The 72,089-nt window shown below is 45.5% G+C and overlaps 1 protein-coding gene across 1 annotated transcript; it reads right to left on the minus strand.

Annotated features, from left to right (window-relative positions):
- Positions 1 to 4,006: 4,006 nt before the first annotated feature.
- Positions 4,007 to 55,963, minus strand: TMLHE (trimethyllysine hydroxylase, epsilon). The gene is made up of 9 exons (XM_073543422.1): positions 55,814 to 55,963; positions 47,362 to 47,436; positions 44,834 to 45,015; positions 43,806 to 43,982; positions 42,968 to 43,247; positions 40,360 to 40,479; positions 27,745 to 27,981; positions 18,355 to 18,493; positions 4,007 to 6,659 (listed from the first exon to the last, which is right to left on the minus strand). Exons 3-9 carry the CDS (start codon positions 45,012 to 45,014, stop codon positions 6,528 to 6,530), a joined length of 1,266 nt encoding a protein of 421 aa, XP_073399523.1. The 5' UTR covers position 45,015; positions 47,362 to 47,436; positions 55,814 to 55,963; the 3' UTR covers positions 4,007 to 6,527.
- Positions 55,964 to 72,089: the final 16,126 nt, after the last annotated feature.

The raw sequence follows: 72,089 nt of genomic DNA on the forward strand, positions 1-72,089 counted from the left end.
TGAAGGGTCACTGTTCTCCCACGTTGGCGCTGAATCACCAGCAGCGCTTGTCATCTGTACTCTTTGTCTTTACATCCCTCCAATGGGGTCTCAAGGGTTAATGCTGGAGGCAGAGGGGGTACTGGGCAATTGGGGTCTCCTCTGAGTCTTTTGTCTAAGCACAACAGACTCTCCCAGGGGAAACAACACTCCGTCTCCTGTTAGATCTCTCAGCACGGATCACTACCTCTGCACGTGCTGCTGTCTTCACACTAGCTGCTGTCTTTGCACTGGACACAGACTTCACACGGGGGTCAGGACACACCTCATCTGTCACTGCAGACTCCAGCTTCACGTAGTCACGGGCTACGGTCTCTGCTCTGGCCTCAGTCTCTATACAGGTCTCCGCTTCTCTGCGGGTCTCAGTGTGTCCACAGGGATCAGGGCGCACCTTTACTGTCTCTGTAGTACACAGCCTCACGTACTGACGGTACGCTGTCTCTGTGCGCGGTACCCCGATCTTTACTGTGACCGGGAGCTCTGTCTCTCTCTCAGTCTGCGTCAGCATCCTCCCCCGTCTGCACTAAGGAAAGCACGCACTCTCTTCCCGCGCTCTGCTGGCTTCCTGTGCTCAGCCCCTTCTCTGTCCCCCGGGGAACATGCTGCCCTGCTCAATGGTTCCGGGCATGGAGCAGAGGAGGCAGCCCCTCCCCCGGCTCTTCCTGCACTTCATCCCCTTACACAGATTCTTGTCACTGCATTGTTACTGTTTTGCTCCTGGTGATGGAAAAATCTTATTCTTCCTGGATACTACAAAATACAACCTGTTCTCACATTCCCTAATAGCTCAGTGTGTTATTAGGTAGATTCCCAAGTGATCCCCAAGATTCCAAATTGAAGCAACTGTCAAGTTCGGTGGAGGAAGCCTGATGATATGGGGGTGTTTCATAGCCAAAGGTGTTGGATACTTCACCAGGATCGATGGTAGCCTCAACTCTGAGCCGTATGTGAGTATCATACAAAACGAGTTACTTCGTACACTGGAGTGCTATGGATAGGAAAAGGACGACAGTGATCCAGCCGGACAGTGTTCTACACCTCAACCCAATCAAACACTTGTTGGTAGAGTTGAATAAAAGCTGTATACATACCCAGGTGAGGCGACCAGTATGCACCAACTTTGGGAACGTGTAGAAGAGACCTGGGATCAAATTTCGGTCAGACATGCTTGAATCTGATGGAGAGCATGCCCAGAAGGATTCAGGCAGTGTTGATAGACAAAGGTGGCTTTACAAAATAATGAAAATTAAAATTTAGATATTTAGAAGCAAAACAGTAACAATGCAGCAACGTGACAAGAATCTACGTAACTACGGTAATCATATGCTAAATTTATGCATGAGATAGCCAAGATGATTATCTGTAAAATGATGGCAGTCTCACGTCCTATGCAGAAGTGGATGGTGAGATATGGAGCCTGAAAGTCAAAAGTTCAAAACATTGTTACTAGTGATGAAGAGTATTGCTTGGGTTTTCCTGAGCATGCTCACGTCATCTCCAAGTATTTTGGCGTGCTCAGAGATTTAGTTTTCGTTGTCTGCATGATTTGCGACTTGCAGACTTCCAACGTGTGGAATGCCTGTTTGTTAGGGAATTCCCACATGTATTCAGCCTGTCTACAAGTGGCAATCATGCAGCTGAGACTAAAGAAGACTAAATCTACGAGCACGCCAAAATACTCGGAGGACACCCGAGCATGGAGTATACTCGCTCATCACTAATTGTTACCCTTTTGCTAGTCATTGTAATGTACCCCATCCTGGGCCCCTTTCTGGTATATATGTCCCCTGTTCAGCCTCTTCACCTCTGAATAAAGAAAACAAAAAAAACAAAGCAAAACATTCTTCTCACCTTCCCGTTCTACAACAACGCCCGGTGTCCTCTTCTATGGCCGGTGCAGAGGCCAGCAGCTGACATCGGTATGCCTGCTATGGCGATGTAGGACGTTACGGTCATTTGAGGCCAATGCTTGGCACAGTAACATCAGCTGCCAGAATCTGGTTGGCCGGTGACATGTACTGCAGTGCAGGGAGCCGATGCGTCCCGGCTCTGCTATACGCTTCAGCTGACTGTGCATCCTCACACGCACATCCAGCTAAAATAGGTGATGGTCTTGGCGTGTCCACCCTTCTGCAAGGGCGTGGTCGCACCCTCTGCAACTGTAAGAAATCCACCCCTAGTTCAGAGGCTGCCGCAGCATGGAGAGAGTGATGTAGCTATGAATCAATCTGGGGTGAAATACTCACTAGAAAGCACCGGTAGCCGGGGTCTGTCGCGCTTTCATTCTACTCTTCCTTCTCTACATAGACTTATTTAGGCAGCAGTAATATGAACTCGGTGCGTAATCAGTCCACTTTGTTTTGACCTGGATGGATTTTAGCTGTTCTTCTGAGTGAATGATAAGATTAGGAGGTTGGGGTCCAGAAGTGTCTCATACATGGAGTAAGAAGCATATATATCTGATAATAAACAGCACATGGACAACACCTCTTCAGAGTTGAATTTAGGTAGCTCATTCAGTTTCATTGCCCTGGCATATAACCTCCGGCCCCCCGCCATGTTGTCTGCCATTACTGACATGACATAATAGATGGTGGTAAGGAGCTCACCAATACCAGTGTGGTCCTGTAATAGGAGCCACCGGGGTAACAAATCCGTTCATGGCATTTTTCTTCCAAATATCCCCCATCATTTGTGAGTTATATTATTGAGTAGTGGAAGGAATCTCAGCAACTATGTGGAGACCACATAGAGTTACAGAGCGTTGGGCCGAGTGCTGAGGAGCAGAAAATTCATTAACGCTCTGCTGACCCCATAACTGCAGAGTCCAGACCTCCTCTGATATTAACATCAGCACAAACATTGCGTCCCCGCCAATAGATTCATAGCCGAGCAGCTGTATGCAGCCTTACATCACCAAGCACAATGCCGAGCGTTGGATGGAATGGTGTAAATCCACCACCACTGGACTCAGGAAATCTGTTTTTGTGGAGTGACGGACCACACTTCTCCATCTGGCATCTGATGAAGTCTGGGATTGGTGAATTCCTGACTGTATTTTGCTACCTATAAAGTTTGGTGGAGAAGGAATGATGCAATTGGCTTGTTTGTCAGGGATTGGCCTCGGCCCCTTCGTTCTAGCAAAGTGAAATCTTAATACTTCAGCAATGCATTGTGGACAATTGTAGCCTCCAGCTTTGTGTAAACAGTTTGGAGAAGACCTTTTTCTGTTCCCCATGACTGTGCCCAGTGCACAAGGTCCATACACATGGAGAGGGAGTTTGGTGGAAGAATATAACCGGCCGCACAGAGCCTGGACCTCAACCCCATCCAACATCTTTGAGATGAACTAGAAATCAGATTGTGAGCCCGGCCTCTCCCCAACATCAGGGTCTGACCTCACAAATGCTCTTCTGGATGAAGGGGCAGAAATTCCCCCACACTCCAGTCATATAGGAAAGATTTTCTAAAACATTTTGGAGGGATAGAAATATAAAATATTAATATCATGTGTGAAAATTGTATATTCTGGCCTAAGGGCTGCCAACAGTAAACAAAACCCCTAGATCTGCTACACACAGATATTAGAAAGGTACAACATAGGAAAAGGTAACTGTACGTAATGTACACGACAACAGCAAGTGCAAAATGCTGCAAAAATACAGAATTTCAAAGGGAAACACACTGACATTTTAAACATTCGAAAGCCATTCTTAGAGGTCAGAAACCCGTCTTCAAAAACGTTATATATGACTCGCATAGAAGAGTCTGTGGTCTCCAGTTCACCAGTGTCTCTTACATGTAGATGCTGAAGTTCCCCTCTTGTAGCTGCTGTGTGTTTCCTTGATGTCAGCATCGGTACCATCATGGTTTCCTCTTTTCACACTAAATATGTATTTGCACACACGAGATAAAAAGGATTTTTTCCTACCACCGGGGAAATTCACAAAAAACTTTCATCACTCAACAATTTTCACTATTTATTGATGTAGGTAACTTGCAAAATGATATTATAATGTCAGTATCTGAATGAAATAATTAACAATAAATAGTGACCTGGCCAAACAACAAAAAAAGAACAAAATGGATTGTGTGTGATAATGTCTACTTTATCATACATTTGTTTAAACTTTTTTTTATGCAATAGGCTGGAAACATACAATATGGACTAAAAATCGTGATATAACGCCTTAATGACTGAATTTAGGTTTCAGTGCCTTTGCCCTGGTGTATAACTACTGCCCCCTCACCCTCCATGAATAACATCTGACCTCTCGCCCCTGATTTATAACATCCATGCCCTAGCCCCTATGTATAACGGCCAGCCCTTCAATGTCCCTGTTTATAACCATCTGTGCCCTCACCCCAGATGTATAATATTTATACATCTGTGCCTCTCACCCCCCCGGTGTAAAACATGCAGGCCTTAGCCCCCCATGTATAATATCGGACCCCTCACCCCGAAGTATGACATCCGACCCTTAGGCCCCCGTGTATAAAAACCAGCCTCTCAACCCCGGTGTATAAGATCCGGCTCCTCGCCCTTGAGTATGACATCCATCGGGCCTTAGCCCCCGGAGTACAACAACCAGCCTCTCACCCCTGGGGTAAGACATCCAGGCCTTAACCCCTGGTTTCTAACAAATGACCTCTTGCCCCTGATGTTTAATATCCGGTCTCATGCCACATCCGTGCCCTACCCCACAGTGTGTAACAACCAGCCCGTCGCCCCCGTGCCATCTGTCTTTACTAACATTTGTGAAAGCACATCTCTTAATGAATTTGGTGCATCTTACCCCAACGCACTCTTCATCAATACTGGTTTGCAAAACGCCAGACAGGATTAATCGGGGTCTAAGTTGTTATACATGTCAGACAGCAAAGTGAGGGTAAAGGGCCTGTCACACTAAGCGATATCGCTAGCAATATCGCCATGTCTGATACTTACCTCCGATTACTCCCCCGCTGATTATCGCTGATCGCGCGAGAACGTCCTGGGCCGTCAGGATCGCCTCGTCTGACAGGTAAGTACCGACCCCTGCGATGTCGCTGGTGAGATCTGCCTGTGTGGCAGCTCACTAGCGACCACTTAGCGATGTACCAGCGATCCTGACCGCGTCATATCACTAGTCGGGATCGCTGGTGCATCGCTAAGTGTGACAGTACCTTAAACCACTACCTGTTTTCCACAACCGTGCATATAAATATAGTAAAATACAACCTGTCACTCAGAAGTGGTATAAGTGGTTTCCAAAGTTACTCAGTGAGATATAAGAATACACAATAGAAAAAGGCACTTCATTATCTAACTCAAGCTGGTGATTATTGACGAGCAGAACGTTCCAGACCCTAGGAATGTCATACACGTCATGGTGACGCTTCATGTACTGTCATATGCCATTCCTCTAACAGCCAACTAAACCCATCATTTTGCTCATAAAAAGAATTTGGCCTGCTCGGGGTATGTGCACATGCCGTCTTCTTCAGTGGCCAAAAACCATCCGTTTTTCAAGCAGAAGTTTCAGGAGTTGCTTTTTTCCATTTTTTTTAGCAGTTTTGGGGTGCTTTTTTTATTCATTCCATTCAACAATGAGGAAACTACTAGTGGTTTTAGAAGCAAAAATTCAGAAAAAGCTTTCAAAAAGATGCTCGGCGTCCCCATGGTCAAAAAATGGTTTGGTTATTTCTTTAACTGTTTGGCGTCTTTTGTAACCTTTAGGCTGTGTGCACACGCTGCGGATTAGGTGCGGATTCATCCGCGCGGATTTTGTAAAATCCGCAGGTCAAAATACCTGCGGTTTTACCTGCGGATTGCTCTGCGGTTTTTCATCCCCTCAATGGAGGAGATGGCAAACCGCAGGGGAATCCGCAGAAAGAATTGACATGTCCCATAGGGAATCATGGTACTGTACACCGCAGCAAAAACTGCTGCGGAACCGCAGCAAAATCCGCAGCGTGTGCACACAGCCTAAGCGTCTTAAAGACGCTCAAAAGTCTGAACCTAAGTACAGCAAGTCACTTTTACATAAAAATAGATATGTTCATTTTTTTGTGTGTTTTTTTTTTTTTTTTTTTTTAAGATGGGTTTCAGTGCAGACCCCTTCCAAACCTGCCTGAAAAAAAAGCATGTGCACATACCCTTGAGTCTCCATATAATTACTCAACACTGATCGGATTCAGAGCTGCATCTGCTTGTGCGACCATATTGTCAGGACGACGGTACATTATCACGGTCATACTAGAATTCATACAGGGATTTGATGAATAGCGATAAATAATTCACTGATTTTATACGACTATAATTAAAAACTGTATAATAGAAAAGCATGCGTTTAGACAACAGGGACGTGAGTAAAAATGACAAATACTTTATGACTTTGAAAGTCTTTGAAAGGACGATCCACTAATGTTAGTTTGGGACCAGTTCAGGAGGGTTAATCCTTTGGTTGAAATGTTTTGGCAAAATATATATTTTAATCGCATTATGATCAGGATTTAAGGCCCAATAATCGTGCCGTGTTCAGGACATCATCGCGGGTGAGATAGCAACCGCAAAGTTGTCTGTAACCGGTGAAGGACTCTCGTCCATGAAGTACCCTCCAGTTATCCACAAACAGAACCTGAAATGAGAAGAATTAGTTTAGGATCAGAGTAACACCTACAATTACAGACCCCATTATAATAATCAGGATTGTTTAAACAAACTTTGCATAAATTAACTCAATACCAGAAACTGTAATATATCTCATCAGAGAAAACAGTTTCTTTCACCATTTAGGAAACACCTTTTTATTTTATCTGGACCAAACATTTAGATCAAAAAGAGGTGGACACCTCTTTAAATTCACCTTGCTCAAAAGCCCCTTCTCACATAGCGAGATCGCTAGCGAAATCGCTGATGCGTCACCGATTTTGTGACGCAACAGCGACCTCGCCTCATGTGACACACAGTGGCAACCGGCACCCCCCCACTGGATATCGCTGATCGTGCTCGAATGTCCTGGGCCATTTTTTCATAGTCGGTGTCCCGCTGGCCAGCGCGCACATCACTGTTTGACCTCGACGAGTGACCTCGTTGGTGACGCAGAACTCAGGGACGCAGGCGGGAATCGTCAGAAAAGCTGCTGTGTGACAAGGTACCAACGACAGCCAAGGTCGTTATGCGGATTGCCGGATCGTTGCTGCTTTGCTGAAGAGATCTGCCTGTTTCGCAGCTTACTAGCGACCATTTAGCGACGCACCAGCGATCCTTACCAGGTTGTATCGTTGTCGGGATCGCTGGTGCGTCGCTAAGTGAAACGGGACCCTAAGACAGACTGTCAGCCTTTTGTGGATCACATTACAGCTGCCTATTAAAGTCTATGAAGAGTGGAGGGGCATAGTAAATGAGAGGCACAAACATGTTTATCTGATCACATTGCTGGATTCACAGCTACCCTGCTAAGCAATGCTGTGTAATGTTCTCCATGTTACAGTGTCTGCTTCTGAACATGTGCTACATTGAGACAGGGGAGCAGGAAGCCTTCATGTCTGTGTGTGCATAGTGTGTGTGTGTGTGTATAGGAGATATCAAAGCAGCTAGTCTCCAATTTCTTAGAGACAACTAAAACTTAAGCATGAAGAAGGTTAAAAGGCAAAAGTACTGGGTCCAGAAAATTCTTATCTTCTCTTGCTCACAACTTTATCTTTCAAAAGGTAGAAGAAAGAACAAGAGGATCTGCAATCTTGGACCTAATTCTTACCAACAGGGAGGAAATGGTTGAGGAAGGAAAGGTGGCTAGGAATTTAGAAGGCAGCGATCTTATTATCCTCGAATTCTGATTTACAAGAGGAAGACCAGCGAGGACTCAGACTTTAAGGTTGAACTTCAGAAAGAGGGTAGGAAAGGTCCAATGGCTGGATGTTCTAAAGGACAGAATTGACCAAGAAGGATGGGTGATTTTACTAAATGAAATTCTCAATAACAATCCCGAAAAGAAGAACTGGAGGCATTTCAAGAGACCAGAATGGATGAACACAGATCTTAATCACTCGTTAAAAAGGAAAAAAAAAAATGTATATTAAATGGAAAGAGGGTGGCATATCTAATAAAGAATACCGTATATACTTGACTATAAGCCGAGATTTTCAGCCCATTTTTACGGCTGAAAGTGCCCCTCTCGGCTTATACTCGAGTCATAGACCAGGAGGTCAGCGAGGGAGCGCAGCTGTCAGATCATACTCACCCCTTCCTGGCGCGGTCTCTGCAGTCCCAGCTTCTCAGATCATCTCCCGTGCCGCAGCTCTTCCTGTGTTCAGCGGTCATGTGATACCGCTCATTAAAGTCAAGAATATGCGCATATTCATTAATGAGCGGTACCACGTGACCGCTGAACACTGGAGAAGCTGCCGGCATCGGAGAATCAGGGACTGCAGAGATGCGCGTGGAGGGGGTGAGTATGATGGGGGGGGGGGGGGGGGAGCATATGCGATATTCACCTGTCCTCGCTCCACCGCAGCGCGCTGCACTGTCCTCCGCATCCTCTGGCTGTGACGTTCAGGTCAGAGGGCGAGATGACATAGTTAGTGCGCGCCCTCTGCCTGAACAGTCACTGCAGAGACCCGGAAGACAGAGTGGCGCACGGAGTGGAATGAGGACAGGAGAATATCGCAGGTGCCGGGGAACCGAGCCATCGGCGACACCGGCACCTGGCTCCCATAGCGAGCTGATGTCCTCTCCCCCCCAGCGACGAGGTGAGTATGTCATTTTTTTTTCTTTATTCGCAGCAGCAGCATATGGGGCATATTCTATGGAGCATCTTATGTGGCCATAACCTTTATGGAGCAGCATATGGGGCATATTCCATGGAGCATCTTATGGGGCCATCAAGATATATGGAGCAGCTTATGGGACATATTCTATGGAGCATTTTATGGGGCCATAAACTTTATGGAGCAGCATGAGGCATATTCCAAGTAGCATCTTATGGGGCCATAAATTTTATGGAGCAGCATATGGAGCATATTCCATGGAGCATCTTATGGGGCCATCAAGATATATGGCGCAGCTTGAGGCATATTCTATGGAGCATCTTATGGGGCCATAACCTTTATGCATTATATGGGGCATCTTATGGGGCCATCAACCTTTATGGAGCAGCATGTGGGGCATATTATTCTATGGAGCATCTTATGGGGCCATTATTAACCTTTGTCCAGCATTATATGGGGCATATTTTGTATGGAGCATCTTATGAGGCCCATCATGAACTTTATGGAGCATTATATGGGGCATATTTTGCATGGAGCATCTTATGGGCCATCATGAACTGTATGGAGCATTATATGGGGCTCCTGATTCAATATGGATATTGAAAAATATTTAACCTACTGATGTCTCAATTAAATTTACTTTTATTGGTATCTATTTTTATTTTTGAAATGTACAAGTAGCTGCTGCATTTTCCACCCTAGGCTTATACTCGAGTAAATAAGTTTTCCCAGTTTTTGTGGCAAAATTATGGGCCTCGGCTTATACTTTGGTCGGCTTATACTCGAGTATATATGGGTATATTGCTGTCTGCAGGGAATGAAGGGCAAGCAATAGAAGAGATAAAGCCAGTAATGACGTGAGAGATAGACCAAAAGAAGTAAAAAAAAAAGGATTTTGGGGGTATGACAAAAAAAAGTCAAGGATGATATAGTATTTTTACAGGATGAAAAGAGTGAAGTGGTCACAAATTTGGTTGAGAAGGCTGAACTTTTTAAATTCCTATTTTGCATCCGTGTTCTCTAAGAAAGCAATTGTAACATCAACTGATCTTCACATTGCTATCAAAGAAATAGAAGAATCCACACTATCCATAAACAGAGAGATGGTCAGGGAACACTTAGCTAATTTAAATTAATTTACATTTCCTGGTCCAGATCAATTACATCCTAGGATACTGAAAGAGTTAGAGGAAATTGCAGAACCACTGGCTAGAATCTTTGAAAAATCCTAGAAAACAGGAGAAGCCCCAGAAGATTGGAGAAGGGCAAATGTTGTCCCCATCTTCAAAAAAGGAAAGAAAGATGAAGCCAGAAAATTACAGGCCAGTGAGCCTTACTTCTATACCCGGGAAGATCTTTGAACAAATAATTAAACAGCATGTAAGTACTTGGATAAGAATACAGTAATTAACCAGAGCCAGCATGGGTTTCTAGCAAACAAGTCATGCCAGGCAAATCTAACTTCCTTCTATGATGGAATCACTGACTTGGGGAATCAGGGAAATGCTGTAAATATAGTATATCTCAACTTCTGCAAAGCATGTGATAAAGTATCTCATATTATTCTTATTGAAATAATGACCAAGTATGGGATTGATAGGACTACGGTTAGGTGGATTCATAACTGGTTCAGTGATCATACTCAAAGAGTGGTAATAAATGGTGGCACATCCAATAGGAAGAGTGTTTAAAGTGGGCTACCACAAAGCTCTGTCCTGGCCCCAGTGTTACTCAACATTTTTATAAACTATCTAGATAAGGGAACTGAAGGTAAACTAATCAAATTTGCAAATGATGCAAAGCTAGGAGGGATAGCTAACACTAGAGAAGACAGAGAAAGGATTCAGAAGAATCTAGATAGCCTTGAACAACGGGCTGCAACTAACAGAATGGTATTTAACAGGAAGACATGCAAGATTCTACAGTGTGATGCAGCAGCAAAAAAGGCAAACAAAGTTCTAGGATGTACTAACAGAAGCATAGGGAGTCTAGATCACGTTAAGTAATAATCCCCCTTGGTCAGACCTCATCTGGAATACTGTGTCCAATTCTAGGCACCACATTTAAAAAAAACAACACATTGAAAAACTAGAGCAAGTTCAGAGAATTTCCAAGATGGTGACTGCAAAGTATGTCCTACGAGGAACGATTAAAGGATCTGGGAATGTTTCGCTTCTAAAAAAGAAGGCTAAGAGAAGTCTTAATAGCTGTCTACAAAATATCTTAAGTGATGTACAGTGTAGACAGATCATCATTATTCTCATTTGCACATGGAAACACGAGAAGCAATGGAATGAAACTGAAAGGGAGAAGATACAGATTAGATATTAGAAAAAAACTTTTTGACATTGAGGGTGATCAATCAGTGGAACAGGCTGCCAAGAGGGGTGTTGAGTTCTCCTTCAATGGAAGTCTTCAAACAGAGGCTGGACAGATCTGTCTGAGATGATTTAGTGAATCCTGCATTGAGCAGGGGGTTGATCACGATGACCCTGGAGGTCCTTTTCAACTCTAACATTCTATGATATGGTACGTCCATGCAGGACAGAAGAATCCAACAGAAATCTACAACAAAGATTGCACAAGTCAATTTCAGTGCAGAGACGATCTTCAGCACAAGGATAAGATTAGCTGAAATCTCAAGCATACGTGTGGTTCCTGTAATCCGCTCTGGATTTCCTGTAAATAAATCTGCACAGAAAATGTGCAGTATTGTCTCTTGGAAAGTCACACTCGAGAGTCAGCAAGAAAAAACAAATGCCAAAAACATGCTATGAACACGTTATTACAAATAAACTTATCTCCTTCCCAACACAGGATGAACCAGGTGCTGGCAGTGTGATGGGAGTTAGCACTGATCTTGGCTGTCGAGTCTACGTTTGACATGGCAACTGAGGGATTAGTAAATGCTCTACTGTTGTCATCTCAGTGCTCCTGAGAAGCCCACACACAAGTTTTTTTTTGTTGTTTTAAATGCTATAGATATATAAAACTAAAAAACTTCATTCTCACCCTCCATTGGAGGTGGTCTTTGTTGTCCTTTCTCATTCTTGGGTCCTCTACCAGAGGCCTGGGAGTTTGGGGGTTCTGCGCAGGATCTCAGTTGTTCCCAGCATTGCACTTTTCTGGACAGAGAGCTCAGATGTTGCTCCTGGGATGTGTTGCAGTTAGGGGTCACTGCTCCAAGTGCTCCTATCACCACTGGAATCACTGTTGTCTTCACCTTCCACATTTTCTCCAGTTCTCGTTTGAGGCCCTGGTATTTCCCCAGCTTCTCATATTCCTTCTTTCTGAGGTTGCTGTCACTTGGCACTGCCACATCTATTATCATTGCTGTCTTCTGATCCTTGTGTAATATAACAATGTCTGGTTGGTTAGCCAACACCTGCTTATCTGTCTGGATCTGGAAGTCCCACAGGATTTTAGCCCTTTCATTCTCCACCACTTTTTCTGGTGTCTCCCACCAGGACTTAGGGGGACTTAGCCCATATGCTGTGCAGGTGTTCCTGTATACAATTCCCGCTACTTGGTTGTGGTGTTCAGTATACGCTGTTTCTGCTTGCATTTTGCAACCTGCCACTGTGTTGGACGGTTTCTGAGGTTTCTTTGCACCTTGGGTCTGGTCTTGTGTGGTGGATTCCTGCGTCTATGGATCTGGTACTTAGTGCTTGCTCTTGTGCTGCTATGATTAGTGCCTCTGTGCTGTCTCCGGAGTCCAGCTTTCTCCAACCATTGGTAGGATTTCTCCATGTCCGCTACCTCCATTATCTGTTGATGGTACATCCCATGCAGCGGCTTGTCTTGCCATGGCGCTTCATGTTCCTGTTCTTCCTTCCAGATCTGTTGTTGTTGCTGCTGTCTTAGGGTGTGCGCACACGCTGTGGATCTGCACCGGTTTTGGTCCTGCGGATCTGCAGCAGTTTCTGCTGCGGTGTACAGTACCATTATAATCAATGGAAATAGAAAGCCGCAGTGCACACGGAGGGGAATTTTCCACGCGGATTTGCTGTGGTTTGAAAACCGCAGCATGTCAATTCTTTGTGCGGATTCCGCTGTGGTTTGGTACCTGCTCCATGGCAGGTGTCAAACCGCAGGGGAAACCCGCAGGCTAAACCCGCAGAAAATCTGCAGCTAAACCGCAGGTCTTTTGCACACACCCTTAGGCTATTAGTTCCATTTTTCTGATGTATTCCTGGATACTCCTTGTTTCATCCGTGATGGTGGCTTGGATGCTTATCAAGCCTCCACCATCCTCCTTTCTGTTGGTATACAATCTTTGGGTGCTAGACTTTGGGTGGAGACCTCCATGAATTGTGAGGCGCTTTTGTGTCTTCACATCTGCAGCTTCCTTCTCTTCTTTTGACCAGCACACTATGCCAGCACACTATGATATCTGATAACTGGCAGGGCATATGTATTGATGGCACGGATTTTATTCTTCCCATTGAGCTGGCTCTTCAGGACCTGTCTTATCCTATTGTCCGTAATCGAACGGACCTGAAGAATCATATTTCCAGGTCATGTTTTACCACACAATTAGTGCTGTAAAAACAAAACCCCCAAAATCAATAGTGGAATTGTGTGGGGGGTTTTTCATCCACCATTTCACTGCTCTTGAATTTTTTTTTCAAAAAACATTACAAAGCAAAGTGAATTAAGTAATTTAAACATACAACTTGTCCTGCAAAAGAGGGAAAAAGCACTCATACAGCTATGTCAACAAAAATAATAGCATTGAAAAAAGTTAAAGGGGTATTCCCATCTCCAGGATCCTATCCCAACACATAGCCGGTGTAGTAATAGTAATATTAGCAAATACCTCCAATTAGAAATGTAGTATAGTTCTTCTGATTCACTATGTTGCTTACACCATGTGCAGGGCATTGCAGTAGCTTAGGTATGCATGGTTATGACCACTAACAGCTAACTGTTATTATATGAGTGGTCGTAACCATGGATACCTAAGCTACTGCCATACCCATGGGGTAAGCGACACAGCCAATCAGAAGAACTATACAACCAACTACGTATTGGGGTAGGATCTTGGAGATGGGAATACCCCTGCTCTTGGAAGAAAAACGAAAGGGGAAAAATAAAAAATTGCCTGGTCATGTGTTCATCAAATACAAAACCGCTGGTTGACTTAGGCCTCACACATACACGTGTTATTCTGTACGGCACAGAAATAGAACACCCTTAGCCTTCTATTGGACTCCATCAGATTTCATACCGAGGCATATGGCTTCTTTCATATCGATACCTTTCAACCTTTCAATTTTTTGCAGGATTTCCTTGGTGCATCAATAACACCACACAAATTAATATTACAATATTGGAATGTTTAATATTTCACTATAGGGACTTGTGTATGAATCCAGCAAAAAATAGAAAAATTAAAATAAATTGTTCCATGTTTAACACATGCCGTATTATAGAGGGATTCTTCCCTAGTACCGCTGCATTCGGAGGAGAAGATCTTACCATCAGCATATAACGCACGGTGCCGATGGCTCCATATTACATTTAATCTGTGAAAATATTTTTATGTGGCCGTCACACATTAATGGAGCACCATCAACGCAGTTAATAGTTAATTTGTGAGTGGAAAGGATGTAAGCTGAACGTCCTCCCCCAGTATATCTTATTTCTTTTGTCACTTTTTAATCACAAGATATTCCATTAAGATAGCAATAACCGAAAAACAAAATCGCCACATCCTGCTCAGCACACAAGCCACAATCAGCATCGCCTTTTCGTGGCATCCAGTAAGAGAGAAACTACTAAACTTGAAATTCACAAGCAATACTACAAGCAGCAGTGCCCTGTCTGATGGCCCCGCACGGTGTATGGTGCTCATGGAATAACGGCCGTTCACTAGTACCCCTCTAAGCCGTTCATGGCAGAGATCAGAATATCTAAGTGCTGGACAGAGGTGGCGAGATTGCAGAAACAGGAGTCGCTCCAGAGACTGCTGGGAACGGACTTCATGGAGAAGACAGAAGTGGCGTAGTACCACTTCTGTCTTCTCTTTTATGAATTACACTCCCTGACAGAAGTTATGTCGCTTATCCATGTAATGTAAATAAAAGCTTATAACCTGATGTTAAATTCATCCTTTGGTTGTATATATATTATTCTTTTGAAAGCTGAAACCCTCTGAAATGTGGTTTAGGTTAAGAAAATAAATTGCCATCAATGCAGATCATTTAATGGACACAATGGAAAACCAGAATAAATCGTTATGATTTATCCATGTCTACAGCCCATAATTCTGATATGGAGACATCAGTTGCATTCACAGCAAACTATAAAATAGTGATAATTACAGCCAGAATAATTTGAATAAGTTCACTCGGCCAAAAAAATCAGATGCCTCAATTTTTTTATTTTTACGGGCAGGGTAAAAATGTGGCAACATTACAGAGTGTAGAAGTAGCCGCTTTGCCAACGCTTCTATGGGACCTGGCAGTCCAATGATCTCTGGTGTGTCTGCTGGGAACAGAAGGGATGGTGGGTTGAGATGAGTGAACCCAAACTTAAAAAGTTTGAGGTTTGTACCGGTTACTGTCTGGTGCCAAATGCTGAACACGGAAATCTCCCGGAAGAAGAGAAAATATTTCAGCTCAAAAGTTTGGGACCCCATTCGTTTTAATGGGGTTTGGGTTCTTGTTCGGGTCCAGTTTTGGTACCCAAACCAAACTTTGGAATAAAAGTTTGGGTTGCGTATCAGAACCTGAACTTCTACGGGTCCATTCCATTCCTACAGCTGGGCCCCAGCAGGCCCAAATCAACGCTGTTAGTAACATGTGGTGGAGCATTTATTATCTGCTATATGTATAGAAATATAAACTAATTAAGAAACAAAAAAAAAAACCTCCACACCACCAAAAAAACTCTCCATCACTTGTTATTGATTTTTTTTCCCCATACCTGTACAAATCACAAAAAAAACCTTTTAATATTATAGATGAAAAAATAAACACATAAAATTAAAAAAAATATTAGGGAAAGACATTTGCTTGCTCACCATGAGACGTGTGCATGCATGGTGTGCAAATCCAAATCCAAAAAATAATTCATAGTACTAAAAATTTTTTGTTTGCTTATCAAATGTCTTTTTTGGCCCAATCATTAAGCGGCATTATTCAAGGGAATATCCTACAAATCACATTCAGCATCTATTCCCGAAAGGCCCCATATCACTTTCCCCATGTGTGACCATCGCTCCGTGCACATTTCTCTGACAACTTTATCTCCCAGAAGAATAAGGAAGTGTTCACACTGAGATTTTGGATCAGAAAATGTCCAACTCTCTGTAGTTTTGGAAGGCGGCATGGTTTTTGGAGAGTTTTTGCACTATAAAGTCAGGAGAAAAAAAAAACAAAACACTTAGTGTGAATACTGCCTAAAAGGATTCAAAAAGCAGGATCAGGCTTGGTGAAATGCAACTTTTCGATCCTTTACCCATTGGCAGTTGGGGAAAAGTTTGGACACCTCATACACTGTAGGTAACAACTAGATACAAGAAAGTGTTCAGAATATATGGAGATGGTGGTTTATTATTCATATACGCGGCGATAAGCCCTAATCATTTTCTTTAGGCTTAAAAAGGTATAAAATACATGATACTGAAGTCCCCCTGCCTGCCCCATTCCCTTATTTATATCCTTTCTCTCATAGTTTTTGAAATATAAATACTGTAGGCAAAAAAAAAAAAAAAATGTAGGATTTCCAGAAAAAAAAAAATATAACATTGGATGCATTGTTCAGAAAACAGCACCACACTTATTCAAAGGTTGTGCGTGGTATTGCAGCTCTGCCTTTCACGTCAATACATAATTATGGAAATGTTTATAGAATAAAGTAAGCATGATAATCCTGTGGAACCCTTTGACCCAATACCCCCAGAAGATTGTACTGACTATGGCAATGGACTACGCCTATTCGCTTTCTTCAATAGAACTTCTATAGAAAAACAACCTCAAAAATTAAGTGGGAACAGTCGTTTCAAAAAACTTTGTATACATCAATACGACAAGCAAATATAAGAAATTTTGTAATATATCTTATCGGAGAATTTGGCTCCTTTCTCCACTTATCCACTTATGAGTCACTTCTTCACCTCACCACTGCCTCAACTCAACTCCATCCAGCTCAAGACAAGACAAACTGTCAGCTCTGTGACATGTCAAGTTATATTCTACAAAGAGGGAAAGGATGGAGAAGCGAGGAAAAGAAATAGAAAGATCGTGCTGAGCTTTCTAACAAGTCTTTTACCTCATCCAGAGCTGGATTCGCATCTATATTGCTCAATACTTGTGTCTAATTTCCTCCTCTGCTGCTTCTCTCTGTGTGCTAATTAAGGAAAGAAGAGCAGGAATTTATCTGTGTGTGCTGTGTGTAAGAGAAGATCTTAGTAGCTCGTCTCTTCCCACTAGAGTGAATTGCAAATTAAGAGAAAGAGCCTGCAGAGGGGAAAACTGGTGTAAATGCCGGATACAAGTCATATAATGGCCAGAAAGTGTTATTCTTCATGTAAGTGTAAGGAGGTAGTGGAGGACCTCGGTGCTCCCTCTCTCTACTGTGTGGGCCCCGCACACTTTATGTAAATAAGTTACAATTACCATGTACTACTAATGTATTTCCTTGCACTGTGTTTATATTGTGCAATGTGAAGAGTTCCCCTTTAAGTGTCTACGTATGTATTGAACTGCATTAGGGACAGTTAAGAGTTAAAATGTGGGTTGGACCAGCAGCTAGAAAAAGGCAGCAGGAAGCGGCTGCTTCCAGTCAGTATCCCGGGCACGTCTGCCCAGGGGAGACACGTAACCACGACCGGGACATTGCCAGACTCCAGGAAAGGATAGAATCTGCTGCCCCAGGACCCACGGACGGTGAGGTGGGCACAGGACTGTGTGAGTGCCCTCTGATTGTGGGCTGTGGCCGCACCTAAGAGTAGGGAAAGAGCAGGAAAATTCTATCATATTTTCTTCAATTACCTTTTTTCTACCTCATTTATCTCACAAAAATAAAAGTTATCCCTGTTGGATTACTCCTGCGACCCTGGACTGTGATTGCCTGGAGTGCAGTAGCTGGGAAGAAGAGGTAACCCGTGAGGGAAGCTGTGTGCGTCCTGTGTTTCATGTACAAGGGGGCCGAGGTGTCTGAGGACTGTGTTTTGTGGGTGGACTCGGTCAGGACTACCACCCCGGACGCCCATGTTACACACACACACAGGGGAGCTCATTCTGGGAAGTTTCTTCAAATTACAATGACCCTTAAAAGGGGTTACAGGAGCAAGACCACAAGTAATTTTCAGCAGCTGTACGATGTTATTATCTCAGCATGGTAAAGAATCCCTAAGGAAAATTGTAGGAAAGACCACCAGCCAGAAGAGTCTACAGAAGAGCTAACATGTAGACGGACAAAACAAATACATATAGATAAAGAAGTCATGTAGTCACAGAATGCATAAAATATCATTCCCAGTCGATGGCTCCACGATTAGATATTGAGATGGATTAATCCTCGAAGTTTAGATATTTCCGTTTAGCCTCCACTCACCTTGCCTGGTTTTAATTTCACCCACAGCTCATTCTCAGGCTTCCTCAGCTCTGTGGTGAGGGTGCGATGAGCAGAATACCATCGTCGCACTAGATTGTAGGGTACTGTGTTAATGACGGCTCGATCATAGTTGTTGTACCTGAAAAAAAATACATATATACAAAAGTCATCCATTCCCTGGTGGTCTAGGGGAAGATACTGTGACCAGTAATTGAGGCCATGTCTCTTATATAGTGCCCTCACCCAATTACCATCACAGAGCTCCATGCCTGGGTACCTTGCACAGCGCCTGCTCCCAATAAGTCATACCCCCCTACTTCTACTTTATCACATTCAACCATCTCCCCGTGTGACAACTGGAAAACTAGATTAGTTACTTGTGCCAATGAACAGGATTTCTGGTCTTCTTCCATTAAAGGGAGCCAGGAGGCACATTTTTACTCAAGGAAGTACTAGCATGGCTGTGTCAGCGCTTTTCACCGAATAAGAATGATACCGTTTTTTGTACAGATCCAATGTGACAATCATGAGAAATCTAGCGAAGTCATATGCAAATTAGGTTGGTTTGCAAGTGCAGTGACACCACCCCCAGTGCACTTCCGGCCCGGTTTGCATACTGCTATTATGCATGATTTCTCCTGACAGGCATATTAGATCTCTATAAAAAAAGATATAACTTATTTTGGGAGACGAGCACCTATACAGCCATAACACTAGCACTTTTTCACATATTGCAATAACAGGTTACCTTTAACTTATTTGCGAACCTCGTAACGTCTTAAAACGTTGGGCTGGTCTGTATAGGACTCTGCAAAAAGTCATAGTAAGGTAAGCAGCTGCATAGAGATTGTGCAGCTGCAGGAGCTAACTGTCAGACACAGCCAGACTCTCCATGGAGAAGGCAGAGTTGGTACAGTAGCATGTCTGCCTTCCTGGTCTCTGTATAGACAGCGCAGAACGAGGGCTTCCTCCTCTCTGGAGGCCAGAATTAACACGGAACGACTTGGTCTTAGACTCAGATCAGCTCACTGGTGCCGACAGGAGACATGACTTTACTTGCAACTGGGGCTGATATTCCAGAACAAGTTATAGATAACAAAAAGGAAATGGCAATATATAAAAATAGATATTTAAACATTGAAATGACCCCTCCTCAAAAGGAATTTCATGACTTTGTCGGGGGAGCGTTTGAAAAAAAAAAAAAAAAAAAAAAAAAAAAATAAGAAATTATAAAAAGAATGTCGCTTGATCTGCTGTTATTAGCCTTTGCCTACCACCCCCACAAATACAGAACCAACAAATGTTCAATATATAAAAATAATTCTTACGGAAAAACAGGATTTTTAAGTTGCTTACCGTAAAATCTTTCTCGGAGCCTTCATTGGGGGACACAGAGACCATGGGTTGTATGCTGCTGCCACTAGGAGGCTGACACTATGCACAAAAAAGGTTAGCTCCTCCTCCGCAGTGTACACCCCACCGACCGGCAGGGAATTCCTCAGTTAGTGAGAAAGCAGTAGGAGAAGCAACAGAATAGATTGAAAAACAGAACAGACAACTCAACTGTAAATAACCAACAAACATAAGAACAGGAGTTGTAGAACATGGGAGGGTGCTGTGTCCCCCAATGAAGGCTCCGAGAAACAGATTTTACGGTAAGCAACTTAAAAATCCTGTTTTCTCGTTCGCCTTATTGGGGGACACAGAGACCATGGGATGTCCCAAAGCAGTCCCTGGGGTGGGAAACAAACTTCCATCAGGCCAGCGGACTCACCACCGCCGCCTGCAGAATCCTTCTACCTAGGCTGGCGTCCGCCGAAGCGTAGGTGTGGACTCTGCAGAATTTCACAAACGTGTGAACCGATGACCAGGATGTAGCTTTGCAAAGCTGCAGCACGGAAGCTCTGTGGCGTACCGCCCAGGAGGCACCCACTGCCCGAGTAGAGTGGGCCCTGATCCCGGAGGGGCTCCGCGACGCTTAACTCGGTAGGCCTCCAAAATTGCCGATTTGATCCAGCGAGCAACAGTGGCCTTTGACGCCGGGAGACCTTTCCGCGCCCCGTCTGGAATAATGAAAAGCGACTGTCTTTCGGAAGGGAGTCGTCCTAGACAGATAGACCCTTATCGCCCTAACCAGATCCAGCTTGTTGTAGGACCGCTCTCGGGAATGAGCGGGACTCGGACAGAAGGACGGCAGAACGATCTCCTTGAGGTGAAGCGAAGACACCACCTTCGGATGGAAAGAGGGCGGAGGCTGTAGAACCACCTTATCATGGTGAAGTACCAGGAAGGGAGATTGGCAAGAAAGAGCTGCCAATTCCGACACGCGCCGGACGGAAGTGATGGCTACCAGAAAGGCTACCTTCCAAGAAAGGAGAGAAAGGGAAATATCTCTGATAGGTTCAAAGGGAGGACCTTGCAGAACCCCTAGAACCAGATTAAGGTCCCATGGATCCACGGGCACCCGGTACGGCGGAACCGTGTGAGCCACGCCCTGAAGAAAGGTCTTGACCTGAGGACGGGAAGCCAACGTCTTTTGAAACAAAATGGACAGTGCCGAAACCTGACCTTTCAAGGAACTGAGGGCAAGCCCCGCATCCATTCCTGCCTGAAGAAACGCTAGGATTGAAGGGAGCGAAAAAGACATGGGCGCGAAGCCATAGGACTCACACCAAGTGAAATAGGCCTTCCAAGTACGGTAGTAGATCTTGGAAGAAGATGGCTTTCTGGCTCGGATCATGGTCTGAATTACTTGGTTGGAAAATCCTGCTTGTTTCAAAACCTCGGTCTCAACAGCCATGCCGTTAAATTGAGCGGCCGAGAATTGGGGTGGCAAATCGGACCTTGAGACAGCAGATCTGTTCTGTCTGGAAGCTTCCAGGGGGCGTCCGCGAGAAGGTTGACAATGTCCGCGAACCAAGACCTTCTGGGCCAATTCGGGGCAATGAGAATGACTGGAATTCCTTCTGCCTTGATCTTCTTCAACAGCTTGGGCAGAAGAGGCAGGGGAGGGAACAGGTAGGGGAGTTCGAACTGCGACCAAGGAACGGCCAGAGTGTCGGCGCCCACTGCCAGAGTGTCTCGAGACCTGGAAACAAACTGTGGGACTTTCCTGTTGAGGCGAGACGCCAGGAGGTCTACGTCCGGGGTGCCCCACCGACAGAAGAGCAGAACACACACCTCTGGATGTAGGGACCACTCCCCCGCCGCGAGGCCCTCCCGGCTGAGAAAATTGGCGGCCCAGTTGTCTACGCCGGGAATGTGTACCGCGGAGATTGTCGGAACGGAGATCTCCGCCCAAAGAAGAATCTTGGACACCTCCGCCAGAGCTGAGACACTCTGTGTCCCCCCTTGGCGGTTGACATACGCCACCGCTGTGGCATTGTCTGTCTGAATCCGGACAGGCAGTCCCTTGAGGAGTTTCTCCCAGTGAACGAGAGCCAGATGGATCGCTCGAATCTCTAGGACGTTGATCGGCAGAGCTGAATCCCGATCCGACCATCGGCCCTGAACCATGTGGTTGCGGAACACTGCCCCCCAGCCGAGGAGACTGGCATCTGTTGTTACTATCTGCCAGTGAATGGGAAGAAAGGAACGATTCGATAGAATGAGAGGTGACGTCAAAACCACCAGTTGAGGGACCGCTTGATCCAGTATGAAAGATGAACAGGGCGATCCAGGGACAGAGGCGATCTGTTCCACCTCGACAGAATGGCCTGCAGGAGAGGTCTGGCGTGAAATTGGACAAAGGGAACTGCCTCTATCGCCGCCACCATCTTTCCCAGGACCCTCATGGCTTTACAGAGGGACGGGAGTCGTGTGATCTGCAGCGATCGTACTTCCTGCTGCAGGGAGAGAATCTTCTCTTGTGGGAGAAAGACCCTTGACCGACGAGTGTCGAACCGTAGGCCGCCTAGAAAGACCAGAGGTTGGGTAGGAATCAGAGAGGACTTTTTCCTGTTGATGATCCACCCGAAATTGGAAAGAGTGTCCAGGATGATTGACAAACCTTGGTGAGCCTGTTGAAATGAGGGAGCTTTGATCAGAATATCGTCGAGGTACGGGAAAAGAACGAGACCTCTGACCTTCAACGAAGCCAACAACGCAGCCATGATCTTCGTGAAGACTCTGGGAGCGGTGGCAAGACCGAAGGGCAGTGCGACGAACTGGTAGTGGTGCTGCCGAATCGCGAGACGCAGGAACTTCTGATGTCCGGAGAAAATCGGAACATGTAAATAGGCATCTTGGATGTCTATTGAGCACATGAATTCCTGCTCCTCCATGGAAGCGATGACCGAGCGAAGCGACTCCATGCGGAAGTGGCGAAGGCGGACCCTCTTGTTGAGCGGCTTGAGAACCAAGATGGGTCGAGCTGCGCCTTTTTTTTTTTTTTCCGGCACTACAAACAGGTTCGAATAGAACCTTGTGAAGCGCTCCGATTCGGGAACGGACACAATCACCCCGGAACTGAGGAGAGAGGCGATAGCCGTAGAGAACCCCGAGATCAAGGCTGGATCTTTTGGAGGCTGGGATTCGAAGAAACGATCCCGTGGAAGAGAGACAAACTCTATCTTGTATCCTGAGGATACGACCTCCCTGACCCAAGCTTCCTCTACGGAGGCCAGCCAAACGTCCCTGAAGGAAGCCGATCTCCCAATTGGAAGGACCCCTCGAGTGCCTGACGATAGTCATGCTGAAGTAGACCGTCCAGATCTAGATCTGGACGGTCTGCCCTGGGAAGAGTGGGATCACCAGGAAGGAGTGGGTCTGAAGGAAACTTTCTATCCTGGCGAGCCTGCGGTCTCTGTTGGCTGGAGTTGTCTGCCGTATTGAAACGGCGGAAAGTCCGAAAGGGTCGAAACTGACGCCTTAGTGGAGGTCTGCGAGGCTTGGACTGAGAGAGGAGTGAACTCGTGCCTCCGGTGGCGTCCTTAATAATCTGGTCCGATTGGGACCCAAAGAGGCGCACCCCCTGAAAAGGCAGGTTAGTGAGGGACTTTTTAGGAGACAAGTCCGCTTGCCAGGCCTTTAGCCAAATTGTACGTCGAATTGCAACTACGTTGCTTGACGCCTGAACTGCGCAGGATGCGGCATCCAAGGAAGCGGAAAGAAGATAGTCCCCCGCATGGGAGATCTGATTGGCGAGATCGGCCAAACGCTCCAGTTGCGCTTTATCCAAGATGCCCTGACGAAGGTAGTCTGCCCACGTGGCTATGGCCTTTGCTGCCCAGGAAGAAGCCAAGCTTGGACATACCGCCGCTGAAGCCGCTTCGAAGGCAGACTTCGCCAGGGATTCTATAATCCTGTCATTAGAATCCTTTAGGGACGCCACGCCTGAAAGCGGGAGAACCGTATTATTGGAAAGCCTGGACACGGGCGGATCCACAGAGGGAGAAGCAGACCAGTTGTCCGTGAGCTCCTTAGCGAATGGGTAGAGTACGCCGAGACGCTTTCCTCTTTGAAAGCGTCTGGTCGGATCCTCTCTTTCCCTGGTAAAAATCTTTCCAAACTCGGAATGGAAAGGAAATACCCTGGAGGGAGTTTCTGCCCGTCTGAACGAAACCTCCTGATCTGAGGATTTCGCAGGGGAGTCAGCAATATCGAAGGTATGATGGATCGCTGCAATGAGGTTCTGCACTGTGAACTTCATGTTTGCATCCTGGTCTGAATCCAGCTCTAAAATCCCCTCAGATGACCTGTCCGAAAGCGCTTCACCTGACTCGGGAGAGGAGGCCCGAGTGGGAGGCTGCTGAGAAGGGCTATGCGGTGAGATGGGGCGAGGAGAGGATTCCGGCTGGGTCTTTTGCGACTAACGCTGGCTGACTCAGATGGGATAACTTGGGACCTGCTTGGCCCTGCCGAAGAGTCCAGGGGCAACGTATGCAGAACGGTCACCAGGGACTGAGACACCTTGGTGAGGTCTGCCACTGATTGAGATAGAGAGGAGGCCCAGCCAGGCGTGGGGGGGGTTCACCCTCACCTGGGGCAGTAGATGGCCCCTGGACGGCGTCAGGCTGAAGTTAGACATAGTGAAAAGCTGAGGTAGTGCCGGAAGGTTGGGGGACAGAGGGCAGAGAAGGGTCAGTCTGCAGTGCAGAGCTACTCACGGTCCGGTGTCCCCAGAAGCAATGCTCTGCGACCTGTCAGTGGATGCAGGTCAGAGCGAAATCCGGCCGACAGACCACCTGAACGAAAAACCAGCTGGCAGATGGTGATATCCGGTGACGAGCTGGTGTCCGGCTGACAGGCTGGGAAAATGGCGCCTGCCTGAGAAAGAGCGCGCGTCCAGGAGAGGAGGGAGGGCGGAGCACACCACAGGGTTAAAACTCTCTGCCCTCTGGCCAATAGCAGGTGAAGGACAGGCGGTGGGAGGGCCTGGGAAGAGCGGGAGAGAAGCCCGCTTAGAAGAAAGGGGCGGGGGGCGTGGCCGCGACGCTGCGGTAGGCCCGAACTAAAGCCGGGGCCTAACTTAGTTGCAGCGGCCGCCTGTCAGCAGGGGGTCGGCGCGGAGGTCGGAAAAAGGACGCCGCCGCCGCCGGAAGCCGCGTCCAAGGGAAGAAGGGGAGGAAGAGGCCCTGTACTCCCTGTCCCCAGAAAGGGGGGAGGGAAGGGGGGAACGCGGGGGCCAGCAATATGGAGCATGGTGTGCCTATGGGCGTAGGGCGACTGCGAGCGACCGCAGCGCCCGCTCCCTGTGCCATTGAAGAGGCGCACCCCCTGTCCGTCGGGAATGGGCAGCCAGGTAAATAAAAATAAAAAATCCATACTCACCCATCCCCGATCCGTTACCTGGGACTGAAGAACTCCTGCGTCTCATCCAACCGACAGGCTCTGGTAGGCGAGTGGGAGGGAGACTGGCGACAAGGACCCCTGGAGTCGCTGGCACGTCTTGGTGTCGGCGTCCGTCTGGCTGGTCCTGCCGCGGAGAACTGCAAGGATACGGGGTGGCAGTACACGCCGTACTCGCAGACTCCATGTGGGAGTACAGATGTGACTTTTCACTCTCTATCCCTCCGTAGAACCTGTAAAGGAACGACGAACGACGAGGTAGATAAGGGTCTAATAAAAGACCTGTGTCCACCTCCTACTGACACTAAGCTAAACTGAGGAATTCCCTGCCGGTCGGTGGGGTGTACACTGCGGAGGAGGAGCTAACCTTTTTTGTGCATAGTGTCAGCCTCCTAGTGGCAGCAGCATACACCCCATGGTCTCTGTGTCCCCCAATAAGGCGAACGAGAAATGGAATTTAATATTTGTGGACTTCAAAAAACAAAAAAAGATAAGAATACCTTTACATTTTTATATGATTATCAGAAAATTAAAAATTATATAAAGAATAGGCCTCACATACCACGAAAAAAGCGGCAAAGGTTATTTTAATAACTGAACAACAAAATAAACGTTACAGCACTTTAAACCGCATGTATGAAAAAAAAAAAAAAAAAAAAAAATTATTATATATATATATATATATATATATATATATATATATATACACACACATATACACACTCACTGGCCACTTTATTAGGTACACCATGCTAGTAAGGGGTTGGACCCCCTTTTGCCTTCAGAACGGCCTCAATTCTTCGTGGCAGAGATTCAACAAGGTGCTGGAAGCATTCCTCAAGAGATTTTGGACCATATTGACATGATGGCATCACACAGTTGGCGCAGATTTGTCGGCTGCACATCCCTGATGCGAATCTCCCGTTCCACCACATCCCAAAGATGCTCTATTGGATTGAGATCTGGTGACTGAGGAGGCCATTTGAGTACAGTGAACTCATTGTCATGTTCAAGAAACCAATCTGAGATGATTCGAGCTTTATGACATGGCGCATTATCCTGCTGAAAGTAGCCATCAGATGTTGGGTACATTGTGGTCATAAAGGGATGGACATGGTCAGCAACAATACTCAGGTAGGCTGTGGCGTTGCAACGATGCTCAATTGGTACCAAGGGGCCCAAAGAGTGCCAAGAAAAAATTCCCCACACCATGACACCACCACCACCAGCCTGAACCGTTGATACAAGGCAGGATGGATCCATGCTTTCATGTTGTTTACGCCAAATTCTGACCCTTCCATCCGAATGTCGCAGCAGAAATCGAGACTCATCAGACCAGGCAACGTTTTTCCAATCTTCTACTGTCCAATTTCGATGAGCTTGTGCAAATTGTAGCCTCAGTTTCCTGTTCTTAGCTGAGAGGAGTGGTACCCAGTGTGGTCTTCTGCTGCTGTAGCCCATCTGCCTCAAATTTCGACGCACTGTGCGTTCAGAGATGCTCTTCTGCCTACCTTGGTTGTAACGGGTGGCAATTTGAGTCACTGTTGCCTTTCTATCAGCTCGAACCAGTCTGCCCATTCTCCTCTGACCTCTGGCATCAACAAGGCATTTCCGGCCACAGAACTGCCGCTCACTGGATTTTTTTTCTTTTTCGGACCATTCTCTGTAAACCCTAGAGATGGTTGTGCGTGAAAATCCCAGTAGATCAGCAGTTTCTGAAATACTCAGACCAGCCCTTCTGGCACCAACAATCATGCCACGTTCAATGGCACTCAAACCACCTTTCTTCCCCATACTGATGCTCGGTTTGAACTGCAGGAGATTGTCTTGACCATGTCTACATGCCTAAATGCACTGAGTTGCCGCCATGTGATTGGCTGATTAGAAATTAAGTCTTAACACACAGTTGGACAGGTGTACCTAATAAAGTGGCCAGTGAGTGTGTATATATATATATATATATATATATATATATATATATATATATATATATATATATATACACACACACACACACACACATATACACACATCATGGGCAGCATGGTGGCTCAGCTGGAGTCCTGAGTTCAAATCCCACCAAGAACAAAACATCTGCAAGGAGTTTGTATGTTCTCCCCGTGTTTGCGTGGGTTTCCTCCAGGTTCTCCGGTTTCCTCCCACATTCTAAAGACATACTGATAGGGAATTTAGATTGTGAGCCCCATCGGGGACAGTGATGATAATGTGTGCAAACTGTAAAGCGCTGCAGAATATGTTAGCGCTATATAAAAATAAAGATTAATATTATAATAATAAATATATGTCTGTATATATCTCTTGTCCTGAACTGGTTAAAAATTAAAGCTCAGTCAAAAGCAGAACAAGAACAACTGGTGGAGGATAGGAGTAGTAGTCTGCAATGGTATGCAAGAGTCAAGAAATCCAGAACACGTGATAAAAGATTAGATCCTACGGTTTATTTTCAACGCGTTTCAAAGTTGAACCAACTTCTTCAACAGGAGAACCACAAGGACACCTTCCCGTCATTTCCCTGCCTTCAAAGCCATACAAACAAGTATGGAGGAGCCAAGATGTGCCACAGTGTGAGGAGCCACCTACCTCATCATATATAGCTCCTTATTCCAAGGGTAAACGTTTAATACTGGTCCAATCCCCACCATGTGATTGTGGCTCCTTCCAGCATTTTCAATATACTCGTGCCTCAGGGGGATGTTACAGAGGATTTCAAATTCTTCGGGGTGATGTTGTCGCACCTGTTCGGCGCCAAAGAAGCCATCTACCAAAAGAGTGCGCCCCCCGGTGCCTTCGTGCCGCAGGCAATGAAAGAGCTGCATTCTGCAACAGCAAAACGTGTGGATTACTAATAGGTATAGGGATAAAACAAGTCACCTGCCCCCCCCCCCCAAAAAAAAAAATCAGAATGTAAAAAAAAATGAACCCTAATGATGTAAAAGAACAGGAAAAGTTTATCATTTTCTTAACTCCCCGGGAATTCTGCTCTAGTACTGAAAAATGCGGCTGAGATTAAGGAACTGCAGAATGCTGGATATTCTGCAAATCTAAGGATTAGATAATGAAAGGGATTAAGGTTGTCTACAGTCAGTAGACCCAAAAACTGCTCCCCCACCCCAAGTCACTTAAAGGGAAATTCCCACGTCCAAAATCCTATCCCAATAAGTAGTAGTTGTAGTACTAATATTAGCAAATGCCTCCAATTAGAAATGTGGTATAGTTCTTCTGATTCGCTATGTCACTTACCCCATGTACAGAGCATTGCAGTAGATTAGTTGTCCATGGCTACGACCACTCATATAGAGACAGTAAGTTAGTGAGTTGCTAGAGGGTGTAACCATGTATACCCAAGCTACTGCAATGCCCTGCACATGGGGTAAGCGACATAACTAATCAGAAGAACTATCCTACATTTCTAATTGGAGGTATTTGCTAATATCATTATTACATATTGAGATAGGATTTTGGTCATGGGAATACCCTTTTACTCCTTTCATAAATGGGCGATTTTTCAGGTTTCTTTTTTTTTGCACTTGTTTTTCTTAGCATTTTCATTTTTCCACAAACAGGGCTTGTTTTTGCTTTTTTTTCCTGTTAAAAGTATATATTTTTTTTAAAGGGACTGGCAGCACAGAATGATTGTTGAAACCAAGCACAGGCACTCAGTGCTTCACTGTGTGGCCAATCGTGTTTGTTTTCACTCATTCTCCACCCCTCTTCTTTGACTGACAGCGCTGGCTTCATACAGGTAAAAATGGAAGGAAATAGATGGAAACCAAGCAGGTGTATATAAATGATTGGCCGTGATGCAACGAGTACCTGTGCTTGGTTTGAACAGTCATTCTGTGCCGACAGAGTCCCTTTAAGTGGTGAAAAAAACGCTTACTTATCTGAGATTTTCTGTTAATGGAGGTGTGCGGGAGCTTGTTTTGTGTGTGGTGAGCAGACACTTTTACGGATATTTTGTACAAAATACGGCATTTTGATAGTTGTTCCTGTACGGTCAAGGGCCCGTTACACATAGCGATATCGCTAGCAATATCGCTATAACGTCACTGGTTTTGTAACATAGCAGCGATATCGCTATGTGTGATACTCACCTCCGACCGGCTCCCCCACTGATTATCCCTGATAGCGCGAGAACGGCCTGGGCCATTTCTCGTCTGCTTCCTGCTGTGGAGATGAGCGACGTGTGGATGTGGGCGGGAGGACGTCTTCATCGCCTTGTGTGACAGGTAAGTGACCGCTGCTACATCGCTGTGAGATCTGACTGTTTGGCAGCTCACTAGCGACCATTTAGGGATGCACCAGCGATCCTGACCGGGTCGTATCGTTGTCGGGATCGCTGGTGCATCGCTAAGTGTAGCGGTACCCTCAGACAAAGCTATTACACAGTGCACAGCAGGGGCACATTTATAAGATTATCTCAGCACAGGAACATTTTTTCTCAACACCTCCAATTGTGGAACTTAAGATCGCGTAATTAAAATGTACTTCGTTTGTGGGTTGCCTCAACTTAGTATGTCATCACCGTTCTACGCGATAGGTGACAATAACATGCTGATCAATGGGAGGATGGCCACTGGAAAACACACTGATCCCAAGCAAAGGGCTTGGAACAAACCCTTTAATACTATAAGGATGCTTGGGTATACAGTCCAATGCATGGAACACTATAACAAAGTGCTTTAACCCCTTCATAACCAAGCCTATTTTGACCTTAATGACCAGGCCATTTTTTGCAATTCTGACCAGTGTCCCTTTATGAGGTAGTAACTCTGGAACGCTTCAATGGATCCTAGCGATTCTTAGATTGTTTTTTTTCGTGACATATTGGGCTTCATGTTAGTAGTAAAATTAGGTCGAAATTTTTTGCGTTTGTGAAAAAATCAGAAATTTGGCGAAAATTTTGCAATTTTCAAATTTTGAATTTTTATTCTGTTAAACCAGAGAGCTTTATGTGACACAAAATAGTTACTAAATAACAACATTTCCCACATGTCTACTTTACATCAGCACCATTTTGGAAACAATTTTTTTTTTGTTAGGAAGTTATAAGGGTTAAAAGTTGACCAGTGATTTCTCATTTTTACCACACCATTTTTTTTTCGGGACAACCTTACATTTGAAGTCACTTTGAGGGGTCTATATGGCAGACAATACCCAAAAGTGACACGATTCTAAAAACTGCACCCCTCAAGCTACTCAAAACTACATTCAAGAAGATTATTAACCTTTCAGGTGCTTCACAGGAACTAAAGCAACGTGGAAGGAAAAAATGGACATTTTAATTTTTCCAACAAAAATTTTCTTTAAGCATCAATTTTTTCATTTTCACATGGGCGAAAGGATAAAGTGGATCCTAAAATTTGTTGGGCAATTTCTCCCGAGTACACCGATACCTCATATGTGGTCATAAACCACTGTTTGGGCGCACGGCACGGCTCAGAAGGGAAGGAGCGCCATTTGACTTTTTGAATGGAAAATATGCTGGAATATTTAGCGGTTGCCATGTCGCGTTTGGAGAGTCGCTGTGTGCCTAAACACTGGAGCTTCCCCACAAGTGACCCTATTTTGGAAACTAGACCCCCCTAGGAACTTATCTAGATGCATAGTGATCACTTTGAACCCCCAGGTGCTTCACAAATTGATCCGTAAAAAGAAAAAAAAAAAATAGAATTTTTTTTTTTTTTTTTCACAAAAATTTTCTTTTAGCCTCAGTTTTTTCATTTTCACATGGGCAACAGGATAAAATGGATCCTAAAATTAGTTGGGCAATTTCTCTTGAGTACACCGATACCTCATATGTGGTCATAAACCACTGTTTGGGCGCATGGCAGGGTCCGGAAGGGAAGGAGCGCCATTTGACTTTTTGAATGGAAAATTAGCTCCAATTGTTAGTGGACACCATGTCGCGTTTGGAGAGCCCCTGTTACTAAACAGAAAAAAAAACCCACAAGTGACACCATTTTGAAAACTAGACCCCTTAAGGAACTTATCTAGATGTGTAGTGAGCACTTTGAACCCCCCAAGTGCTTCACAAAAGTTTATAACGCAGAGCAGTAAAAATAAAAAATCATTTTTTTCCCTCAAAAATGATTTTTTAGCACGCTATTTTTTATTTTCACATGACTAATAGGACAAACTGAACAGCAACCTTTGTGGTCCAATTTCTCCTGAGTACGCCGATACCCCATATGTGGGGGGGAACCACTGTTTGGGCGCACGGCAGGGCTCAGAAGGGAAGGAGCGCCATTTGACTTTTTGAAATGAAAATTAGCTCCAATCGTTAGCGGACACCATGTAGTGTTTGGAGAGCCCCTGTGTGCCTAAACTGTGGAGCTCCCCTACAAATGACTCCATTTCGGAAACTAGACCCCCTAAGGAACTTATCTAGATGCATAGTGAGCACTTTGAACCCCAAGGTGCTTCACAGAAGTTTATAACGCAGAGCCGTGAAAATAAAAAATAGGCATTAGACCTACCGGTAATTATGTTTCCAGGAGTCCATCCTGACAGCACCAGGGAGGACGTCCTTCCCCTCCTCGTAGGGACAGGAAGAGCACACAAGAGGTTGAAAACAGTCTCTACCCACATTCCCTCAGTGCTTTTCCAAGTACCACACCATAGATGATGCAACTGAACAGTATTTACAGAATCATATTACAACATATGACAATTATTTCGGGAAGGGAACTATCCGTGCTGTCAGGATGGACTCCTGGAAACAATTACCGGTAGGTCTAATGCCCATTTTCCAGGACGTCCCTCCTGACAGCACCAGGGAGAATACCAAAGTATCCCCTTTAGGGTGGGATGACTGCCTGGAAAACCATTCTCACGAAAGCATTCTGCTGGTTAGACAATACATCTAATTAAATAATAATCTTTATTTTTATATAGCGCTAACATATTCCGCAGCGCTTTACAGTTTTGCACACATCTTCATCACTGTCCCCCATGGGGCTCACAATCTAAATTCCCTATCAGTATGTCTTTGGAGTGTGGGAGGAAACCGGAGTACCCGGAGGAAACCCACGCAAACACGGGGAGAAAATACAAACTCCTTGCAGATGTTGCCCTTGGTGGGATTCGAACCCAGGACCCCAGTGCTGCAAGGCTGCAGCGCTAACCACTGAGCCACCGTGCTGCCAATGTTTACAAAATGTGTCTAACTTGGACCAGGTTGCGGCCTTACAGATCTGGTTTACCGAAGCCCCTGCCCTTTCTTCCCAGGAAACTGATAATGCCCTTGTTGAGTGGGATTTTATCCCCTCTGGGGGGAACCCCCTGAGACACATAGGCCAAACTGATTAGCGATGTTATCCATCTCACGATGGGAGGCTTTTGAGGCCTTCCTTCCTTTATCTTTCCCCCCAAAGAGTAAAAATATGTTATTGTCTTGTCTCGAACCCTGCGTGGCCTTGATGTAATCAATAACTGCCTGGTGTACGTCTAATTCGTGCAGGGCACGTTCTTTATAATTTGAGGGGTTCTCGCAAAACGATGGCAAGATTATCTCCTGGTTTAGGTTTTGGACTGATGCAAGTTTGGGCAAGAAGGTGGGGTCTAGTCTCATAATTATTCGATCCTCCCAGATTCAGAGATATGGATCTCGGATGGATAGCGCCTGTATCTCGCTTATCCGTTTCGCTGTGGTGATCGCCACTAAGAATGCTACCTTCATGGTTCGATGTGAAATAGGCATCTCCTGGCTCTGGATAAAGGCATCTAAGCAAAGAGACCGCAGGACAAGACTAAGATCCCATGGGGGGACTGACCTCCTGATTGTGGGACGTAACCTCTGAATTGCCCTGATAAATCTTATTACCCAGGGATGGGAAGCCAAGGGGTAACCGAGAAAGGAGCTCAATGCTGATATCTGGACCTTCAGTGTGCTAGGCCTAAGTCCTTTATTAAAGCCTGCCTGAAGGAAATCTAGTATTTTTGGGATGTCTGGTTTTCATTCCGCTGAGTCAGGCCTGCCACAATCTAGACAGAATCTTTTCCATATATCGCAGAAGTTACGGGCTTTCTGCTAGCCTGAATAGTCGATATGACCTGGTCTCACAGGCCTCGAGCCCTCAGGGTCTGCCGTTCAGGATCCAGGCTGACAGGTGAAGCCTTCCTGGGTCTTGGTGAAAGACCGGCCCTTGGTGAAAGATGTCTTCCCTCTGTGGAAGCAAGACTGGTTGATCCTCTGCCATAATTCCCAGGAGTGGAAACCAGCTCCTTTTCGGCCAATAAGGTGCTATCAGTAGCACTCTTGCCTGATCTTTCTGAGGATGGCTGGAATGAGAGCTATCGGGGGAAATGCGTAGGAGAGAGCCTGCCCCCACTTCTGGCTTAGAGCGTCTACCCCTTCTGGATTGTCCATCGGATTCAGAGAGAAAAACCTGTACGTCTTGGTATTTTTCCTGTTTGCGAAGAGGTCTATGCGTGGTCTTCTCCAGCGCTGGCATAGGTTCTGGAAGATCTTTGTGTTCAGCTCCCACTCCGTGGGACAGATCTTCTGCCTGCTTAAATAATGTGCCATTGTATTTTGGGATCCCTTGAGATGGACGGCTGTTACTGATAGCACTGTATTCTCTGCCCAGGAAAAAAATCTTCTTTGACTGGTCCTGGAGTCTTCGATGCCTTGTTCCCCTCTGATGCCGCAGGAAGGACACCGCCGTCACATTGTCCGATAGAATCTTGACGTGTTGGCTTTCCAGTCGGTCTTGATTTCTTCTTAGGGCCTCCTGTTATGATTGGGTCACCGAGGAGGAAGGCAAGACCAAGCTAAGCTACAGAAAACCAGAGAGGTTGGTAACTAAGCAGATTGCAGACCCCTGATCCTATCCACACAACTAGCAGAAGTCGTGGAGTGTACCTACGATGATTCTAGATGCCTTGACACAGCCGGAGAACTAAATAAGCCTAAAGCAAGAAAGGGGAAATCTAAACTGCCCCAGAGCACACCCCAAAGGAATAGATAGCCCGCAAACATATATTGTTGGTGACACAAACGCAGGTAGGAAAATAGGCTGAGCAAATGATGGGGCCCAAACTAACTAGACAGGAAAGGAACGACACTGTCTGCAATCACGCAAAAACCCTGCAAAAAATGCCCAACACGTCTGATAGAAAAAACACTGAAGTCACTAGACTTCGCCCACTATATCAGCACTCTGGTATGTTCTGAAAGCAGAGCAAAGAGAGGCCAATCTAATAAAGGGACAAAAACAAACTGGCACAAACCGTAACATAAGGATGGAAATTCAGCACAGCCCCAGCCGGGGCTGGCTGACCACACAAAACTGAAAAAGACAAAACCAAATCAAATGTGAATAGCAAAAGAACACTTAGCTTGAGCATGCTAGGGACTGAGCTGAAAACTAAGACCTCAGGAGGCAGGAAAAAAATCACCAGCAGGGATAAAGGGAGTCGGCTGTCTTAAATCCAATCAGAAACTCCAGATGTCCAATCGTCCTCCTCATTATCAGGTGGCAGACCTCTGTTAATTAGATCAGCTCCATTACTTCCAGTAACCACCAGAGGGAGCCCGGAAAGAGAACTCGCGACTAGAGTTGAGCGACTTTGGTCGGATTGGGTTGAGTAGATGACATTCATCTACTCAATGCCGACTTTTATTCCCCATTGACTTGCATTGGGGTCGGGTTTCGAACGAAACTCCGACTTTTTTTGCCCTAGTCGGACCAGTTTCATCCGAAACAAATTTTGTTTCATGAAACCCGATCCGACCAAAGTCGCTCAACTCTTCTCGTGACCCCTGTCAATATAACCAGCTCCACTACCTTCACTAGTAACCAGAGGTAGGCCATAAAGTGAATTCACAACAGCCTCCCATATGGCGTAAGATTCCTTGTAGTTGGAGGAAGTGGACCGCATGTTTGCCCCCCTGAAGAATTCTGCCTTCTAGATGTGCCCCCCAGCCCCATTTGCTGGCGTCTGTAGTGATTACGACGCATGGGGAGGTGATCCAGGCGACACCTTTTCTCAGGGTTTCTTGCGGCATCCACCACACCAGAGATCTTCTTACTGCTGGAGACAAGGATATCTTCTTGTCTGGGGAGGCCTGGTGATGATCCCAGGTGGCAAGTACCTCCTTTTGAAGGGTTCTTGAATGAAATGCGCCCATCGGACAAGGGATGCAGGATGTCATGAGGCCCAGAGCGCGCATTGCTACTCTGATGGGAACGCGGCCTCTTTGAAGTTCCTTCATGCTGTCTCGTATCTTTGTCTGTTTCTCTGGTGGTAAGAAGGAAGTTCTGCTTCTGGAGACCAGTAGTACTCCCAAAATTTTTTTTCTTTTTTCTGGCACCAAGTCCGATTTTTCTTTGTTTATGATCCAGCCCAGGAACTCTAGAACCTTTATTGTCTTCTCCTTGTGCCGCCGCATTTCCTCTGTTGATCTTGCCACCAGGAGGAAGTCGTTCAGATATGGAATGATGATTATTCGCTGATTTCTTAGGAACGCTACCACCTCCGCGATTAGCTTCATAAAGACTCGAGGCGCCGAGGCCAGACCAAACGGAAGACACTGGAATTGAAAGTGGCAGGTCCGATTCTGAGGTCTTATTGCGAACCTCAGGAATCTCTGATGTTGGGTGAACTGGTACCTGATAGTAGGCACTTTTCAGCTCCAGGGTACACATCAGGGCATTCTTGTCTATCAGATGGACTGTGGATCTGATTAGTTTTAAGTTTATAATGGTACGGGATTCTCCGGATGGTTTCCTGATGGCAAATAGGGACAAATAGTGGCCCGCCCCAATTTCTGCCCGGGGAACCAGAATTATCACACCAGAGTTTGCCAGGTCCATTACGACCACCTACATCTGGGAGTCGTCTTTTATTTTGAGGGGAGAAATGGACCTTTCGGGGGAGGGGATGAAAATTCTATTTGGTAACCCTCTGCTATTGTTCTCAGTACCCACTGATTTTTTGTGATCCGGGACCACTGGGAACTGAATTCTCTGAGTCGACCCCCTATGTTGGTATAGTCATGTTCTTCTGGATCTAGTACGTGATCCAGAAGGGGGAGCTCTAGATCTTCCAGCTCTAGAGTGGGTGCTACCGTAGGAACCCCTCTGAGAACTCCCCTGGTATCTATAGTACTGCTGTCTTCTATATACACCAGGTCTACGAAAGGACTGGTCGCTAGGTTTCTTTTCCTCTTGGAACCCCTTTTTTATATCGGATGCTTTTTCTAATATGTCATCTAATGCTGGGCCAAAAACTTTTAACCCGGAGAAGGGAAGGGCGCAGAGCTTGTTTTTAGAGGCTCCGTCACCTGTCCAGGTCTTTAACCAGATGGCTCTGCGAGCCGAATTCGACAAAGAGCCATTCCAGACAAGAAAATCTAATGGATTCTGCCGATGCATCGGCTAGGAAAGCTGTGGCTGACTTCATAAATCGGGAGTGAATCTATAATTTCCTCCCTTGGGGTTTTATTAGTCAAGTGTTCCTCTAACTGCCCCAACCATAAAAACATAGATCTTGCTAACAAAGTAGCTGCTACGTTTGTTTTAATTAAGGCTGCTGAAGTTTCCCAGGCCCGCCTTAGTAGGTTATCCGCTTTCCTATCCATGGGGTCCTTCAGGCTAGAGGCGTACTCGAAGGGAATAGCTGTTTTCTTGGCCACTTTTGCCACGGGGACATCAATCTTGGGAACTTCATCCCACACTTTAATGTCCTCGGGGTCGAAGGGGAGACGTCTCTTAAAGTCCCGACACATCACGAGACGCTTTTCCGCTTCCTCCCATTCCTCAAGGACCATAGCTCTCACATGGTCGTTCACTGGGAAAACGAATTTCCTCTGCGCCCTAAGGCCTCCGAACATCACGTCCTGTCTGGACTGAGGTTTCTGGACCTCCTCATTCTGCATTGCGTCTCTGACTGCCTGTATCAGATTGTCCGTATCGTCCGAGGAAAAGAGGTATCTTTTCCCATACTCCAGTTCATTAGCGCACACCTCGCCTTCTTTCTGATCCGACTCCAAGGAGTAGGAATCTTCCTCTGAGCTAAGCTCTATTTCCTGTCTAGTCCGCTTGGCACTGGGACCTGGACTGGCTGGGAAAAGGTGGCCATGGAAGCTTGGACCTCCTCTCGAATCAGCGATCTCATCTCCGATAGGAGAGACGGCTGTTCGTCCTTCATTGCTTTGGCCGTACAGGTGTCACAGAACAACTTCTTGTGCTTGCTGGGGAGCTTGATCCTGCATACGGGACACTTACTGGGTTTCCCTGGGTCTTTCTCTGTCTGCTTGGACGTGGGAGTGGGCACTGTCAGTTGTGCCTTTTCCTGCATAGTGCAAGAGAGGGACAGTCAGGCTCTGGTCTGGGCAGTCAGAGTCTCAGTCAGTCGGTTTGCGCTGAGCGCACTTACCCCGTCCGGGTCGACACTGCCCTGGTTCTCCATTCCGTGCTGTGAGCCTCTGCGAGGTCAGGAAGGCTGCTGTTGCCTGTCTCGCTGTTGCCGCCCTCTGCTCCTTTAGAGCGCACGCCGGCGGCCTGTGTTTCCGGCGCTCTGACGTCACCGGAAGTGTGCCGCGGACTCCCTCCACGCGGCTTCCGGTCCCCGCGCTGTTGCCTGCGTCGGAGCTGAGAGCCTCCGCTGCGGGGGGAAGCAGCTCTACCCAGGGGGCTCAGCCCTCCCATGGTCTCTGCGGCTGAGCGACCCCCACCCAGGAGGGTTTCAGCGCAGGGGCCGCTTCGCAGGAGGAAGGTTTGGCTGGGCCACCTGATCCCCCTGGACCCCTCCGGTAAGATGGATCCTCTTGTGCGTCCCTCCGTGCAGGGACAGGGAAAAAACACTGCGGGAATGTGGGTGGAGACTGTTTTTAACCTCGTGTGCTTTTTCTATCCCTGCAAGGAGGCGAAGGACGTCCTCCTTGATGCTGTCAGGAGGGACGTCCTGGAAAATATTTTTTTTCCTCAAAAAATTATTTTTTAGTCGGCAATTTATTTTCACAAGGGTAACAGGATAAATTGGACCGCAAAAGTTGTTGTCCAGTTTGTCCTGAGTACGCTGGTACCCCATATGTGGGGGGGGGGAACCACTGTTTGGGCACACGTCGGGACTTGGAAGGGAAGTAGTGACGTTTTGAAATGCCGACTTGATGGAATGGTCTGCGGGCGTCATGTTACATTTGCAGAGCCCCTGATGTACCTAAACTGTGGAAACCCCCACCAAGTGACCCCATTTTGGAAACTAGACCATCCAAGGAACTTATCTAGATGTGTGGTGAGCACTTGGAACCCCCAAGTGCTTCACAGAAGTTTATAACGCAAAGCTGTGAAAATAAAAAATAATTTTTTTCCTCAAAAAATGATTTTTTTTAGCTCCCAACTTTTTATTTTCACAAGGGTAACAGGAGAAATTGGACCCCAAAATTTGTTGTCCAGTTTGTCCTGAGTACGCTGGTACCCCCATATGTGCGGGGGGAACCATTGTTTGGGCACACGTCAGGGCTCGGAATGGAAGTAGTGACGTTTTGAAATGCAGACTTTGATGGAATGGTCTGCGGTCGTCGTTACGTTTGCAGAGCCCCTGATGTGCCTAAACAGTAGAAACCCACCACAAGTGACCCTATTTTGGAAACTAGATCTTCCAAGGAACTTATCTAGATGTCTGGTGAGCACTTTGAACCCCCAAGTGTTTCACTGAAGTTTATAACGCAGAGACGTGAAAATAAAAAAAAAAAAATCATTTTTTTCCACAATTTTTTAGCCCCCAATTTTTTATTTTCCCAAGGGTAACAGGTGAAATTAGACCCCCAAAGTTGTTGTGCATTTTTTTCTGAGTATGCTGATACCCCATATGTTGGGGTAAACTACTGTTTGGGCACACGTCGGGGCTTGGAAGGGAGGGAACACCATTTGACTTTTTGAACGCAAAATTGGCTGGTATCAATGGTGGCACCATGTCGCATTTGGAGACCCCCCTGATGTGCCTAAACAGTGGAAACCCCTCAATTCTAACTCCAACCCTAACCCCAACACTCCTATAACCCTAATCCTAACCCTAACCCCAGTACACCCCTAATCCTAACCCCAACAAACCCCTAACTCATCTTAACCCTAATTCCAACCCTAAGGCCTGTTTCACACTTCCGTTTGTCACCATCAGTCAAAATCCGCCGTTTTGCAAAAAAAAAACGGATCCGCCATTTTGCTTGGCGGATCCGTTTTTTTCCCCATTGAGTTGCATTACCAGCGGATCTTGACGGATGGATCCGCTAAATTTTTGCCGTCCGCTGAGATCATCGAACGGAGCCTGTGACTTTTTTTTGCCCTGCGGATCCGCATTTTCCCTTTTTAACCCTGAATCTTTTCTGGCTGCTGGAAGAACTCTCTCTCTCTGCGCGGTTCCTTTAAAATTTTACCTTCGGCGGATCCGTGCATCCGCCAATCCGCTCGCCCCCGTTTCTGTCAGTCCGCCTGCGGATCCGTTTTCCGCTATTTTGGTAGATTTTGACTGACAGAAAAAACTGAAGTGTGAAACAGGCCTAACTCCAACCCTAACTCTAATGGAAAAATAAAACTAAAAATATTTTCTTTATTTTATTAGTTGTGCCTACCTATGGGGGTGATGGGGGGGTGATTTATCAGTGATCAAAATGAATGAATGGAATCTGCAGCGGGAGATTCGAGTGGGCGCACTCGGAAGTGACAGCGGCACTCAGAAGGTACCGGGGGGTGGGAGGGGAGGTGATCGGAAGCTGGGGGGAGCGGAGGGAAGGCGGGGGGAGCAGATGGCCGTGGCTGGATTGTAATATTTCATCAAATTTCATTGCTGAAATATTACTATCGCTCTGATTGGCTGTTTTACTTTTAACAGCCAATCAGTGATCGTAGCCACGTGGGGGCGAAGCCACGCCCCCTGTGGTGAAGTACAAAGCCCCCTATGTGTGCGGGTCGGGTGGCCTTTCAGTGACCCCGGTCACCTGACCCGCAGGAGGACAAATAATTCATGACGCCACATAGGCGTCACTGGCCCTTTCGGCAAGACTTTTCATGATGCCTATGTGGCGTCATTGGTCAGGTAGGGTTTAAAGGGCTAATCCCAGAATACATCATTTAGTTAATTTTGAGCATTCTGGGGTATTTAGAAAATAAAAATAAAAAAAAAAAAAGGGGCGAGTGACCCTTTTATATATAATACTGTTCTGATAATTTGCAAGCAAAGTCAACTTACCCACAAGGCTCCTGAAAGTAGGTAGTGTCAGTATGACGGTCCAGGGCGAGTTTGGTATATGCAGTGTCACCGCGTGAGAAATCAGAAGTGAGGTCCCACATTTTACCATAAATGGTCTCACTAGAGAAATTATAAATGCAGAAATAATTATAACAATGTACAATTACCTAAATACATAATACATACAGTCAGCTCTGATATAGGACACTACAAATATCTGCCTGCATTGGTAACACTGATTATCCTCCGCTCTATAGTCTCCTAAATAAGCGAATAGGTTTATAAGTATGCACCCATAAGTCTGAACTGTCATCTGCTAGTGTTACTGGGTGACATGAGCTGTGCAGTCATCATCAGTAACTAATAGGAGTTTCTTTACATTCTTCCTTGTGGAGAACTTCAGTGGTACAATTCATGCATTGTCATGGAGAAAGTTTTGGTAACTAAGATGGTGACCTAAGGTGAACATAAAGACAATTCTCAGGTAGTGGTGGAAGGGTGTCAATAGGCGATCACATGACCTAACTAAAGAGAAGTATACCATGAATTTCCAGACAGAAAGAAATAATTAAATAAGGCGATACAAGCAGAATTATAAATATTTGGGGACTAGTGAGAATCCATTTTAAAATTTTTGATTTAATTTTATTTTTGTACTAGGAATTCAAAGTATGACAATGATTTACATGACAGGCTGAGTAAAAGGCTCTAAGGGGTGGACAGATGTATTTGTACAAGGGTACATGACTAAACTTTAGTAAAAATAAAAATTGTGGAAATAAGAAAAAAAATAAAAAAATCCTATATTCAATCACTGCAATGTCTCCGCTGTTCTTTGCTTACCTCTTGCAGCGATCACACGCCATACATCATTCACAGAACCCCTGCAGCCAATTACTGTCCTAAGCATTAATGGGGGGCACATACAGCCCGTGAATGATATATGGCATGTGATGAATGTAGGAAATAACCAATACATCCAGGGTCTCACTGTAGTGCAGAGAGTTAAACCAATCCTCAGTCTTGGCTTAACTCTTCAAAACCTAATTAAAATAACGTAATATTAAGTACGGAGTAGCCAATTCATCAGCCCAAAATAACATTGGGTGTTTTAAAGCCCCCTAGACGGTAATAAGAAAATATATTTTTTCTTTCTTTTAGGGATACCATTGTAATCAGAAAGAATATGAACAATATTACTGTATATACTCGAGTATAAGCCGACCCCCCTAATTTTGCCACAAAAAAACTGGGAAAGCTTATTGACTCGAGTATAAGCCTAGGGTGGGAAATGCTCCACAGATTATTCCCCCATATGCTGCCCCCATTAGAAGCTCCATATTGTTCCCCCATATACTGCCCCCATAAGCAGCTCCATAGATTATTCCCCCATATACTGCCCCCATAAGAAGCTCCATACATTGTTCCCCCATATGCTGCCCCCATTAGAAGCTCCATAGATTATTCCCCCATATGCTGCCCCCATTAGAAGCTCCATATTGTTCCCCCATATACTGCCCCCATAAGCAGCTCCATAGATTATTCCCCCATATGCTGCCCCCATAAGAAGCTCCATATTGTTCCCCCATATACTGCCCCCATAAGCAGCTCTATAGATTATTCCCCCATATACTGCCCCCATAAGCAGCTCTATAGATTATTCCCCCATATACTGCCCCCATAAGAAGCTCCATACATTGTTCCCCCATATGCTGCCCCCATTAGAAGCTCCATAGATTATTCCCCCATATGCTGCCCCCATTAGAAGCTCCTTAAGATTATTCCCCCATGTGCTGCCGCAGCTGCAGCATGTAAAAATAAAAAAAATGACATACTCACCTCTCCGTCGCTGGGTGTCAGATACTCACCTGTCCTGCGTCCATGGCTGCTCACCGCTATCTGCCACGTCATCAGTCAGTGACGTTCAGACTGCAGGGGGCGCGGCGCGCACTAACCACGTCACCGCGCCCTCTGCTGTCTCAAGTCACTGACCGATGACAGACAGCAGCAAGCAACCATGGACGCAGGACAGGTGAGTATCGCTATACTTACCCGTCCTGACGCTGTCGCTTGAGCCCCAAGCTTCTCCGCGCTCTCTCTTCCTGCGTTCAGCGGCCATGTGATACCGCTCATTAAAACTCATGAATATGCGCATATTCATGAGTTTTAATGAGCGGTACCACATGACCGCTGAAGGCAGGAACAGAGAGCGCGGAGAAGCTGGGGGCTCAAGAGACAGCGTCAGGACGGGTAAGTATGACATGACACCCCCGCCCCCTCTCCGACCCCCCGGTGTATATGACTCGAATATAAGCCGAGAGGGGGACTTTCAGCCCAAAAAAACGGGCTGAAAATCTCGGCTTATATTCGAGTATATACGGTACTCTAAAATCCTAATTCATAAATCTGAACCTTTTATGCCCAGCTCACAATTACCGTAAATGTTCTGCCAGCTGCAGCTTTATAGTGGGTAGAACAATATGATGGCTGTGGTTTACCATCCCTGTGCTCAGCAGTCATTTACTTCCCTTTATCGCTATTTTATCATTCATTGTCTATTTACGTAGCTGAATGAAACACATAAAGCCCTTCCATAGCATGAAGTTACCGGATGTGGCTTATCCTCTCTGCCACTCTCTCCGTGTCTTCTCGGGTGGCTGGAACATCATCTACAAAAGCAATACCATAAAGTAGGAAGTTCTGTAGAAAGTCTCTCAGCCCCTCATCTGTCTCCAGGAAAGCAGAGTAGCTGACAGCCGGGACGTTTGCCTCCCTATAGATCTTCTCGTTCCACAATACCCTTGGCTGCACAAGCTGCTGCTTCTGTCCTTCATAGCTGTGCTGCGACAGCCACTCCAGAGTGTATCGGGTCATGTGTCCGTCCGGCCCTACGATGATAAGGAACAATAATACGGTTGTGATATAGGTCATGCTGCATAAGGGCACAGAGAAAATCAGAGATCATTAGAAATGCCTATTAATACTAGACAGAGTCCAGCAACAATAGTGGCGCTGTTTATGTAAAAAACACAGGACCTCTGTTGTTGTCTTTTCCCCCCAATCCTAGATATTCTATTTAAAGGAATTTTCTGATCTGAAATGAAAAATTTGAAGGCGCTCTCTGACACCAGACAGCTGAACCATAACAATTTGCTAGGTGCATATATTTATTCCTCATGCAGGTGGGCGATAACATGCTGACTAGTCTTATCCAGGTTCTTTTACTTTTCTTCCATTTAGAAAAGCCAGGTGAGTCTACATGGCAAGTGACCACCCAACTACACGGGGAATGGAGGGGACTTGTGCCGATTCAGCAGACTGCAGTCATAAAGAGTGATTGCAGAATTTTCATTTCAGCCCAGATAACCCCTTTAAGGACAGTCAGATTGTGGCTAAAGATGGGAGAAACGTTTCCTGTAATTACCTCGGTGATGCTGAAAACTTACATGTTAGGTACAGAGTGGTCTCATCTACTCGGACTTGTGCTGGTTTGATGTCCAGCTCGATGCTGGCCGTGTCAAGGCTGCGTTGGTTGGTTTTTGTGTTATAGCAGGAGGCTGAGCGGCAGTGATCCCGCAGCCACACGTAGTCAAAGCGCATGCAAATGCCGGAGTACAACAGTTCTGTTAAGAAGGAAGGATAATGGAAATAAATGCAACGTTTTTCAGACTATAAGACTCTTTTTTTTAGCAAATAAATGGTAAGGAGCACCTGCATCTTTTAGTCTGCACCCGGGGTAAATTTGCAGCGCCCGGACCCCCTTACCACTTACTTTACAATCAATATATTCACAAACGTACTGACTGATGATCAGCACGTCCCTGTTTGTGTCTTTCCTTGTAACTTCAAGACTATGGGCGGCTTTCTTTCTCCTTGATGACGGTGCTGTTAAAGCCCCCATCTATGGACGTCTCCGGGGACACCTGACTGAGGTTCTTCACATGGTTCAGCTGCCTGCTCCCGGCATATCACCGTCCGTTATCTGCAGGTCGCTGGGTGGCGAGATACTTGTTTGTTTCCAAGCATACAGAGTACAAGTACAGTAAGGAGCTTTACTTAGCAGCCCCCAAATACAGAAACAAGGCTGAGACAATGGTGGGAAGCCGCCATGACCACACCGAGAAGAGCCTGGTGCACAGTCAGTCATGGACCGGAAATCAACACACAGGTTAAAGGGAACAGACATTGTGGTAGGACCCTGATGGGAAAGGTAGTTGAGTGACCCATGGAGGGGAAGCCAGTTATCAGATGGCGATATGCTGGGGGTGATGAGGAATCTAGTGATCAATAGACAGATCTGGGGCAGGTGGTGGGGCAATTCCCTTCCATACATCACATATACAATGAACAGATGGGGCGGGTGGCAAAGGAATAAAAAAAAACCCAGGAGGATGATAAAGGAGTAACAAAACTCCAAATATGGATGAGACAATAGTAATTGATAGTAACATAATTCCCAAAAGTGTAAACTTACCAAAATGATCTGCCTGCAGGAGCCACGAGCATTCTTGAGCCTCCGAGGCTGTGCTGAGCCATCGTACCGCTGAAGGAAAAGCTCTCTGCAATCTGGGAGTCCATCGATGCTGTCGTTTAACCCCCTTGGTTAGAAGCCCCGTGGTCTGTGGATAGAGCCATGCCAGCCTGCGACACCACATGCTGTTCCAGGACAGAAGTCATGAGAACATGGAAGCAACAGTGCAGGACAGAAGTAAAGGGGAGGGGAGCGACTGATGGAAAATCACTGTTACTGATAAAGGGGGTAAACTGCTAAATACAGGACTAAATAAGCAGAAAGAAGGACAGAAAAAAAACCCTGAAATGTCATCGCCTATTGTGTCACCACTCCAGCAACAAGCAATTAAGATGTCAGCCTCCCTTTGTGCAGTGGAGAGCGGACCTGCATGTCACAGTGTTCCCATGAAGACACTAAACTGTGTGGACTGAACTCACATCCAGAGAATTTGGTTTTAGGCCAGTAGTCGTCTAATCTGTCCAGGACGGAGGGCAAAGCTGAGCGGCCGTGGAGCAGACACAGGCTGGCTACACTAAGCCCACCGGTCACAGCTAATACATCAGCCTGGTGTCGCCTCAGCCATGTTCCCTCTAATGATCTTAAAGTGCACATCAAAAGAGACCGGGCCCTGCATAATCACATTACCGGCAGACCAGTCCCCCGTGTAATCACATTACCGGCAGAATTACACAGCAGAAGGGACACAGACGACCTCTGCACAGCCATTTCTTCTGCTCTGAAGACTTTATATTAAAGATTAACTTGGACAGCGGACTCCGCAATGTTGCGTTATCCTCACTGCAATGCCACAATGCTACCCTGGATCTGGGTTTCTTCTGCCAGGACAGCTGACCATGCTGGATGATTATACCACCAGACCAGTGGGATTGAGGTGCTGACTACACAGGATGGGCGCCAGTCGGGGTATCCTTTTTTTCCCCCTTTCTTCACCCACCTAGGCCAGGTAGTAAGTGATTATTCAGAAATAGAAAACTGGCCACTGCTGATATGCTGCAGAGATGGCCGATAGCCTAGACATTGAGCATTAAACCATACAATTAATAATCCTTTTATAAGAGGTAAGCTGCAATGGTTCTTACTTTTACTTTGCAACGTTACCGATTTAACAAGAGAGAACCCTCTTGAAATAGCATTTTTTAGGGAACGTTCACACTTGGCGTTTTTGAGGCTTTTTTTTTTTTTAAATTTCAAGCTGCTTTTTACACTACCAGCAAAAGCCATGAGCTTTCAGAAATCACAATTGCTTCTTTTTCCTGTCTGAATTACAAAACTGCAGCATGCCACGTTCAGCATTTTTGCAGCTATTTTTTCACCGTAGAAAACAATGACTAAGTGCAAAAATCCAACCATGTGTTTTACTGCATTTTTGGTGACTAAAACTAACGGACAAATGACATATAATATGCACCAAAAAAAGCAACGTGTGAACATAGCCTTACAGTAGATTTAAGTGATAGATAAAACCACGGACAAACTCTTTCCAGTATTGTCTCTAATATATGAAAAAATAACCAAAAGTATGAAAAACAAAGAAACAGAAACGTCAATCACTTACTGCTACAGTGCTGCTGACGGTCTCTGCTCATTTCCTTGATGTCTGATGCATTATTCAAAGAACCGCTACTGATAAATACTGATCTCTCTCCCAAACACATGACCTCTGCAGACAATCACTGGCTGCAGAAGTCACTTAACTGCAGCATTCAATAAGCAGAGACCGCCGGGGACCACCTTAAGGCCGGGATGACACATGCGAGGAATACAGCCGAGTCTCACATGTTAATACCCGGCACTGCCGCCGGCACTCAGGAACGGAGCGTGCGGTTACATGTATTGCTATGCGGCCGCACGCTCCGATCTGAGTGCCAGCGCATGTCTGATCCCAGCCTACATTATAAATGAAGCATTCTTCAGCAATGCTCAAACGTATTAAAAGATTTTTTATTCTACAGGACAAATGATAAATTATCAGTGAGGGCCCAAAGATCAGCACAATGGGGGTTCTGAGCCCCTATGAAAAGGAGCGTGGTCGTGAATGACAACTACTGCTCCATCAATCTTACAGATCCTAAATGAAGCGACAGCAGACGTTGAGTAACGAGCACTTGCACTCATCACTACCAGCCACTTCTGCAGTCTATCAGCAGTGGCTGAGCTCCTAGGCAAGGAGTGCAACGCTTGCAAGCTCTTTGCTTTAGAACTTGTAAGCGCTGCTCTGAAAGCTGGCCAAATCGACGGACAGACCACATCAAATGTGCAGGGAAACAAAGCCTGGAAAAGCCAAATGATGCAAAAAAGTTTCTAAGATACCCAATGATTTTTAATCCCCCCCCCCCCCCATAAAAATAAGTCCCCAAAGGTGGACAGCCTCTTTAAGAAGAATTAAAAGACTTTGAGGAATTTCACAAAAAGATTTGTAAAAAAAAGGAAACTAACAATTGTGAACTAAAAGAAATAAACCTACAAACCTTCTTGGGTGTCGTTTTCCAAGCCAGCTCTTACTGAAGAAACGGGAATCTTTACTCCTCAGATATCAAAGGTTGCTGAGGAGGCATAAAATATGATTGATGAGTAAACCAGAGTGTTGCCTGTTTTCCTGAATCGTCTACAAATAGGGGTTAAAGGTTAACTGGAAAGACGGGACACAAATGTTGTAAAGTAATATATCAAAGTTATTATTACACTGCAAAACATCGATAGCGACTGAGGCTACAAAAAGCCATTTATGGCCTCCACGATGGAGATTTTATGGCAGGCAGAGGCTTTGCAAATCTGCAACGTAACATGTATGTCAAAGTTTTGCTGCAGATTTTACCCTGGAAAAAGTGAAATCTCTACTAAGCTGACTGCAAAATCTGCAAGTAACGGATTCCATTATTCCGCATTACGGAGATTCTCCACTAGAGGCAGCAAACTGAGCGTCTATGGTCCAAAATGCAAAATGTAGGCGATCCTAGCGCTATAGTAGGAGGTCTGCGCCAATACAGTGACACTCTGACACTCAGAGAAATATAGGGGATATATTGTCCTGCACTTTATTTAGCACTGCCTTGGTCCGACGGCAACAGAGTACAGCAGAGGACGCTGAAACGAGGTCGTGCAAATCTTTTTTGATCACCACTATTCACCCAGAGCAGGACACAAGGGAAACACAGACAATTTTTCCATATAGATGGCTTCCCAACTCCTTGTTCTAGAATGGTGGTCACCACACAGGTAACAAGAATTTTACGAAAGGCCAAAAGTAATGCCTCTTTCAGACATCTAATGGCTTATGTCATAAGTAACAAAAACAGGAGTTTTTCATCACTGGGCTGTATCCAGTTTTGGTGAGTGTGTTCACTTTTTACTGTCAGTGTCACATCCGCTTTTCTTGTATACAACAAAAAAAAGTTTGCAAGCTTCTCCTACCCAGTAAACAGTACAGTGCCTTGCAAAAGTATTCGGCCCCTTGGAACTTTCCAACCTTTTCCCACATATCATGCTTCAAACATGAAAATACCAAATGTAAATTTTTGGTGAAGAATCAACAACAAGTGGGACACAATTGTGAAGTTGAATGAAATTTATTGGTTAATTTAAATTTTTGTGGAAATACAAAAACTGAAAAGTGTGGCGTGCAATATTATTTGGCCCTTTTAACTTAATACTTTGTTGCGCCACCTTTTGCTGCGATTACAGCTGCAAGTCTCTTGGGGTATGTCTCTATCAGTTTTGTACATCGAGAGACTGAAATTCTTGCCCATTCTTCCTTGGCAAACAGCTCGAGCTCAGTGAGGCTTGATGGAGATCGTTTGTGAACAGCAGTTTTCAGCTCTTTCCACAGATTCATGATTGGATTCAGGTCTCAGGTGGGCGAGGATTTGTGAGTGTAAAGGAGAGAATGTTGTGGTCAGAGAGTGGAAGCGGTGAGTTATTTAGGTGGGAGATTGAACAGTGCCGGACAAAGACCAGATCAAGGGTGTTACCGTCCTTGTGTGTCTCAGAGGTTGAAAGCTGCGAGAGGCCTAGAGAGGTGGTTAGTGATAGAAGCTGGGATGCAGATGTGGAAGTGGGGCTGTTTATGGGGATGTTGAAGTCTCCCAGGATAAGAGTTGGTAGTTCTGAGGACATGAAGTGTGGCAGCCAGGCTGAAAAGTGGTCAAGGAAGTGGGTGGGTGAGCCTGGGGGCCAGTATATGACCGCTACTCTGAGGGAGAGGGGACGGAAGAGCCTGATAGTGTGGACCTCAAAAGAAGGGAATATGAGTGATGGAACAGGGGGAATGACCTGGAACGTGTATTGTGGGGACAGGAGTATGCTGACTCCACCACCATGTCTGTTTGTGGGTCTCGGGGAATGAGAGAATTGTAAGCCACCATAGGAAATGGCAGCAGGAGAGACAGTGTCAGAATCCTGAATCCAGGTTTCAGTGAGGGCCAACAGATTAAAGGGGTTGTTCAGAAAGTAGTTGTGCAACAAAGGAAGCTTGTTACAAACAGACCGTGGATTCCAGAGGGCACAATTAAAGGATGGAGATGAGGGAGTGCAAGTAATATTAATAAGATTATTATGGTTTCGATATGAGGTAGGGTAGGGGTTGAGGTTGGGGGATGGTGGACCAGGGTTGGGGGAGATGTCCCCTGAAATCAGTAGGAGTAGGAAGATAAAGAGCAAATGGTTGTTGGAATTGTAAGTAGTTTTTTTCTGACTGTGTTTGGGCAAGATGGGCCGAGGTTTCTCAGGAAGGTGAGGAGTGCATGGGAGCTGTACATGGGAGAGGGAAGTATAGAGGGGCTGATGTGTATGAGTCGTGATGCAGGGGAGATGGGGTGGTGAATGTGGATGGCAAGGGAGCACAGGAGGATAGAAATAAAGCAAAATGGTTAAAAGGGAGCGCAAAGTGTGGGTTACCTGATTCCTGCCCTGATTAACTGCCATGGATAACTGCCATTTTCTTGATGCTTAGCTTCTATGATGCTTTGCTTGCGTGCTACTCCCCACACTGCGTGCTTCCCCTTAGGGAGGAACTACTACATATACAGGCCACATTACAGGGTCAGAAGAGAGGGATTGTGGGAGCTGGTTTGGGATAATTTGGCAGCTGAGGCCAGCACACCAGGGGATGGTTAGATGATCAAATGCACGAGACCAGGCTGCATCTATATGCTATAGCACCTTTCACCTGATAAGACCTAGAGAGGCCCCAGTCACGGATATAAAGCAGTAAGTATTAAATACAGTAAAACAAATGAATTATACCAAAGCTTTAGCAGGCACATTATAATATGTCGCAAAATGGTAAAGCAGCAGAACATGCTCAGTAGTGACCAGTGCTGCGGAGTCATAGTTGAGATGAATCTGTGCTGCACTTTATGTACATGCTCAGTAGTGACCAGTGCTGTGGATTTGGAGTCAGAAGTCAGGGAAATTGAGGACTAGGAGGTTTGGCTTACCGACTCCACAGCCCTGGTGAGTAGTACACCACCCGTGACACTATGCTCAGTGTAATGAATCCCACTAACCATGAGGCTATGTGCACACGTATTTTTAGGTCCTGCTGATTTTTCTGCGCGGATTTGGAAAAATCCGCAGGTAAATTCTCAGGTCAAAAGACCTGTGGTTTACCTGCGGATTAGCCTGCGGTTTCACACCTCTACAATGGAGAAGGTGTGAAACCGCTGCGGATACCGCACAAACAATTGACATGCTGCGGATTTGAACCCGCAGCAAATCCGCGTGGAAAAATCCGCAGCATGTGCACAGCGTTTTTCAGTTTACCATTGAAAACAATGGTACTGTACAACGCACCTAAATCTGCTGCGGACCCGCAGAGCCAGAAATGACGCGGATCCGCAGCAGAATCCGCAATGTGTGCATATAGCCTAAGAGGTGCCCAGGATACCGGTAGATAGGTGAAGGTTTGCAGGACTTTGGACAAGCAGCCACATGGACTGTGAACATGGTCGCTGGATTACGGGTCTACAAATCATTTTACTCAGCTCTAATTTGTGGTTTTCTCCCCTCAAAGTTGACATTTGCAGACATCATTTCCTCTTTTATTCCTTGCTTTCACTAATTCTTTTCATTCTGATGAAGTGACATACACATTAGGCTGAGCCAAGCATTTGTGTCCATAGCCCTGGGTCTGACACTTGTCAGATAGCCGATCATATGACCAACCATTGCCCAATATGTGTGGCAACCTTACTGCCTAATTCACACGTCAGTGATTTCATCAGTGGTTCAGTTTTACCATCAATATTTCAATATTATGGTCAGAAAAAAAAAATTACGGTACTTACTTTAAAAGTAAATAGCGCCCCCCAGAGTCAGATTTTCTCCTGGGTCTCGGCTGCCGGGGTTAGCCGAGACCCAATAGAACATGATTCGGGTCTGTTATTACCGACCCCGCTTTTGCGATCGCCGTTATTAACCCTATAACGGCGATTGCAAAAAAAAAAAAGCCACCATTTTGCATTTAATTTCTCTCTCCTCTGATGTGATCGCACATCAGAGGAGAGAGAAATAGGGTCCCCGATCCCCCCACCCCCGGTACCTCCCGGTGATCCTAGTGGTCCCCGGGCCCGCCATCTTAGTACCGGAAGAAAACGGCAGGTGCATGCGCAGTGCGCTCGCCGGAATCTGCGGCTGGCAGATTCAATTCATTCATTTTCATCACTGTGATAAACTATCACAGTGATCAAAATAAAAAAAAAGTAACCCCCCCCCCCCCTTTCCCGTTTATCACCCCCTTAGTTAGGCAAATATAATAAAATACAGAAAATATATTTATTTTCAATTTTCCATTAGGGTTAGGGTTGGAATTGGGGTTAGGGGAATGTTGGGGTTAGGGTTGGAGCAAGAATTGAGGGGTTTCCACTATTTACCAACTTTGGGGGGTCTAATTTCTCCTGTTACCCTCGGGAAAATGAAAAAATTGGGGACTAAAAAAAATCACTTGTGAAAAAAAAAAAAAAAAAAAAAAAAAAAAAGGATTTTTCATTTTCACGGCTCTGCGTTATAAACTTCTGTGAAGCCCTTGGGGGTTCAAAGTGCTCACCACACATCTAGATAAGGTCCTTGGGGGGGGGTCTATTTTCCAAAATGGGGTCACTTGTGAGGGGTTTCTACTGTTTAGGCACATCAAGGGCTCTGCAAATGCAACATGATGCCCGCAGAACATCCCATCAAAGTCTGCATTCCAAAAAAGTGTTCCTTCCCCTCCGAGATCTCCCATGTGTCCAAACAGTGGTCCCCCCCACATATGGGGTATCAGCGTACTCAGGACAAATTGCAGAACAACTTTTGGGGTCCAATTTCTCCTGTTACCCTTGGGAAAATAAAAAATAGTGGGCTAAAAGATCATTTTTGAGGAAAAAAAAATGATTTTTTATTTTCACAGCTCTACGTTATAAACTTCTGTGAAGCACTTGGAGGTTCAAAGTGCTCACCACACATCTACATAAGTTCCTTAAGGGGTCTAGTTTCCAAAATGGGGTCACTTTTTGGGGGTTTCCACTGTTTAGACACATCAGGGGCTCTCCGAACGCAACATGGCATCGGATCTCCATTCCAGCCAATTCTGCGTTGAAAAAGTCAAACGGCACTCCTTCCCTTTCGAGCTCTGCCGTGCGCCCAAAAAGTGGTTTACCCCCACATATGGGGTATCTGAGTATTCAGGAGAAATTGCACAACAAATTTTGTGGTTCAATTTCTCTTTTAACCCTTGTGAAAATAAAAAAAAATTGGTTCTGAAGTAAAAGTTTTGCAAAAAAGTTAAATGTTAATTGTTTCCTTCCACATTGCTTCAGTTCCTGTGAAGCATGTAAAGGGTTAATAAACTTCTTGAATGTGGTTTTGAGCACCTTGAGGGGTCTAGTTTTTAGAATGGTGTCACTTTTTGGTATTTTCTGTCATGTACACCCCTCAAAATGACTTTAAATATGTGGTCCCTAAAAAAATGGCTTTGTAAATTTTGTTGTAAAAATGAGAAATCGCTGGTCAACTTTTAACCCTTATAACTTCCTAAGAAAAAAAAATTTGGGTTCCAAAATTATGCTGATGTAAAGTAGACATGTGGGAAATATTATTTATTAAGAAATTTGTGTGACATATCTCTCTGATTTAAGGGCATAAAAATTTAAAGTTTGAAAATTGCTAAATTTTCACCATATTTCCATTTTTTTCGTAAATAAACGCAAGTCATACCGAGGAAATGTTACCACTAACATGAAGTACTATATGTCACGAAAAAAACAATCTTAGAATCAGCGGGATCCATTGAAGCGTTCCAGAGTTATAACCTCAAAGTGACAGTGGTCAGAATTGTAAAAATTGGCCCCGTCATTAAGCTGCAAAATGGCTCTGTCGCTAAGGGGTTAAACGTTAATCATGAACAGCAGAGGGATTGTACACTGGTGCCATTTGTGTGCTGCCCATGATAGTCACGGATCAATACTCTTGTATGGGGAATTGTGATCCATGACATGACTTCTGATTTTTTTTTTTTTCTTTAGCAAACACAAAAAAAACTTCTTTCACAAAAAAACATGGACATGTGAATAGCTCCAGAAATTTCTTTCACAAAAAAACATGGACATGTGAATAGCTCCAGAAATTATAAAGGGTACAAAGCTGTATCAGTGAAAAATACAGAATTCACGAACGTCTTAGGGTGTGTGCACACGCTGCGGATTTTGCTGCAGATCCGCAGCGGTTTTGGTCCTGCGGATCCGCAGCAGTTTCTGATGCGGTGTACAGTACTATAATATCCTATTGGAAATGGAAACTGCAGTGCAGACGATGCAGATTTTTCCGTGCGGATTTGCTGCGGTTTCTAATCCGCAGAAAGAACTGACATGTCAATTCTTTCTGCGGATTCCGCTGCGGTTTGCCATCTCCTCCGTTGTAGAGGTGATAAACCGCAGGGCAAAACCGCAGGCTAATCCGCAGATAAACCGCAGATCTTTTGACCTGCAGATTTACCTGCGGATTTTGCAGAATCCGCAGCGTGTGCACACAGCCTTAATGATGCCTTACAGGGGTTCTCCACTACATGGACAAACCCTTTACTCCTAAACCAATAAAATATTCGCACAGCAAAGAGGGCAGCAGTTTTTACCTGCTCAGGTCTCAGAACTAATGTAGTCTCCGCATGCAAGCAAATCCATGTAATAAAGATGGCGGCAACACAGGTGCAAAACACTGATAAGACAACCACTCTCAACCTCCCAGCTCATGGAGGGGTGATTGCTTAGTGTTAAATTGTACACAAAAAGGCTTGTATAGGGCGCTGGTCACACACAAGTAATGCACAGTGTCTGGCTTGCAGCCTATTAGTGATGCCCATACTATTAGATTAGGCGGGCTGTCCATTTACCTCATTTACCTATAAAGATAGGGGACGCAGGACGCATGCGCCGGTAGGCGGAGCTACTGGCGGAGGCGTGGCAGGGCTTAACAGCAGCCGTGCGCAGGCCGTTGCTGCGCTCAAAAGCGCAAATGTGAAACCGGCCTAAGGCTGGGGTCACACTTGAGAGAAACTCGGTCGAGTCTCGCGTCTCAATACCCGGCACTGCCGCCGGCACTCGGACCGGAGCGCTCAGTCATATAGAAATACATGTAACCGCACACTCTGGTCCCGAGTGCTGGCGGCAGTGTTGGGTATTGAGACGCGAGACTCGACCAAGTTTCTCACAAGTGTGACCCCGGCCTAATACTAAGCAATCACCCCTCCATGAGTTGGGAGGTTGAGAGTGGTTGTCTCATCAGTATTTTGAACCATCTTTATTACATGGGTCTGCTGCATCCTGCATTAGTTGTGAGACCTAGGCAGGTAAATACTGCTGCCCCCTTTTTTTTGCAGTGTGAATTTTTGGGGGAAATTCCTCTTGTTGTGACTTTGCTTTTGTTTTCCTCCCAATAAAATAATAAATCCTACGTACTCGGATATCTTCACGGACACAGTCAATGGAGACGATAGAGAAAAAAATTGAAGCGGTGGTCCACTACAATATATATTGTGCACGCTGATTTAAACCTATAGGCCAGGGTTACACTTGCAAGTGTGATGTGAGAAACTCGCACGAGTCTCTCGCATTAATACCCGGCACTCAGGACCGGAGAGTGCGGCTGCATGTATTTCTATGAATCTATTTCTATGCAGCCGCAGCTCTGGTCCCGAGTGCTGGCGGCAATGCCGGGTATTGAGGAGAGAGACTCGTGCGAGTTTCTCGCATCATACTCGCAAGTGTGACCCCGGTTGCTACTCACTCAGTCCCGATCACGTGATCCCCAGCTGCAGCAGCCGGTGATATCACGTCAACTTACAGAATCTAGAGGTTCACCTTGCATCACTGAGCCGTGACCCGATTGATCGGGCTGTGGGTGGTGTTTCGCCATGACCCAGTGTCACGCACCCCCCGATTGATCGGGCACATCACAGGCCAGTATGGAGAAACTTTCCCTCTCATCCCTGCTTTCATTGACAAAGCCCCACCATCACGCGCTGGATACTGGGCCACAAGTCTGCTGTGGCTACTGGTTACGGGGATGTTGGCTACCGGCACAGGTCATGTAGAATCTTTTCCTTTCCTCGCATTACAATAGTGCGGACATTCCTGGCAGCAGTTTATTTTATGCCTGTTACCAAGGGCAACCAGCAGAAAGTATATAAGCAAGTCCATCACTACATTTATAGTATTCTGCCAATGGTGGCTCACTGGTTAGTGTGAAATTACAACTCCCAGCAGGTCCTGGCTTTTAGTGCCATGCTGGGAGTTGTGGTTTTACAAAGATAAAAACTGTAGCAAAAAAAAATACAACAGATGCATTATTACTGTAAGAACTAGCAATGCAATACAGTGCAGCTATGATATATTCTCCGACTATAAAATAAAGAGACATTTTACCACGAAAACCATCTCTGCAGCACATTACCTGGCAAGACCGAGGCCCCTTGCGGACGAGTAAATGAGCTTTACATTTCATATGGACAGCACACTCCAGGCCTCAAGGCAGTTGTAGTTTTTTGATGCCCTATTACCTCTTACAGAAGGCATAATGTGGACTACATTGCCCAGGATGCACTGCGCACAGATAAACGCGAACTCATTCGCTACGCTACACACCAATAGACGCCCCCTGCTGAAGGACGACGGGAAATGTAGTTTAGTCTGCAAAGCAACCTCATCACTATGCGGCAGGAGAGAACTATCATTCCCAGAATTCTAAGCGGCGTCCACGCTGGCTGAGGCTCCTTTCTGTCCTGCAGACTGGCCTGCCCTTGTTACCTGCAGCGGCAGCCGGCTTGCCTCGTGTGTGGAAGAAGATGCTGTTATTCATGGTTATGATAGTCCTGTACAAATTTATTCAATGTTTGCTTTTTATTTTTGCTTTCCTTTTTAAAAGCGAGTCTTCTATTTATAAACCTGTTTTTTGTGGATTTAGGAACAAAAAAAAACAAAGGGCAGAATTTTTTTTGTACCATATACACATAGCGTTTTTTTTTCTGTTTGTGGCTTCCCTCCAAATTGCGGCATGATGTAGGCACAGCGTTTATTTTTTTCTGTGACCTCGTGGCATTTTTTTTACCCATAGACATTTATTTTTTCCTCTATGTTAAGAAATCTTATTACACTTGCTTTTATTGATTTTTTTTTTTCCTTGTGCTTGTTGCCTTTTACACATAAAAATCACGTGACTGTAGGAGGAACATTATCACAAGACCCTAGATCACATGCCTGGTGGATAGCCAGTGTTTTAACCCATAATTTGCTGCTGCTGGATTCACACTGTTGAGCAGCGCTTTCATTGTCTTCTGGCCGCAATTCACACACTTCCCTGATGGAGATAGTATGATGCAACTTAAAACGGTTCAGATGGACGCTGCTTTAAGTTGAGGCCGTGTCGTTCTTTTCAGAGAGGCAAAAGACCTGTTGGTGCTTTAAATAAAAGTGGCCCCGTTTCTACCGGAGGATGTTGGTAGTCAGAGGGATCCTACAGTTTATCCACCTTAGGGCTCATACTTGCAAGAGACTCGCACGAAAACCTGGTACTGCCGCCCGCCAGCACTCGGACTGGAGCGTGTGACTACATGTATTTCTATGCAGCCGCACGCTGCGGTCCCAGTGCCGGCGGCAGTGCCATGTTTTCATGCGAGAGACTCACATGAGAATCGTGCGAGTCTCTCGCAAGTGAGTATGAACCCTCAAAGGGAATCTGCAGGTTTTTTGCTACCTCATTTGAGAGCAGCCTGATGTAGGAGTAGAGGCCTTGAATCCAATGATGTATCCCTTAGATTACTGGGTGCAAAAGTTGTGACACAATCACAGTTTTTAGATTTATCAATGCAGCAGAGCTGAGAAAGCTAACCCCGCCCACACCAGGTGTACTTAGCCTATAGACCTTATCACAGGAGGGGGCAGAGTCAGTCTATCATGCACATGCTGCTGTAGTACAGACAAGGATAATCATCAGCTTTAGTCAACGCAAACAACAGCACACAGCTGGACATGTGATACATCGTTGAATTCAGTGTTTTAACCCTTATACTGTCCTCAGGATACATAGCAAAAATCTGCCAGATTCTCTTTAAGGTCACTTACCTAAAGTGTAACTGTTGTTTTAGGAGAACTTGCAGCCGAATCTCTGTGGTCTGCCGCTAGCTCCTCCCTTTCTCCATAGACCTTCATGAGCACCAACTGTCATCTATCTGAGTAATGGAAAGTCTGTAGTCACTGAAGACAGACTTTTGCCTGTGAAATGGTGAATGATTCGTCCAGGAGTAGAAAGAAACAGAATGCTAAAAATAACAAATTTTACTGCATATCTTATGTGTACTATTGATTTGTGGAAAAAAATAAAAGGATGGTTACTTTTAAACCGCTTCTAGACCACCCAAAGACTTTGAACATTTGGGTGGTTCGGTTCCTTCTCTGCAGTGATGTCCTAAAACGTGTAGTTGTGGGAGCAGCATTTCGGCTGTCAGGGACAGCCTGACTCCCCATAGAGAAGGCAGAGATGGTTTATTGCCGTCCATGTTTTCTCTATCACTGTGTATGGAATAATAGGAGCACTGATGGCACTTTTCCCTCCGTACACAGTGGTCATGAGATCGCTGTGTATAGTGAGAGAATGGGAATTCCTAGGGTTATAGGAGACCCAGGCAGTTCTGTAATTATGTAGTCATTGTGTTGCATTTCCCCTGTAACTGGGGCCAATATGCGTCGCCCAGTTACAAGGGAAATAAAACAAAAATACAAATATTTAAACATTGAAATATCCCCCATCCCCTGTCCCAAATGTCTTTTATGGTCTTCTAGGGGGCACAACATATAAAATAAGTACGGTTAATAAAACTGCTTAAAAAATAAAAATGCCACTTTGAATCCAAACCACTGTTACTAGTTCCGCTCATATGTTAAAAAATGGGGAGCATATTTTTGTGGTCATAAAAAAATGAGAAAAAGACACTTATTTCCCTTATTTTCCCACAGATATCGCCCAATATTAGCAGCAAATAAAGAGAGCATGACAACGACGGTTTTGGTCCGATGGGAGAGGTCCGGCGCCTGCGCACTGCAGTATTCTGCTCTGCCCTCAACAGGGTAGAGCAGTGCACCTACACAGGAGCCACGACAGGCAGCAAAGAGGAGGACGTCACCGTTAGAAGATGGGAGGTGCCGGACCGCAACACCCTTCGGACCAAGACCGGACCGCCCCTGGGTGAGTATAATCTAACTCATTTTTCTTCTCTTTCAGGTTACATCGGGGACTTATCTATAGCATTACAGAATGCTGTAGATAAGCCCCTGATGGCGATGCCGGCAGCTGATACTCGAAAAATGGGGTGACAAATTCCCTTTAAGCAATGCAGCTTTTGTAGTAGAAGCAGAGGGTTCATTGGTCTGGGACAGTGTAAGTAGCAGTGGGAATGTCCGGCTGTGGGGTGCTCTGACTAACCTTAATGTTAGCCTTATTTCCCATAGATGCTCATATTGTTTACTGCGCCAAAATCTGCACCAAGCAGCCGTTTCCGAGCTTGAGACTCCACTGAAAGACAGATAGGATTTATCAGGAACGTGTCACAGGTTAAATAAATACTTTTCCTCCACAGTGATTTATTTAGTGAACGGGAACTGTTGTGCTGCTTAAATGGCAGGAAAGAGATGGGACACACGCCAGAATGTGCTCTTTGATGTCAGAACTAATTTGGGAAAAGAAGGTCAAGGACAATGATGTAAGGCCGCTCGTCTCCCACCATGACGGCCGTTTAGAATAAAATCTGCTTGAGGATAAGTACCCAAGTAAGGAGCGATACTAGTGAACAAGGTAAATGTATCACTCTTGTGTATATTTCTGTAATTCATTTACTTTTTAATAAGGACCTACTTGGGTCCTTTCAAGCAAAATCAGTAGAAAAACATGGTCTTGTTGTCCTCATCTACTGCATTAGGTGCTCATGTAAATCAAGAGGTTCTTATTTATTGGTATTCAGCCAGAACTATAGGAGCTGGAACTTTTACTCACTTCCCAGCCTATATCGCACCTGCCATTATCTAATTTTTTCTGGTCTTTTCTAACCTGAAAGCTAACCTCTCTGTTATGTCTGAATGCAGTCTGACAGACAGGAGAGCAGAAACATAGATAAAAAAGACCCTCCACCGCTTTCTCCAATCGGTGTTTGCTGCAAGAGACGGATTAAACTTGACAACAGACATTAAAAGGATGTTCTGGGGGGATCTGAAGGACATTATCAGCATATAATGACTGTTCAAGCTAAGCACAGGTGCTTGGTGTTCCATGGTGGTACCAAACGTTTAGGTGCACCTTGCCACCTTGTGTTCCCTCCATCTCCACCCCATCTCTCTTTGATTGACAGCTCTGGTTTCATAGGGTCAGAGAAAGGAGGCGATAAGAGGAAAACAAGCAAGTGGGAAGGTGTATACAAATGTTTGTCCCAGCCATGGAGCACCGAGCGCCTGTGTTTTGTTTGTACAGTCATTTTCTGTTGACAAAGTCCCATTAAAATTATTTTTTAAAGGACTCAGACTAATTAGAAAAAAAACAGACGTAACCCCCTCGCTAGTCCCCTGCAGCTCCTGTCATGACGCCTCATCTCAACATACCCAAAATGACCAATCACTGGCTGAGGTCGGGCACTGCTCTGGCCAGTTAGCATTTATTTTTTTGTCATGGCTAAATATGACCTTATATGACGTCTAAGGCTATGTTCACACGTTGCATTTTTTTAATGCAAATTAAAAGCTGCATTTTACCAGAAAAAGCTATGAGATTTCAGAAATCTCATGTTCACACATTGTTTTTTTATCCTGACTGTATTGGAAAACTGCTGCTTTTTTTTAAATCTGCAGGATGTCACCTTTTTTTAAGCATTTTTGCTGTGTTTTTTCAACCATAGAAAGTACAGTAATGGGTAAGTGCAAAAATGTGAGTATCAGGTTTTGCTGCAGAAATGTATGAGCCTAAAAAAATGCAGCGAAAAACTCAGCAAAACCTGACTTTTTTAAGCTGCTTCTAAACTGCCAAGAGAGCAGGTTTTGCCTGCAGCAAAAAAAAAGGCAGCAAAAATGCAATGTGTGAGCATAGCCTAAAGGTACCGTCACACTTGGCGATTTACCAGCGATCCCGACCAGCGATATGACGCAGTCAGGATCGCTGGTGCATCGCTAAGTGGTCGCTAGTGAGCTGCCACTCAGGCAGATCTCACCAGCGACATAGCTGGGGACGGGGGTCGCTACTTACCTGTCAGACGAGGCAATCCTGCGTACTCCCGCCCGGCTCCACGCGTCGCTCGTCTCTCCACAGGAAGCCCAGCAGGAAGCTGACGACGAGAAGCGGTCCAGCCTGTTCTCGCGCGATCAGCGATAACCAGCGGGGGAGCGGGTCGTAGGTAAGTATCAGACACAGCGATATCGCTAGCAATATCGCTATAACGTCACAAGTTATAGCGATATTGCTAGCGGTATCGCTTAGTGTGACAGTACCTTAAGGCTGATTTCAAAAGTGCACGACCGGAGCGTGCGGCTACTTGTATTTCTATGCTGCCGCATGCTCCAGTCTGAGTGCTGGCAGCAATGCCGGGTTTTTATGCGAGAGTATGAGCCCTAAGACCTCAATACCTGGGTCTTTTGCTGCCCTATTGAAGTTTATTTCAGCAGAACCAGAGAATGTTCGTGTATTAAGAACTTAAGGGTATTTGCACACATTGAGTAAAATTTCTGCATCTCAAACGCAGATTTTTTTCCCTGCGTTTTTGATTGATTTGAGTGAAGGGAATGGTGACAAACGCACAGAGAATTGACACGCTGCAGATTAGTTTCTGCACCAAATTTGCAAGTCAAAAATACTCAACGTGTGAATGACACATCAGGTTTTTCATTCACTTTGCTGGCATCAAGTTTTGCCATAAATCCGCTAAGAAACAAATGCAATCAAAACGCAACAAATCTGCAATGTGTGCACACATTATCCACAAAATATCCGTTCAAAAATAAATAAGGCACTTCAAGAAACTGTATATAACACAATGCAATCTACAACCACAGAGTAGAATAAAGGGTCGAGTTTGGGATGAGATCCTTCACAAATTCACTTTATTGACACAAAATTGTTAAAATACAATTATGAGCAGAAATTGTCATGTAGGGGACGCTGTCATGGCGAAAGAGGTTATTAAGGAAACGGAGATATAATGAAACTTGTAATACACCTTTTTAAGTAATATCATGATGTTATGTATATCTCCATTTCCTTATAAAATTCAGTTTACAAGTAAGGCTACTTTCACACATCAGGTTTTCGGCGTCAGGCGCGATCCGGCGTCGTGCCGGAACGCCGGATCCGGCAAATGTTTCGTAAAACCGGATGTGACGGATCCGGTTTTCTGCCGGATCCGTCTTTTTCTTGACAGACAAAACCGGATCCGTCTCATCCGGTTCATCCGTTTTTCTATCCGTTTTTCGACGGATTACGCCGGATCCGGTTTTTAAAATTGACCCTTGTGGCCTTCCGAACGGGATTGGCTACTGGAAAACTATATATAGCATGTTCCTACAGCCCTTCTTTGACAGGTTGTAGAGGAGAAAGTGCAGGTTGGAGAGAAGAGCAAGTTACTGGCGAAGATGGATGTTGTCATTGGAAATATTTTGAAGAATTTGGCGGATTTTACAGCGGAGGCGAATCGTTTGAGGGTGATTGTTCTGGAGAAGGAGAGAGCAAGACAGCAGCGCATCAGGCATCGTAGACGACGTTTGTGGATCCACCCCATCACAGCCAAGAGAATGACACGTGGGGTCTATTCTACACTATGCATGGACCTTCGACGAAACCCGGATAAATTTTTTGGATATGTTAGGATGAAAATGGAGAATTTTGATTACTTGGTGGAGCGCATTGCACACCTCATAAGAAAAGCGGACACCTATTGCCGCTTCTCTGTTTCACCCGCAGAGCGTCTGATGGTGACTTTAAGGTAAGCCACATTTATTGGATATGCTCGCATCAGAGCACACTTTCACTGCAATCTTGTTGGTGGTAGTTTGCATCTCCAAGTGTTATAGGTCAGTTTTGGTATGTAATGCTGTGATTTAAAACTAATTTATTGTTTTTTAATTCCCCACAGATTTCTTGCAACTGGAGAATCCCTTTCGTCACTGCATTTCCAGTACAGACTCGGGATTTCCACCATATCTGGAATTGTGAAGTACACATGCCGTGCACTGTGGGACTCCTTAGCTGAAGAGTTTTTACCAGAGCCCACAACAGAGAGGTGGATTGAAATTGCTGACAAGTTTCAACAGATATGTCAGTTTCCAAACTGCTTGGGCACTGTGGACGGGAAACATATCCGCATTGTAAAGCCAGCTGGATCGGGATCGGAATATTTCAATTACAAGAAATATTTTTCAATTGTCCTCATGGCCATCGCTGACGCGGAATACAAATTTATTGCGGTTGATATTGGGGCCTATGGCCGCTCCAATGACTCTCAAGTTTTCAAACTGTCTGCCATGGGGCGTAAACTGTATGGAAACACCTTCCAGTTCCCACCACCTAGACCGCTGCCGCAAACATCTGGTCCACCTCTGCCATTTGTCTGTGTAGGGGATGAAGCCTTCCAGCTGTCAGAACACCTTTTGAAACCGTACTCTAGCAGAGGATTGACAAGACCAAAATGCATTTTTAATTACCGCCTCACAAGAGCAAGAAGAATGGTTGAATGTACCTTTGGTATTCTGACAGCCAAATGGCGGGTCCTATTGACTGCGATCAACCTCAAGACAGAAACTGTGGACGAGGTGATCAAAGCGTGCATGGTACTCCACAATTTTGTTATCTGCAAGGAACCCATTTCCATTGAGGACACCTCTGAAGAAACCACCTTGCAAGATTACCATGAAATTACCACTAGAAGTTCTGTGACGGTTTCAGTAATGAGGGACAATTTTGCACTATACTTTGTCATCTCAAGGCAGAGTACACTGGCAGGATGACAGTGTGAAAGATTTGTGCCCAACCAAACTTGTGTACCTTCTGTACCAACAGTATATACCTTTGCCAACCAAAGTTGGCTATCTTGTCATGGTCTCTATTTTTAGCTTTAGGCCACAGTTGTGTTCCTGGTTGTGTTTTATGCAAAGTATTTCACCTTTTAACAAAAGTTGTGTACATTGTTATGAAATCACCAACAATAAACACAACTTTTTAGGTGAAATACTTTGCTTCAAACACAACCAGGAACACAACTGTGGCAAAAAGTTAAAATTTACCCACAGTTATATACCTAGTTTTGAATACCATTTCACCTTTTAAATACCCTGTATTTAACCTTTTTCGCCGCAGAAAGAAATGACAGACAACCAGTGTAAAATAATTTAACTTTTATTGAAAAATGTTTTTTTTAGTAAACTTTTTTAAAATTTTAATAAACTTGTTTAATAAAACTTTGAAACTATAAAACTGAAACCATAAAACTGGTCATTTTTATTTAAATACACACATTATAAATCTGTGTAATGTGTGGTGGAAATACTGCTGTAGGGGCTGCAGGACACTTCGACACTGGGAGTGTGGAGAGAGGACTGGGATCGTGGTGGGGAAGGAACAGTTAGAGGTGAAGGTGTGGAAAAAACTACAGAATGGGTGGACATGTGGGAAGCAGAAGAGGTGGTGGGTGGTGGAGTGGAGGGTTGGGCAGGGACTGTAGGAGCAGATGATGTTGATGGCAAGTTGTATGGGGACGGAGTTTGGTACGGGGCAGGTTGCTGGAAGTGGGGAGATGTCTGGTACGGGGCAGGTTGCTGGAAGTGGGGAGATGTCTGGTACGGGGCAGGTTGCTGGAAGTGGGGAGATGTCTGGTACGGGGCAGGTTGCTGGAAGTGGGGAGATGTCTGGTACTGGTGAGGTTGCTGGTACTGGGGAGTTTGCAGGTACTGGGGAGGTTGCTGCTACTGGGGAGGTTGCTGGTACTGGGGAGGTTGCTGGTACTGGGGAGGTTGCTGGTGCTGGGGAGGTTGCTGGTGCTGGGGAGGTTGCTGGTGCTGGGGAGGTTGCTGGTGCTGGGGAGGTTGCTGGTGCTGGGGAGGTTGCTGGTGCTGGGGAGGTGGATGGTGCTGGGGAGGTGGATGGTGCTGGGGAGGTGGATGGTATGTAATAGGAGGGGGAGGATGGAAAGTGGCTGGAGGGGGTGTAGATGTAATAGGAGGGGGAGGATGGAAAGTGGCTGGAGGGGGTGTAGATGTAATAGGAGGGGGAGGATGGAAAGTGGCTGGAGGGGGTGCAGGTGGAGGAACTACTGTGGTGGGAGGAGGAGGTTGGGAGGTAACTTGCTGGAGAGCAGCGTGGCATGAATGCATTACATGCATCTGCTGGGCAGGAGAGAGCGTTTCCATGCGCTCCACAACAGACCTGAAAAAGGTGTGGTTTGGCGAAGATCTTGCTTCTGAATGCATGGTTTGCAGAAGTGTCTTCACCTCCAGAATGCTGGAGTTGATCTGCTGATAGCCTGCGGAGATTTGCTCTGACAAGACTTTTAGACAGTTCTGGAAAGATGCATTCAGATGCAAGAACTCTGGCGCATAAGTCTTTTCCTGACCCCTCTGCCGCTGCCGCCCAGTACCCGCAGGTGTACTAGAGGTGGCAGGGGCAGAAGGGTGGGGTAAAGGGAAAGCGATCTCCTCACCAGCAGCTTCATGTAATGTAGGCGGCCACGATGCTCCTGTGCTGGTGGATGGGACAGATGGGTCGAATGTGTGGGAAGGCTGGGAAGGTGCAGATGTACCGGGGCGGTCGAAGTGTCCCTCGGTGCCGGTCTCCTCAGGGATCGCCTCAGAAGGGTCCAATCGTGCAGGCTCCCGAGTGCTGCTCACCGTGCTGTGGAATAAAGAGAAAAAAAAACAATTAAAATACTGACATGGTATGGCCCTGGCTGAAAAAAAAATTTACATCTAACATTTGTTTTCACATGTGGTGTGTAATATTTACCTTCTGGTGACCATTGTTTCCAGGAGGAACGACAGGGCTTCTGCGTACTTGTACTTGCTCCTGCGTCCTCCAGATCCACTCGGGGCCCGCATCTCTTTATTGAACTCCTTCTTGAACGATCCCTCACAGACCGCCACCGATTCACAATTCTGTTCCCTGAAACGAGAAAGGAGTGGTTAGTATACAACATCAGTGTTTCCCAAACTCCAGTCCTCATGGTCCCCAGGGGTCATGTTTTCAGGATTTCCATAGTAAATAGAAATCCTGAACACATGATCCGTGGGGACCACGAGGACTGGAGTTCGGGAAACACTGGTTTACATCAAGCAACCGGTACTGTATATACTTACGCTCTGTAATCTGGGCCCGAACATCGAGGTCCTCCCAGCGGCCCACAAGGAGCGAACAGATTTCCTCCCAGAGTCGTCGGGTAACGATAAGGTCAGCGTGGCGGCGGTCAGCCATATTCCAGAGCGGCTCCCTTTCTCGGACGAGATCGATGAGGTGGTCCACATCGAGTCCTCCATCCTCACCGTCAGAGTCGGGAGCACGCTGTGAAGGCTGTTAAAGAAAAAGACAAAAATAACATAATTAGCCTCCACATAAGAAATGAAATAAAAAGTGCAAAAAAACAAAGCAAAAATATTTATACTTACACGCTGGTGACCGCCGCGTTGCTGTCGCCGACGACCCTGGGAGGCACTGCGAGGACCTCTTGGCCGAGCACCAGATTGGGAAGACTAGAGAAGAAAACAAAAAATGTTATGTCTTTGGATGTAGGCATTTGTTTGCTGTGTGTGGTCTGCAGAACATTGTTTTCTATGTGTTGTGTGTAGTGTGATGTTGTGTTTCTGCGTTTGATGCAAAAAACTTACCAATTGTGAGCCCACTCCAGGTGTCTGTCCACCCCTTCCTTCTTCTTCTGGGAGCTCCTCTTCATCTTGTGAATCCTGTTTTGAAATAAAAGGCAATGAATAGACATATATTACAGAGAAGATGGATTTTGGAAATAAAAACTTACCGTCAAACGCTGACGATGCGAGGGAGGGCTCCCAGAAGATGATGTGCTGTCTTCCTGGTGGCCACACTCCATGCCTGTGGGTGGTGTTCCAGCTGCTGCTGCTGCTGCTGCATCTATTGGGCGGCTGTTGAATAAAGAGAAACAAAGGGCCAATGAATATCTTGATATTCAATAGCCCTAGTTTGGAGGAATGGGGGATTTGATAATTACCGTCTCTCATCTGCTGCTGGCCTCCCCTCCTCAGCATGTTCCATTTGCTGCTCCATTTGGGGTGGTGGTGGTGCTGATGGTGCTGCAGTGGTCTCCTGCCTTCTCCTGCTTCGCTTGGTTGCTTTCTTGGGTGGCATGTTGGGTGTGGCTGTGGGTCCCACTGTCTTGCTTTTATATATGTCTTGTGGGCAGAGCTACTGAGCATGCTCAGACCAAAAAACCGGATCCGGCGCATTGCGGCGCTCATAGGCTTTCATTGTGTGAAAAAGCCGGACGCGCCGGATCCGGCGTGTCCGGCTTTTTCGCCGGAGACAAAAAACGTTACAGTAGCCGTTTTTTCCAGACGCCGGATCGCGACACATTGCCGGATCCGGCGAAAACCGGATGAAACGCATGGCCATCCGGCGCGATCCGGCGCAAATGCAAGTCAATGGGGGGGAAACCGGATCCGGCATTGCATTTCGCCGGATCCGGTTTCTCTCAAAAGCGCCGGATCGCGCCTGACGGCGAAAACCTGATGTGTGAAAGAGGCCTAAATTACATCAGACCAGGATATACACAATATGCACTGTAACGGCCGTGAGGAAAAAGACAATTAAAATGCTTATGAGTCCTTAGTGTATGGATATGTTGAATCAAACATACATGATAGGGGAGACATACTAACCCAAACTATAAATGGGGTTATACTGTATACTGCAAGTGCAGAGTAATGCTATGATCAGCTATATGGTCAGTGTGTTACCCCTGAATCTATGCAATTATGAGACAGCAAGGAATATATGAGGTACTGAATCGACTGATAATTCTGTGCTCTGTGCCCATGTTACCTTAGGCCTGTTTCACATTTCAGTTATTTGACATCAGTCAAAATCCACCAGGTTGTGAAAAAACGGACCCGCTTGCGTTGTGGCACAAACAGATGCCACCGCATCCGTTTTTTGATGGATCCGCTTTAGTAGTCAGTGACTGAAATTTAAAGGAAAATGAGTGAGAGAGAGAGAGAGAGAATATTTTTCTGCCGCCAGAACGGGATTTGGGGTTAAATTTCAAGCGGATTCGTTGCCAGATTCTGTCAAAAAAACGGTTGGCAACGGATCCGCCGCCCATAGGCGATCATTATAATGAATGGCGGATCCGTTGCTATCTGCTATTTTGACGCAGACAAAAAACGTTTTATTGTCCGTCCACTGAAGTCAGTGGATGCCAAAATTTTGGCGGATCCATCAAAAAATGGATCCAACGGATGGCCATCCGTCAAAATCCGCCGCTAATGCAAGTCAATGGGAAAAAAAACGGCGGCTTTTGACTGATGGCAACAAACGGAAATGTGAAACAGGCCTTAGGAGTGAGATGTCAGTGGTTTATAAATGGAGAGTACTCGCATCTCCTCACCCCAACACATGTTTCGCCACCCAGCTTCTTCTGGTGCCCGGAAACGAGGAGGCAGGTCAGAATCAGTCAAGCGGTCAGTATCACATGAAGAGGTCACATGGGTATGTCAGATGGCATGCAAAGCCCAGGTAAGCAAGTAAGGGCAACATTGCCCACAGTGACAAAGGCAACTAGCACAACCTGAGACCCACACACCGGTAACAAACTCCCTTAATTACTTGTCTTATTTACACACATATGGATACTTTATGGCACCACTGGCCCTGATGAAGCCGCGTAGCGGTGATATGCTTTGGTGCCTCCCACACCCCTGCCCCTTTATCATCACCCTCTCCCCATGCTGGCTCTCCTTTTTATCTGGCTTAACCCTAGCCTGATATCAGACTCCACTCTGCCTTGTACCTGTCTCTTCGTCTCTTCCCATGTCAGCCACCCCCCCCGCAATAAAGGAATACATAAAGGGGGGTCCCATGGCCATACGGGCTGTAATAATATATATTTATTGTTTTAATTTTAATTTTAAAAAAAATGGGTTAAAAGTGGGCTGGGCACCCTCAGTATGGTTTGTGGAGAAGGGCATATCTGGTTTCTGACTGGTGTCCTTGGCGACGTTTTAACAGGCCAGGATTGGCTGGAGAAATTTGACGGTTTTTCTGTGTTTATAAAAAGCCCTGCACTGGCAGTTTTTACCTCAGACAACATTTTCCTGAAGAAAGAAGATTCCTTATAAAGATGGAAGCTCTTCAGCAAATTTTAGCAAGAGCCGGCGAAGAGGGAGGTCTGGAATGGCTAAAAAACTGCCTGGCGACTAGACCTTCATCCGCAGGGCCTGACGTTGCTTCTCCTACCTCAGCTCCATGTACCCAGCTCCAGACTCCGGGTCAGTCTCCAGCCTCAACCGCTGCACCCCCATCTGTAGAGAGAAGTAGGAGACCCCCGGCAGCCTATTCTACTACATCACCGTGGCGCTCCAGACTTCCTGTCAGGGAGCATACCAGGAAGTCTCGCCGTCCTCCTACCACGAAATCCCGCAGCCCAACGCGGGACACCGGTCGTCATCATCAAAGGCCGGGTATGTCAGCTGATTCCGCCGGCAGTGCAGACGGGCGCTGCAGTCGTAAAAGCACCGCGGCAGCCACTAAGATTGCCCCGGCGCCGGCTACCACACTGCCCCCAGCGCAGCGAGCGACATCATCTGAGGAAGATGACGATTCACCTGCAGGCACCTCTCAGCTGTGCTCGCCCAACATGGAGGACTCGAGCGCAGGCTGTACAGCAGAACAGTCTACAGCATCCTTAAACCATGGAAATGTTGAGGACTTAAACTTGTCTTTATTTTCTAGTCAGAGTGATCTTAGAAAAATGATTAAAGATGTTCTGGCAGAGGCTTTAGGCGGAGCTATCGCTCCAATTCCTCAGCCGCCAGCTAGTATTGATTTAATTAATAATCCTCTCCCTTTGTGAGGCAATGCAAATAAGAATACGTTTAAAGAAGCTTTAGTTTGTGAATTATCACCGCTTGGATTCCATTTAAGTTCCGCTATTAAGGAACTTATTTGGGATGGACAGTACGTCGATTTATTCTCTCTTATTCCTCGCAGAGAACAGCCTAATAAATTGTAAAAAAAAAAGATGACAAATTTGAGTCAGACGACTCTAGGAAAGGCTCAGTCAAGTCCTTCAATAATTGGATCCAAGCATTTTCCATTTATTCTGCTGTCACTGGTGAGAAATACCCAAATTTATGTAGTAGTCTTTTTCAACATTTGGACGTAATCCTTGAGGCATATAGAAATTTTGGTGGATTAGCTTGGCTTCATTACGATGAAGCATTTAGACTGAAACTGGCCGTTCACCCCGAAGTTCACTGGGGGGACTAAGGATGTCAGATTGTGGATTAATTTGATGCTTCCCCAAAGACAGGCTGTTTCCAGATAATTTTCCACCCCCGGTGTTAAGGATTTTGCTTTGCATTCAATGACTCCTTTTGTAAGTGGAGTCACAACTGTAAATTCAAACATGAATGCTCTTTTTGTGGGAATTCCCATCCCGCCTCAAAGTGTTTCAAAAAGCAGTCAACCCAGCTGTCAACTGCTAAGGACGCTAACACAAAAGGCCTTGACTCCGGTGAAGGTGGAAAACGCGCTATTGGCTAAGCATTTATCCAAACAAGAAGATTAGCAAATTATTGTTTGACGGTTTTTCAGAAGGGTTTTACGTACCGCCCTTTGAGGGTGTTGGCTGTTCAATTGTTAACAATCTCCCTTCTATAAGGTTGCACTCACAGGTGGCAAGTGAAAAAATTTTGAATGAGATCTCGCTAGGTAGATTTGCCGGTCCCTTTTCTTTTCCCTTCAAAAATTTTTGGATTTCTCCGTTAGGCATTGTTCCTAAGAAAGAGCAAGGCTCTTTCCATTTAATATACCACCTATCGTACCCACATGGTAATTCATTGAATGATCAAATTGACAAGGCAGCGAGCTCCGTTACATATGCCTCTTTTGATTCAGCCATTCTCTTACTAAAAAAATTTGGCCGGAACGCTTTAATGTCAAAATCTGACATTAAAACTGTGTTCAGACTCCAGCGCATCCAATGAGATTTAACTCTTTAGGGTTTTATTTCAATAATGATTTTTTTCTTCGACAAATGTTTGCCTATGGGCTATTCTCTGTCTTGCTTTTGCTTTCAAACATTTTCTTCTTTTTTTACATTGGGTCTTGGAATCCACTACTAGCAATGTAGGAATACTACATTATTTGGATGATTTTTTGCTTGTGGGACTAGCTTCATCCCCAGATTGCTTACATGTTCTTTCCGGTTTTGTAGAGCTATGTGATTTTTTTTGGCGTTCCAATTGCGCATGAAAAAACGGTACTACCTTCCAAATGTATCGAATTTTTGGGTATTACTTTAGATTCTACCATGATGGAATCACGGCTCCCTTTGGACAAGGTTTCAAAACTGCACGATGCTTTGTCAAAATTTATTAGCGAAGAAAAGGTTACGCTAAAAGAGTTGCAATCTTTATTAGGATTGCTGAACTTTGCACTCAGAATTATTCCCATAGGCAGGCCGTTTTCAAGACGCCTTTACGAAGCTATGAAAGGTCTATCGTTTCCCAAGTCTCATATCCAAGTTGGTGCAGAGTTGAAGGAAGATGCCAGAATTTGGCAAAAAATTTTATCAGATTTTAATAGAAAATCTTGTTGGCAGTCAGATTTTATATCTGCGGAATCTTTTCCGTTCAATTTTTCTGTTCACCCCACGGCGGGTTGTGCAATTCTTTTCTCCTCTCAATGGACTGTTCAGAGGTTGCCCTCTCAATGGATAGCTATAGGTTTGAATGAGCGGAAATGAATGAGCATGCTGCGTTTTTAGCCGCTAAGCGATTCCTGAGCGGTTAAAAACGCATGCATTGGCACAAAAAGCCAAAAATGCATGCAAATTAATTGGAAGCATCTTGTAAGCGTTTCTGCAGCGTCTAATCAGGCACAAACACTGCGGAAACGCTTACAAAAACGCAACGTGGGCACACAGCCTAACTTTATGACAGCCTACAATAAAGACAACGGAAAAATCTGGAATTTTGAAAAAACACTGGTATGTCCTGAAACAAGACCCTCTGCTACGAAATGTATTACCACAAGCCCTGAACATTACATTTAGAAGGGGAAAAACAAGGAATATGGTAGCACCCAGCCGACTGAAAAGCTCTTCAAAAAACCAAAATTCCTTAAAAAACTTTACAAAAATCCATGGAATCATACACCAAAAGAATGTTAATAAAATTGGGGTATATAAATGCAAACAGAAAAAAAGTCAGTGTTGCTATAATATAGCAGACAAACAACAGTCTCCTACAGTACAGGTGAAATATTACAAATAGAACAATTCCTGACATGTACGAGCAACTTTGTAATATATGTCATCAATTGTGACTGTGGCCTCCAATATGTGGGGAGGACCACACAAATGGTCCGAACCCGATTGAATGGCCACAGGCACAATGCCAAAGTCAGTCTCCTTACAGTCTATCAAGACACCTCCTGCTAACACATAAAAAAGAATTCTATGTGACCC

The sequence above is a fragment of the Dendrobates tinctorius genome, unplaced genomic scaffold (assembly GCF_039654945.1).
Source record: "Dendrobates tinctorius isolate UK_male_01 unplaced genomic scaffold, ASM3965494v1 ptg000133l, whole genome shotgun sequence".
NCBI lineage: Eukaryota > Metazoa > Chordata > Amphibia > Anura > Dendrobatidae > Dendrobates > Dendrobates tinctorius.

Coding starts and splice junctions, on each gene's coding strand:
- TMLHE (XM_073543422.1), bottom strand. CDS start 45,014: ATGTGGTGTCGCAGGCTGGCATGGCTCTATCCACAGACCACGGGGCTT. Junction 27,982..40,359: donor TACTTTCAGGAGCCTTGTGG/GTAAGTTGACTT, acceptor TTGCTGTTGCAG/AATGCAGCTCTTTCATTGCC. Junction 18,494..27,744: donor AAGGAGCTATATATGATGAG/GTAGGTGGCTCC, acceptor ATTTTTTTTCAG/GTACAACAACTATGATCGAG.